This window comes from Denticeps clupeoides, chromosome 2 (assembly GCF_900700375.1).
Source record: "Denticeps clupeoides chromosome 2, fDenClu1.1, whole genome shotgun sequence".
Lineage (NCBI taxonomy): Eukaryota > Metazoa > Chordata > Actinopteri > Clupeiformes > Denticipitidae > Denticeps > Denticeps clupeoides.
Window position 1 is genome coordinate 21333556 of NC_041708.1, and position 57906 is coordinate 21391461.

The window sequence follows — 57906 nt, forward strand, 5'->3', positions numbered from 1 at the left end:
ACAATTCTGCAATAATATCCCCAGCAACCCCAGATTGGGAACCACTGGCATAAACAGTGCCATATTTGACAGACCTGGCACACATCTGGTTGACATACCACTTTCTATGACATCAGTCAGCCAGAAGTGCCAGCTTGATCCAGGCCAGACCTGTCTTCTATGTGGTTGGGCTGTCACGATGTTGTGCCAACACAACGTCAGAAGACAATACAGCAAGAGCAGTGAACCCAATCACGGAATCTTTCAGTTACTATACGAATGAGGAATACACAAAATGGAATACACAAGATGGCGCTCAGTAGAAATGCCCAAAAGTGGTTTAGCTGATCCAGTGGGTGAGAAGATGGGTTGATGTGGTGATGGTCAGGTACTAGCGGGTGTCAGGTTGATGTTTCTCCTGTGACCGTCACCTGACCCGTCACATGCGACACACCCAAAATTGGGCCAGATCTGCCCTTTTTTTTACTTTTGTACACATATTTTCTGATATATCTATGATGCATGGAGGACATCTCATATTTACCACTGAATGAATTCCCAGACCTGTCGACATGAAGCAGCGGATGAACAGCAGGAAAAGAAATGTGGAAGTTGTGCAGCGGAAAGAGCAAAATTACATAACCAGAGTGACTGAACGTTACTGACGGAGCTTGCATCACATAAGACTGAATTAAAGGAACTTAATGCATAACCGGGCTGAACAGACTGAGCTGACGTTGGCTTCCTATGAATAACCTTCAAGTTAAGAACAGAATGAAGACCTTCTTCATCTTCGTCCTCTACTTCATCTCAGGTAACACCTCACATCTCTGCTATTGTACAGCATTTTGTTCATTGCAGTAATAATGTGGAGTTAAGGGCAATTTTGATACAAAAAATGATGGCAAATACATAATTTTGAGCCGGCACTTGTTCATTCAAAATGATCCTCACAAAATGATCCTCACAAAACTGTGCACAGTGGCACAACAAAGTGCCAAATGACAGATAACAGAACGAGGACGGGACAGAGCAAGCATACATTTATGCTAACAAATGACAGATGACCACAATCATGGTAATCAGACCGAACAAGACAAAGCAAATATGAAACAGTGGGCCAGAGCACCAGGAAATGTCCAGAAAATGACATGACAGCGCACTTCAATAACAGCAGGGAAGGGGGGCGCAGGACACCGTCAGGAGGCAACGGGGCAGCAAGATCTGGCTCATCATTAAAAAGTCATTGTAACCTGCTAATCACTACAACAAAGACAAGCGCTCTACATCTCACAGATAGAGAAACCCTGAGGAACCCAGAGCTTTGTAGGCTGTCATTTGAAGAAGCAGTGTTTAGAACATAGAACCTAAAGATACTCCCTGAATGTCAAATATCATATTGTATGTTAAATTGCATGATAATCATGGTGTATGTGGTTTGAAATGACAGGTTATTGTGATGAGCCGATTGTGGTGAGGGGTCGTCCAGGAGAAGCTGTGGAATTCCACTGTAAATATTTAAAGAAATTAAGTGACAAAAGGAAGTGTTTCTGTAAGATGGACACTGTGGGGACATGTGACATCATGGATTCAAGTAGCTTTAACAACACAAATAAACAGAAATTCACCCTGCATGACAACAAAGTAGAAAGAGAAATCACTGTAACCATGAAGGACTTGACTGGCTCTGATGCTGGAGTTTACTGGTGTGGAGCAGAGCAAGGATATTTACGTATATTGCACATCATGACAGTGCACATCACTGGTGAGTTTGTACATTTAATATTTGAATGAGTTCACTTAGGGAAGTATTTTAATATTTTGAGTAGTTTGAGTATTACTAATATTCTTGTCAATCTATTTGATTTCTTGCTAAAAGTCTCGCCACTGATCGGATATGAAGGAGGACAAGTGATCTTTACCTGCCCATATGACAAGACATATTCGTCAAATGCAAAGTTTCTGTGCAGAGGCATCTGTCCTCTTCTTAACAGAGATGTTCTCATCAAAACTCAACCTGGTAAATCATTCATATATGATGGAAGATTTTCTCTGAAAGATTACCCTGCCATTGGATTGTTCACTGTGACCATTAGAAGACTGGCTGCAGAGGATTCTGGGAAATACATGTGTGTTGTAGAAAGGAGCTTGCCCAACATCTATACTGAGCTGCAGCTCATTGTTGTGGAAGGTAAGTGCAACACAATGCGTTACCTTTCCAATGATTCCCTGTAATTGGTTATCATTCCCTGTTTGTTCAACCAATCACTGTTACTGTAACACAATTGTGTGTAATAATTTGTTACACGTTATGAATGAATAAATGTTTTTTTTTTTAATAACTGGTGACCATGTAAACTGTCCTTTCAATGAACTTGTGACAAACTTCTTGAATTTTAAACATTATTCCATGTAAATTTAGTGAAGGGATCTCAAAGTCAAGTAACACTAAAACCATCTCACTCTGCTTCCTTATTATTATCATTTTAGCACCTAAAATGACAACTATTTCACAAACGGTCAACATCAGGGGAACTTCATCAACGTCCTCCACCACCACCAGGAGCAACAATGAAAATACCAACCTACTGCAAACACCATTTGGTAAAACACAAGATTTAAACATTATACTGTATACTATCAATCCATTACTACATAGCAAAAATTATTCTCTTTTTAACTTGACCACTGGACTATTAGCAAATATTAAAATTTAATTTGGGCCACACGGTGGCGCACGGTGGCGCAAACTTTGTGAGTTTGCATGATCTCCCTGTGTTGCCGTGGGTTTCCTTGGTTCCACCCTGGGTTTCCTAGGATGGGCACCAGCAATCATGACCCTGGGCAACAGAACTAGGTGGTTATGGAAAGTGAGCGAGGGAATAAATGTAAGTCTTAACATAATCATCTACACAAGGCAGTTGAGGAGAATTTCGATGGCTGCAACTCAGAAACCCCAAAAAAGTCCAAATACAAATTTGATTGTACTGTTGTTCCTAATGCCATGGAGTTGTTCTTTTTCACACTAAATGCTTTAACATAGATAATTGGATTTTATGGATATTCATTTCAACTGGTGGGCAAATTGTATTTGTTGACAAAATCAGGGTTGAAGTGAGGGAGGCGCAAACGCTTGTCATTATTAAAGAAGAAGGGTTCAGAGCGGCATCTGTGGGTGATTAGAGCCCATTCACGCCTGTGATTCGGTGTCACAGGCGCCTAGGTACCACATAATGAAGAAGAACTTTCAAATAATAAACACAAATTTGAGCTGAAAAGCTGGTATTAGCTGGTGTTAATGTACGAGCTGTTGATTTCTCTGTGCCCTCTTGTTCCCCAGATACCACTGTGATCCTCTCTGTATCACTCACTGTTACTGTGCTTGTGTTCGGAATTATATCTGTAATGTTCTACAGCCTCAAGAGAAGGAAATCTCAAGGTGGGTCTTTCTCACATTCCAACTAGATCTACAGATTTTTTCTTTTACATTGATTTAAAAACCGCGTGCTTCCATTTGGATTTTATGGATAGACTTCTAAAAATGAGTAAGAGCAAAAAAACATACTCAGCACTCATTAGAATGTCAAAATTAAATTAGCAAGAAATTAATTTGTGTGCCTTCCGTTTTTTTTTTTTCCTTTTTGAAATTACAGAAAGTATGTGATTATGGAGCTTTATTGCCATTAGAAGACAGCTTACCATCTGATCCTCCGACAAAATGTCTAATTTGCAATGGGCTTAAGACTAACTGTTATACTATGACTGTTTATTCAGACTGTTGCTGATACTAGCCAGTATTCACCTTTCAATTACATCACCAGATCTTATATAAAATTAATTCTTAACCACACTGTTACAGGTATGGTGCTATAACATTTTCTTTTGGGTGCACTTTCCTACTGGCTGCTAACATTCATACAAACACACAGCTCTGACATGAACTTGGATGATATGACATATCTTGTAACACCATTTAGTTATGTTTTACATGTATACTGATGCATAGTATATACTGATTTGATGGTATTAGTCATTTTTTATGATATTATATACACAAGACAGGTTAGAGGATTGAGTCCAACCCTGGACTGAATTTTTCCTTTCCAGCACATTTTCAAGCATTTTACAAAAGACTATAACAAATTGAAAACTGGTTATATTTAAGCAGCTTTTCAATTATTAATTACATTTTTTAAATGTTGCATCTGTAGTGTACATGCAAGGTATAATGTAATGTGTTATTATCAGTGCCTATCGTTGTGACTTCTTCTATGACTATAAAAACTGTGTTGTGTGGTTTCCATAGAGTCTGCTTCCTCATCAGACAAGAATGACAAGACAGAAAGCAAGTGTGAGGTGAGAGATAATATCAAAAACCTCTGACTTTTAGACACAGTGTCATGAGTATCCAAAACTAGTCAAGCAAATAGATCAATCAATTAATCAATAAATAAAGGGAACTGCTGCATCATTTAATTTGATTTCTCATCTTTTTTGCATCAGTTTCTTTACCTGGAGCGTGAGTACGAGGAGGTTAAAGCACCCAGGAATCGGCATTCAGAAAACAGAGGCAGCTCAGTATACGCTAATACTGAACATCTCACAATGAAACCCTCTGATGGACTCACATACTCCACCATCATTTTCAAGAAGAACTCCATGTGCCCAGAAACAGCCACATTCAGTAAAGAGGACACCTCTTGTGACTATTCCACCTTAAATTATCTTGCATATTAACTTTCATTGGCTGTTTTTAAATTTCTTTATTTCAATGAGAGACCCTTGATTAGAAAACACCCTTTGCAGTGTGTGAGGACAGTGCTTTGCCACTTCCTTAACCACTAGGCCACCACTGCCCTGTGTATTAGTGTACACAATTGTTGCTGATAAAGTTCCTCTCTACATGTCTGCATATATTCCGTCATTAACAGACATTTCCAGTTACCGGAGCCATTTTTAACATGAACAATGTCTGGATATGCATATTTCTAAACAACTTTAACCAGTAACCTGACCAGTAGTGTAGACTATTTTATTTGTTGGCTTTGGCTTTATTACTGTGACCCATGTTGCACATGAAGATCAATACCACCCAAGATCTCAATGCTTTTGAGACAACTGGACAAAAGAGACAAACTCCAATTTTGCATGAGGTCTACAACTACGTGCTCTCAGATGTTCCCTGGTCATGGTCTGAAGCCATTATTAGTGTCATCCATAAAGAGGTCAAAGATCCAACACTCTGCACCTCTTATCATCCCATCAGCCTTCTATTTGTTGATCTAAAAATACTTACGCCCATCATTGCAAACAGAATTCAAAACCACATAAGAAAACTTGTAAAACCTGACCAGACTGGTTTCATTGCGTAGAGGCAAGGAACAGATGATGTCAGAAGAGCCTTAAATCTTCAAATAATAGCACAAAAAAGGAACACCCCATCAATGCTTCTCAGCTTAGATGCTGAGAAGGCATTCGACTGAGTGGATTGGGCCTTTCTACAGCAGACTCTTAGACATATAGACTTTATTTGCACTCAGCATAGAGCCGCTGGCCGAAATTACCCGTAAGACCACTCAGTTGTTTTCATCTAATCATGAAAAGTTACTTAGGGAAATCACAACCGACTTGAATATATGGGACGTACTTCCACTTTCTCTCCTAGGAAGAATCGAATGTATTAGAATGAGTGTTCTACCGAGATTACTGTTCATATTTCAAAGCTTCCCTGTTTCTGCACCACAATTTGCCTTCAAATCGTTGATCAAAATTTATTTGGCATAAAACAAGAGTGCACCTTAAAATTCTGATGTCAGATAAGAATAAAAATGTATTATTGGGCTGCTCAAATAAGTGCAATCGTGGTCTGGATCATTCGTGATCCAGATTCAATATGGGTCTCCATGGAGGAGGAATCAATGCTTGGAATATCTCTATCGCGACTCCCAATTACTGCTAGACACAGAAGAAAACGAAGATTGAAAATTTATGGGTTAAAAATACTCAAAAAATCTGGAACCAGGTACAAAGACAAATAAGAAGATTGGTGGTCCTCTAGCGAGCCATGTCCATAAGTAGGAATATTGAATTTCTTCTATCTCTAACGGACAGGGGCTTTGATAAGTGGACAGTGAAAAATTGTATCACTGTAAACCAACTTTTTGAGGCAAATGTAATGAAAACCTTTGCCCAACTAAGAAACAACTTTAATCTACCGTCAGGGTACCATTACAGATACTTACAAATAAGGGATTATTTAAGAAAACATAAGGACTGGGATCAGTTTAGAAGAGAACCAACAAACATAGAGAAACATTTGATTTGTCTGATTGAAAACAATGGTGTAATGAATAATCAATTGTCCTTAATTTACTGCAAACTGATGATGGATATGTCGGATAAGACACAACATATAAAACCACAATGGGAAATGGAACTCAATGTGACATTGGATGATGATACTTGGAAAAGTGTTTGTTCGGGTTGTCATAAGGGGGTGGGGAGTCAAATGTGGAAGGAGTTTGACTGGAAGTCTAAAATCCGATTGTTCGGGACACCACTAAAGTCTCTTTGCTCTGGGAGGTGGGGTATCAGTAAGTGCTGGAGGAACTGTGGACTTGTGGGTGATCAAATGCACATATTCTGGGACTGTCCCACTGTTCAACATTTTTGGGCTGAAGTTAGGGGGCACGTGGAAGGGCTCCTTAAAGTGAATCTTTCCAGGGACCCTTTAACATGTCTACTGGACAAATTCCCAGATTATCTGTCCCAGGATCAGAAAACATTGCTACATCTCCTACTAATGGCTGCAAGAAAAATGATAACAACTTATTGGTTGAAACCTGAACCACCCACGGTCTCACAGTGGATACAAAAAACCAGACAGTTATATTTAATGGAACAGTTGACAGCACAGCTACAGTTGAAGACTCACATCTTTTAAATAAGATGGAGACATGCTCAAAGCCTTGTTGTATAGGCCACTTATGTCTCTGTTAAGTTTATATTTTTGTTTGAATTTTGTTTATTTATTTATTTTATTAATTTTTTCCTCAGATCTTTATTGTAATTATATATATATCAGGCCCAATCTCAGGACTGTTGTTAATAAAAGTAAAAAAAAAAAAAAAAAAAAAAAAATTTGTCGTATCATTCATCTCTACTCTTTTCAGTTCTGCTTTACATTATCCAATGTCCTCCTATTATTAGCTCTTTTATTATTTCCTCTTGCAGTGTCTTTTTCTATTATCCTATGGTCTTCTGAATATAAGTGCTCGATGTAAAGGTGTTGTGATATCAAAATAATACAAAATACAGATATATTCGATATTATATGTTATTTCAAAGCAGGATTCCAAAGAGGGCTATGGTTTAGTAGGTCATTAATCAATGGCTGTATGCCTTAACACCCCATGCATGTCTGCAATGTAGCCATCAAAGGTCTAGTGCTGCTGCTGGCTCATTCTTTGCACTCTCACACTTCAATGACAAAAACTAATTTCATAAATGCTATTAACATTTACAGTGTCTACTGCTGCTATCCTTATAATGATGGTGAGGGTGGTACTTATATCCCTTTTGTGTGTGAACAACAATTTTTGTCCCATGGCAATATGCAGCTCTGTTCATACTGTATAGGCCAAATGTTTGGACACACCTTCTCATTCAATGTATTTTCATGACCTTTTACACTGATTATCACTGAAGGCATCAAAACTATGAATGAACACGTGGAGTTACGTACTTAACAAAAAGTGGACACCTGGACTCCACAGTCACCGAACCTAAACCCAGTTTGGGGAGAGCTGTAGTGAAGCCAAAGGGGCCAACAAGTGCTAAACACCTCTGGGAACTCCTTCAAGACTGTTGGAAAACCATTTCAGGTGACGACCTCTTGAAGCTCATCAAGAAAATGCCAAGAGTGTGCAAAGCAGTAATTAGAGCAACATGTTATTTATTCAGTTATTTCACCTTTTTTTCTGAAGTACATAACTCCACATGTGTTCATTCATAGGTTTTGATGCCTTCATTGAGAATCTACCAATGTAAATGGTCATGAAAATAAAGAAATCGTATTGAATGAGAAGGTGTGTACAAATGTTAGGCCAATACTCTATATAAAAAAACAGGACAGGACAAACAGTCAAGCTTTGCACTATTTTATTTAAAACATTAGCATTAATATTATAACCAAAAATACCATTAGACAATGTATGATAATATGTGAGTGTGCAGTTTGAGTGGTGTACTTGGTCACCATTTGCAGTAGTCATGCTTTTCTTCTCATCTTTTAATAATAGAGGTCATGCCAAAGTGCTGCTCCTTAAATTTTTACCCATGAACATTTGCAATCCTGTCATTGACGCCTCTAAATTGCGGGGTGGGGGGCACAAACAGTGCAGTAACAAGACAGTGCCAGCATTTCAACACAGAATGCTTTCCCCAACATTGCAGTACCACCAGTGGCTCAGTCATGTTTTCATGCACCCATTTTATTTCTGAAAAGCAAACTGCTGTTGTCAAATTTAACATGCTGGCTCAAACAAAACATAGGACACTGAACCAAAAACAGGGTGACAGATCTTGCCTCACCATGCAGCAATATGGCAAAATGAAAGTCTTTAGTATAAAATTTGATATTAATTTAGTATGACCCATGATGAGCGCTACTGCCTTAAACCACATTTGAATTTGGGCCATATCATCTTTTTATTTTGGTTTTCAGTGACAGCAAACAGCTGAAACAGTTAATATCAAATATGACAGCTATGGAGTGGAGTGGAACAGCGCTTGGTTTTAATTGTAAGCTCTTACATCTGCCTCATTTGAGACATGAGCTCTTCTAGACTCTGATCTGTCTCCTCCACAGTTGCCCCTGATGATGCAGGTCCATCCTGCTGTAAAACAGATAATGAGGATTTTTAATATTAGCAAAACGAGTGTGAAGTATGGTGTATTATCGTTCCCATTTAAATGTCTAGACAAGCTCACCTTCTCTGGGACGGTGTAAGCTACAGTGATGCCCTCTGGAAGATCAGGCACTGGACCGGATGCCACCAGTAGCTCCTCTTCTGTGATCTCTGACACCAGCTCTATGCCTATTAGTGTACAACAGAGTAAAACAGAGGCACAAAAAAAAAAAAATTCCTTTTGCATTCACACTCACCCCATTCGTTCTCCTCATGTACAACTTCCTCTTCCTTTTTGATCACTTCCTGCTTGGGTGTATCTGCTTCTCTTTTCTGTTTGTTTAAAATGAAAGATGCAGTTTAGTAACCTACAGTGTCAATGACAGTTAATCATGGCAAAAAAAAGTGAGTTATTACAATGCTTAGCCTGACTGCCTATTTCATACATTCACATAACTCAGGTCTAAAGAATACACTTTTGCACAGATACACTTTTGCAGATACTGTGTATCAAGAAAAAAAAAAAGTGGTGTTACAAGAGAGTATAAAAAAAATGATGTCAAACAGATTAAGACCACTGACAGGCCCATGGGCCAAATGTGGATTAAGCCTTTACAGAAAAACTGGTAGAGTGAGTGAAGTGTTAAAAAAGAAAAAAAAAAGAAAAAAAAAAAAAAACACTTTATATCGCCCTCTTGTGGGCAATAATACAAACTGCATTAACGTTGCACACTTTTCAGACAGGAATCTCTCGAAATAGAACAAAAATAGTGATGTTTGAAAAAGAAAGAGTGCACAAGTATACATATGTATTGAGACCTGGAGAATTTAGCTGCCAAGACAACAGCCTGAAAGCATTCTTGAACCAAGCATCAGACTTGGCGCAGTTGGGGCCAGGAAGCGGCCCCATTCGACCACCCCGTTAGAAGGTTGATGGTTTGAATCACTGAGCAAAGCACCGTCCCCACACACTGCTTCCCAGGCACCTGTCATGGCTGCTCACTACTCACTCAGGTGATGGGTTAAAACTAGTGGTGGGCCATTATTGGCGTTAACGTGCTGCGTTAATGTGAGACTCTTATCGGGCGATAAAATAAATAAATAAATATCGCCGTTAATCTATTCACTAAGTTGGGTTGGGAGCTGTGTCTATACTACGCAAGCAATTGTGCCAGAGTTAAATGGTTACACTAGATTTATAAGTATATTTCTTCTTTCTTGTGTCTTTTATTTTCTTATTTTCTAAAGACTTTTATTTTGTTTTTGAGACCCGGTTCAGGTCTCTTGGACACATGGCGGGAGCTGTGAGAGGTGCGTGGGGTTTGTGTGCAAAAAGTTATTTCTTTCATTTTAAATTTATGTACATATTAGGAATATTTTGCATGTGTGTTATTTTGTGAATATTTTTTTTTATGTTCTTTTAATACTGTATATTGTAGAGAGAGGTGCAGAAAGACGCGATGTGTAATGCGATGTTGCTTTTTGTACAGAATACACTTTGCACAGAAAATCTCTTGGGTGTCAGCTCATCATTTGTGGTTCAAGAAACTAAATAAAAAAGTTCCACAACACAGAAGAAGAACCGCTACACTATGATGACCTTCACCTTGATATTTTAGCGCGGATGTATACCTAGCCGAATTGCACAGTAGGGGGCGAGAACGAGTCTTCGAACTGTGAAATTACCACATCAAATGTGACGTGGTAACATGGATGCAGCTATTTAACTGAATAAACAGTTGGTAAACACAAGTACATCTTATTGAACATAATTTATTTTCATCACCAATTGTCATAGTAGAACAGCTTTCTCGAGCAGTTTGTGATGCATTTTGGAAACAGGAGATGAGCCCCTGGTCTAATGCGGCACCTGGCTTGAGAAACCCGTTCTCAAAGACTTACTTTTATTTGGGTAGCACACATATTCTGAATGCCTTCGGCAGAATTCAAATGAGCCATTTTAATCTAGATTAATTCCAAGATTACAGTGAGATTAATCTAGATTAAGAAAATTAATCTATGGCCACCTCTAGTTAAAACCTATTAAGTAATTTGAGCTATAGTATGTCTTAAACTGGATCAGACAACACACATCAAGCCATTATAATTTGTCCCTCGTATGAGAAACTAAAATCCTTACGTCAAAATTTTTTTTTCTACTTTTGGCACGTCAATGTCAATGTTCATTTGCTGTCTGATACATCCCACCCACAGTCAAGTCCCACAATCAGAGTTAATCACTATTCACTGGTCCTAAGGTTGTGAATATATGTGTGAATATATGTGTGTATTTTTGCTTTAGTCTGTGTTACCTTGTACTCCTCCTGCTGTTGCCGGCAGAATTTGTCATCACACTGAGGGTTGGCCTTCATGGACATTGTGGGAAAGAAATCTTGCATGGCGTTGTAGCCCAGATAGTGACTGACCGTCCCAAAACGCAGCAGGTACCTGAACAGCCACAAAGGAAACCAATGGTTCAGGATTCAAGAGAGATTTCTTGTCAATACAACAGTATCAAGTGTATGAAATACTGTCTCACACAGACACCCCATAGTGCAACCACAAAATATATATACACACACACAAGTACTGTGACATTGCACATGAATTTTCAAAATAATTTCTTTAAACTAAAACTTAAATATTGTAAACTTTCTGTACACTGAACAAGGAAAACAGGACAACACCATGTTTGTAAGAATCTTTAATACGCAAAATCTTCAGCCCTCAAGACAGTGGGATGAAACAAACGTGGCATTTCTAATTGAAACTGGGTGGGGAAATTTGGCTTCAGTGTACACACCATTATTCTACTCGAGTGCAGTCCGGGCTCTTACTTGAGAACATTCTGCACCAGGATCCCAGCCACCACTCCCATGGTTGTGGGCAAGCTGGCCGCACACACCCCCTCCCTCTTCAGTGTCTTCTCGTCGATGTTCGCAGCCACCACGAGGGGTGGAGCGCACTGTCAGGCAGAAATGGAAGATGAGAACGTGAGAGAAGCAGCAGCTTCTCCGTATTTGGCCTGAATGCAGGGGTCCCACTTTATCTTCTGTTCTGTTAGGGCAACCTCTAACACAATCTCACCTAAACCTCTGGAAATGATGCAGAGAACATCAAGTGTTTCATCAAAACCAGAACCTTTTTTTAGATTTTGCTTTAAGATTACTGGATTCAGTGGCACAGTTATTGATACCATTTCCAGCCTTCCATGAAATGTAAATTACAGTGTGTGCAACACATGAAATACCCAGAAATGTCTAAGCCTGATTGCCGGCGAAGCTATGATTACAGCACCCAGTTTATAAAAACTGAAATCCTTGGGTGAACTGTGTATATAAACATCAAATGAGAGCTCAATCTACAGACAAGCTTAAAATAAAACTGAGAAATCATGTATTAATTAATCTAGGTTTGAGAACCCCCCATTATTCCTTACAACTGAGGCCATTTTGAGTCTGACAAGGGCAGCGTGGTACTAATATAGTGATACTTGAAAATGTGTATAGTTAAACAATTCCCAAGCAGCTAAATGCTGCAGATAAACAGCACCAGGGTCCTCCTGGTCACAAGAATCACAAGAGACCAATACTATGTGCTCAATACTTACTGCAAAGCAAGCCGTTTCACCTGGAATGATGAGCTGTATGTGGCCAGAAACCGCGTTCTCACTGACCCCAGACTCCATCCAGATCTGACTCAGTTCATTACACGCCTAAAGAGAGAAAACACACACACACACACAGCTTTAAAAGAAAATTGCCTATACATATTATTAGTGATATAGAGTTTTGTTTCACAGGATATGCTCACAGTGTTGATGGCCATCCTAGCCTCAAAGTTATCCACGCAACTCAGAACCAGATCTACAGGATGTCCTTCTTTGAGTCCTCCATTACTGACACACACACACACACACACACACACACACACACACACACACACACACACACACACACACACGTTAAATCTAACAAGCAGTACAGATATGGATAATGAACATCTGGGCATTTATACTGCCATAATCAAAAGGATGAAGTTGGATCTAACCTTATGCGTTCCATAAAGTGTGCAAAATTGTCCATGGTGGTGATGTTGTAGTTGTGGGTCTCAAACACAACATCTGGGTTGATATTCCTATTGGGAGGGGGAGATAAAAATGAATTTCTAACCTGCAGAAAGAAAAGCAGACAACATTTGCCAGTCGGGCACCTTTACTAAGACAATCAACGTGTTGGCGAACCTTTTATTTACGTGTACAGGTGTCGACTGACCTCAGGGTGTGTTCAGCTGCCTCCACTTTACTGAGCCCTGCTTGGTGTGGCTGGAAGAAGAGCCTGTTCATGTTGGCAAGCTCCACTTTATCATAGTCGAAAAGTAGCAGCTGTGATGTTAGGATGAACACACACGTTACTCGAAAATACGTACCGAGGTCGTCTTAGAGAGGTATGCGAGGATAATAAAAAAAAATTAAAATGTATTACCTTACCAATGCCACATCTGGTGAGCATTTCTGCAGTGACACTGCCAACGCCCCCGACCCCAACTACAGCCACAGCAAAGGAGCGGATTTTCTGTTGAAGGCAGACGGTTACTCACCTGACAGATCGGCCCGATCTCAGAAAACAAGCCAGCTCACCTCGTAATCGTCCACGATGCCCATCCGCTTCAACGCCATGAGGCGACTGAAACAGAAACCCGGAGAGACATCTGGTACCGTCCACCTCCTTCCAACAACACATTACAATCTCCCAGCAGCTCGGCTGGAGGTCGGCTTCCAGAAACGTCTCCCTGCTCTTTTATTAGTATCCACACTGACTGAACGCCCATTCGTTACTTCATACGTGTATGTGCTTTATTATCAGGATCGTTCATTACCTGTACGGGTTCGAATCCACCACTTCTGCGCTCATCTTCTCGACCCTCGGTCTGCGACAGAGCCGGCCGCTCTCAGCATCTTGGCCGCTTTTCTGCCTGCACTTGATCAGCTCGTTCTCCAGCTCCCGGACCCGCAGTTTCAGCTCCTCCGCCGTCGACATCGCCTCGGCGGGAACACTTGGCCCTTGCACGGGCCGGCTCTGACGTTCTCGGCGCTCCGGGGGTAATTTTTCGCTGAGAAATGTGGGCGAGAAGGGGCCCGACGCAGGAGTTTTGTACACGTCTCCCAGCTGATGTATCGGAGTAACAATGTTAACGGTCCGGGTTGACGCATGAAGCAAAGACTAGTTAGTTCCGCTCTGGTACTGTACTTTATCTGTTCTCGACTGTAGTCGACAAAAGTTAAAATAGTTCTAACATTTTAAAACAATTAATTTAAACAAAGTACAATAATTTAAAACGATTGACTCCTGAAAATCAGGAACATTGGCATACTACAAAGATTGCACTGGAGTTCATTAGTTCCATGTTTAAAATGTGCAACAATAAAAAAAAACTTCTTTTAACAGTGTGTGGAATATTGGCTTTTACAATACCACATTTTACACTGTAGTAACGATCTCTAGACCATCTGTCCCCAGGTTCCCCTGGCACAACCCTCCATTCAGACTGGCGTATATCAGCGGTCCTCCCACGCCGTATTAATAAGTCGTCGGTCATTAATGACGATTACGGAAATTATCTGATTCGAACAACAAAAACGGGCTCCTGCTGCGGTTTCTGCAATGCATCTAGACGGTCCGTAGCGTTTAGCGATCGGGGAGAGCAGCGCTCGACTTGTTGGACTTTACGCGTGTTTCTGCCACTGCTCGATATGGACGGGAATCGGGCGACGTCGGTGCGTGAGCAGCACAGGTTCAACGCAAAAAACCTGCAGCGGTACCTGGCGGGGAAGGTGAAGGGCGTCTCCGACCGCTCGGTGCTCACGGTTCGCCAGTACAGGTAGCTGCAGCTCCACGGATCCAATGCGTGTGATAAACAGCTGAAATTCTGACGTTCACTGCCCCTTTCGCACAGTTCCGGACAGTCCAATCCCACGTTCCTGCTCCAGAGCGACGGCCACAGTTATGTCCTCAGGAAGAAGCCTCCTGGACGCCTTCTTCCTGGGGCGCACAAGGTGATTGACTAGGACCCTTGTTTATTCCGAAGCACATTCTGGGTTAAAGGTCAAGATCTTTGCATTGACCTTTGCACCTTGTGCTCTGATATTGTGAAGATCTTTTGTGCAGTGTCATGGATTGTTGCAAGCAAGCTAATGCCTGTATATTTTTGCAATAAGTAGACAAACATGGAAGCCATATTTATTCCAAAGCACATTCTGGGTTAAAGGTCAAGATCTTTGCATTGACCTTTGCACCATGTGCACTTGTGCTGAAGATCTTTTGTGCAGTGTCTTGGATTGTTGCAAGCAAGCTACTGCATGTATATATTTGCAATAAGTAGACTGACATGGAAGCCATATTTTTTCCAAATAACATTCTGACCTTGCAACATCTGCACCTGTGCTGAAGTGTTTCTGTGCAGTGTCAAGCATTGTTGCAGGGAAGGTAATGCCTGTATTTAGCAAATGATGGGGGAAAAAAAACTATTCACTTTTGCTGTAGTGCACCAATGTTCCACAAGAGGGTAACCGATCATCACTAATGAGCAATGAACATCCCTCAGTGCAGTGAAGATTCTCAGTCATACAGGTGAATTTGTCTGAAAGTTGAGTCATGGTAACTGGACTTTCTCTCTTCATGGTAGAGACATTTTGTTCTGCATCCATGAAACTTAGTCAAGATGTAACAGCCCCGACCTGGCTGCTCCTCCTGTTCCCATTAAGTGGGTCATTAAGTGTGACCAACCTGTTGGACGTGTGAATTGGGCCTGATTTTTTTGGGGATGGATGAAAGGGCAGCATTATAGGTTGAAGATAAGTTATGTCATAAGTCCAGTTGACATGAGTCAACATTCAGGCATCCCTCAGGGCAGTGTCCGATATACACACACTTCTCTGTTAATATTGTCTCATTAATGCTGCTTAGTAATTGTATAACATGAAACAAACCATGCATAATGATGCATACACGCTGAGACTGTATAGAGTTCGTATGAGTGAAAATGAAGTGTTTGTGTTCGTGTAGGTGGACAGGGAGTACACTGTGCAGAAGGCTCTGTTCTCTGCTGGCTTCCCTGTTCCACAGCCGCTGTTGTACTGCTCTGATGCAGAGATCATTGGAACAGAGTTCTACGTCATGGAACATGCTGAGGTATGAGTTAAAAAAAAAAACACCCCTCGAATAGTAATAATTTATACAAATCCACCCAATCTGGCAACGGTGAGCGAAAGTTCTTGTCTTCTTCCTCCTCTGCTTATGCACTCATAATAAAACTTGCTCCATGTGTTGTCAGTGAACCTTGCACATACATTTTGGGACCCTGCCTGCTACCAAACCAGGCATACAGATAATGCTGTTTTTCGAGATTTCATATTGGCAAACAATAGTGAACTTAAATTAAATAAAACCTCAGAATCAGGCCAGCCGCTCTCTGAACATTCTAGCTCCTACGTGTTAGTGGCCTGGAACCTTTTTGCAGCTGTGGCACATGACTCCCATTTCAAAAGCAGGCTTTACACCCAGTTGTTGCTGAAATGATATACAACTACAAACTAAGTTCTAGATCATTCCATATGAAAGATTTACAGGAAATTTTATAAGGTGAAAATTATGCAGATGTTTTTGATATTTTGTTCCTGCTGTGAGATACACCCCCTTGCTGTCAGCTGGTATTTATTGGCCTCAGTACCATAGATCTCTCTTGCTCTCTATCACTTTTTTTTTCTATCTGTCTTTCTATGTAACACAGGGCCGAATCTTTCGTGACATGAGGCTTCCAGGAGTCAGTGCAGCAGAGAGAACGGCGCTGTATGTGTGTGCAGCAGAAACACTGGCCAAACTTCACTCCATCGACCTCGCCACGCTTGGCCTTGTGGGTTATGGAAAGGGGGCCGGTTACTGCAAAAGACAGGCAAGGGGGCAGACCAACTGTATTAAGAACCAATTACACACCTAACACCTGGGGGCAGTGGTGGCCTAGTGGATCAGAAGGTTGCTGGTTCGAATCCCGATCCGCCAAGGTGCCACTGAGGTGCCACTGAGCAAAGCACCGTCCCCACACACTGCTCCCCTGTCATGGCTGCCCACTGCTCACTCAGGGTGATGGTTAAAAGCAGAGGACTCATTTCAATGTTCGCTGTGCTGCTGTGTATCATAAGTGACAATCATTTCACTTCCAATATTACGCGGTGTTCCAATAATGGCCACGTTTTTTTTTCTTCTGAGCAGGTTTTGACTTGGACAAAGCAGTACAAAGCCTCGGCCCACAAAGAGATTCCAGCTATGGACCAGCTCTCTGATTGGCTGATGAAAAACCTGCCACTTAATGACAGTGACATATCCCTTGTACATGGTGACTTCCGAATAGACAACCTGATATTCCATCCTACAGAGGTAATTTGCTTTATGTGTGTGTGTGTGTGTGTGCAGCATGTCTGTAGGTGTGATATATTCTTCTCCTCTCCCAGACACGGGTGGTTGCAGTGTTGGACTGGGAATTGTCCACAACCGGTCATCCACTTGCTGACCTGGGCTACTTCCTCATGCCCAGCTATTGGCCCAGTGAGATTAGTGTAATTAGCACTATGGGTGGAGTCACAGGTATTGATGGTAAGGGTTCATACCAATGGAATACAAAATCGTGCAATACACAGATTTTTAGAGTGAGTGCGACTCTGTTCACCTTGTTGACCCAAATCTCCGCTCTTGTTGTAATGCAGGATTTCCCTCTGTCAAGGACTTGATCTCTGTCTACTGCCACTGCCGTGGGATCCCGCCCTCCATCCCCGAGTTGAATTTCTTCGTGGCTCTCTCCTTTTTCAAACTGGCCGCCATCGCTCAGGTGTCTCCCTCCACCCAGTGTTCTTACATCACCACGCCTCCAATGTCCTGTCTGATGAACTGAACTCTCTCTCCATAGGGGGTGTATGCAAGGTCTTTGCTGGGCAACGCCAGCGCCCCTAATGCAGCCGAGTTTGGCGAGAGTGTTGAGCCGTTAGCCAAGGTGGGCCTGGATGTAGCCTGCAGGTCAGTGTCTCTCACACACTCGCAGCAACTTGCATCATTGCAGTTGTCATCAAGTGCAGAAACATTCATCTATTCCATATATGTGTATTTATTTATTTAGATTCATTTGACTGCACCCACAATAATACTACAAAATACTGGTTTTGAACCCCCTCCCTCTTTCCATTACGGACTGTGGTAATTCCTGCCAGCTACGTAAATGACCTGAGCCTCATTAAAAGCTGTAATGAAAACATTCTGGACATAGGGCCACAGGAACAAGGTTTAAACACACACAAACACAATTTCCTTTTTTCCCATCCCTGTGAAGCCCTTCCAGGGCAGTGGCTGTGCCTGACCGACTGTTTCTGCAGAGCCCCAAAGGCCGAGCAGTGCTGCTGAAGGTCCGCCGCTTCATACAGGAGCACATTCTACCATCACAGCAGGTCAGTCCCAAGTTCGGGGGGACTGTCCCTGTAAAAACCGACTGTAAGGCGCTTTGTACAAGTAGTTGTATTAACTTAACAGAAGCGTTGTTCTTACATTGTCAATAAAATTGTTAAAATGTTTTCTTCATGAGTAATAACACAGTTTATTCATGAATGTATGGTATTAATAGTTGATAAAGTAAAAGCACGCTTTAACCCTACAAAAACGTAAAACCATGCTTTCATGTTGTATCCTCTGTTTTAATTGCATTATTTTATAACAACAAATAAGTATGGATGAAATGTGAACAAAATAACTCACAAACTTTACTTTATGTACAATAAAAAAAACAACAACATTATTTTAACAGGGATGAATTATGAATACTGAGAGAGCTGGAGTAATTTTTTTTGTATTTATAACTAAATTGATTAAAAAAATTTCAACATGTTCTGAGACAACTGCCTGAAGTATAAATTTGTAGAACTCAAATGTGGTTTGGAAAATGACTATTTTTCCTCACATTGCAGTATGGGATCGCTCAAATGCCAGTTTTATTTTGATGCTCAGCACCTGCCTTAAATTTGGATATGTGCTTTCGTTTAACTTTAGCGAGAGGCAATCTGCCAGACAAAGGCAAACAGGAACGTCCATTTAATGTTTTTTTTTATTCTTATTTTTTTTTGCAGTTTGACATAAGTACACAGCAGTACTGCAGCTCTCTAAGGAGATTCAGTTCATGTTATGTGATACGTGCTATGTTTAGTGTAAAACCATTCTCAGAGCAAATGGTAAAGGAGAACACAAAAAAATTATGTGACTGGTTTCCCTGCAGAAAAAGAAAAGTTTGAAAAGTTTAAGACCTCCAACTTAAAGCAGTTACCAGTCTGGTGCCGTTCACAGTTATTTCCTTCAGCAGGGTTCTTCATGCCTTGTGAACAGGAACCTGGATGTAGCGGGTTTTAGTCGAGGACCGAGTAATGCGCCGGATGTTTGGCCATTTAATGTTTAGAGCCAAAACAACCAAGACCTTTACAGAGGAAACTGGTTATGTGATTCAATACGGTAACTATACTGGTGTTTAATCAAATAGTCATTTCAAAATATATTGCTTTTACACAAAAGAAAAAAAAAACCCAAAACAATGTATCGCAGAACCGCAATGCCTGTCTACTTGTGTGTCACTTCACTATTTCCACTAGATCAAGTTTGTGGGATGAGTAAATCACTCAAAATTCTAAATTCCCTGTAAACAAACATGAGTTTGTGAGGTCTTCATATTTCGTGGATTAAAAAATTGGATTTAGTAGAGCATGCCGCCGTGTTACTCCCAGATTTGTTTTTGCTTTATAGGCATAATGGGACATATATTTTTTGTTCTGCCTTTAATGAACACGCAAGCAAATACACAATACAGTCAAATTGTTGTCTGTTTCAGGAAGTGTTTGATTATTACACAAAGCATGAACACTCTCCACAGAGATGGGTCACACCTCCCATCATTGAGGACCTGAAGGTGGGGCATTTTTACCTTGTCTATTTATGTTTTTCTGATTTAAAATATTATTTTCGTTTACACGTTTTAGGGCAGTGGTGGCCTAGTGGGTAAGGAAGCAGACCCACTGCTGCCCACTGCTCACCAAGGGTGATTGTTAAAAGCAGAGAACTTCATTTCACTTTTACTTATTACTAACTCTTAGTTAGTTATTTATCTTTTTTTTTTTTTAATCTACAGGCACTTATTATTTTACTAACTGGGTGGTAGGGTGGTAGTAGCGTAGTGGGTAACACACTCGCCTATGAACCAGAAGACCCAGGTTCAAATACCACTTACTACCATTGTGTCCCTGAGCAAGACACTTAACCTTAGTTGCTCCAGGGGGGGACTGTCCCTGTAACTACTGATTGTAAGTCGCTTTGGATGAGGGCATCTGATAAATGCTGTAAATGTAATGTAAATGTTTGTGTATGCAATATGCTAGTGTATGTACTGTGTGTGTGTATATATATCTCATGTATCCCCAAGTGCTGGCAATAACATAAAAATGGACGTGTATGTAGGTTAAGGCGCGTGCTGCTGGTCTGTGGAATCTCTTCCTGCCAGCGGTCAGTGGACTGTCTCAGCTGGACTACGCCCACATCGCTGAGGAGACGGGCTGCTGTGTCTTTGCCCCTGACGTCTTTAACTGTCAGGCTCCTGGTACGACTGATATCTTGCTCCTAAAAAGCTGGTCCTGGTCCAGTCACCTTCATAGCTCTAAATTTCCTTGACGTGAAACAGAAAGTGATAACAGGCTAGCTATGTTCCCCATGGAAAATGTGTGTCTGTGTGTGCTATTATTCACAGACACAGGCAATATGGAGGTGCTGCACATGTTTGGCTCTGAGGAGCAGAAGAGAGTTTGGCTTGAGCCCCTGCTGAGAGGAGACATTAAATCTTGCTTCTGTATGACAGGTCTGCACACATAATCAGTCCAACTATAAACTCAGATTTTGGAAGGAGTACCACCTTCAGAAATATTTGGCCTTCATGATGACCAGCATAAAAAACAGCATAGGCCTGTTATATTGCTAATAGGATTATTATTCTGCCTTAAGCAAAGGTCTAAGTGAGTCTGTATGCGTGTAGAGCCGGATGTTGCCTCCAGTGATGCCACAAACATGGAATGCAGTCTGGAGAAGGATGGAGACCATTACATCATCACAGGGCGGAAATGGTGGAGCAGTGGTAAGTGTGTGTGTGTGTGTGTGTGTGCGTGTTCCATGTTGTATATGATGGGAATTTTCATTATCATTACTCAGGAAATCTTTTGTGCAAATTGTTAGTTTTCCTTGCCATGCATGTGTTGTGGCACTTTATGAATATTCTGTGCTAAAACCAGACAGAAGTCACCCACCTCACTGTTCAGTTGCAACAGCAACCATAATGAAGATTCCCATCATATACAACATAGCCTGAAAATCGTGTATCTTTTAATTTATAACAATATTTTCTTAAGTTGTGCCTTAAAAACCATGCCTGCTGGATACTGGTGTTTTTACTGTATTTGGTGCTTCCGGAAGTGTTATCTAATGATTGATTTGTAATATTTAAAGCAACGGGGCATGATATTGAGTTAGCAGGGTACATTTTTTTTTTTTGGTTTCTTGCTTGTTCTTGTAAACTCAATTCCACAAACTTGGTGGGCGAAAATGAGACCCTGGAGGCTCATACGACTGCTCCCATGGGCAACATGATGATGAATTTCAGTGAAGTTCATGTTTATTCATGGTAGCGTCCCACATCCCAGTCTTTATTAGGACTACTGGAACCAAGCACCCAACAGGAATAAATGAGAGTGGCCGATCATGAAGGAATGAAGGAATGAATGAAAGAATAAATGGTGGAGGGGAAGTAGTTGCCTCAGCATGAGTCACAGTTACCATGAAATTGCTGTGGGGTATAATAGTTCATACAGGCTGGAGGAGGGTGTTATTGGCTTGTGTGCATTTTTGGCTTGTGGCTGAGGAAAATGCGGATGAATGTGATAGAACACATTAAGACACATACACACACACACACACACACACACACACACACACATTATGCTTTGTTACATCCTCTCAAATGGAAACAGATGAGTGGTTTGTGTCCCTGACTGTTTTTGTGGTTCTTCTTGGTTCTTCTTGTCACTCGGTTCTGATGGGACTGTAAGTCACTCTTTACAAACCCCCTCTAGTCTTTTTTTTTTTTTTCCTCCCCACTTTCAGTTTTCATTTTTGACCCTGTTTTCCAGAAAGGAATGGTTTTGCAAGAAAGATAATGCTCCCCCGCCGCTTGGGATGGTTATTTGTGTCCACAGCACCCTCCACCCTTGGTGCTGCAGGTTGTTTTGGAGTCTTAAGGCATGTTTGGAGAAATTGAAGAATGTGTCTGCTCAGTCATTGTCTCCACTGGAGCGTTCCAGATGTTTATTCCGTGAGATGGTCCTGTCATGTGGTTTTATTCCACTGATTCGGAAATTCCGTCCCATGAGGAATGTCCTCACGGAGGGTTTCTTATATCAACACAAAAGCGGGGCAAATTGCGTTAAGAAAGCAAATGAAGTTGTTGATTACCTTGTCACTGCAGGCTGCTACAAATTCTGGAATCAGCCAGATCATTAAATCTGTCTTCATGTTGTGTAGGTTCCCCTCCATGTGTGGGCCAATAAGGGGAGTCTGTTTCCCCTACAGTACACCAAGTGGTGAACTTGACAAAGCTGTAGTCATTATTTCACCTTTTTAGTCCGGGGTGAGAGTTTATGCAGGGCTTGAGAGTGAAACATTTTAATGAGTGGAACGGCACTGCTTCTTATTCCAGTCAAAGTCGGTTTGCAAGTAATATACGCACATTCTTACATTTAGGTGGGCTCTGTCCGTCACTATGACTGATTTCTGTCAACTGAGCGCATTAAAGAGCCTCTGCAGACACCGCAGTCAAAGTTGAGTATTGTTGACCTCTGCGTGTTGTGACTCATTAACACACAACCAATAGGAACGAAGCGGGTTAACCACATGTACATGTAAGCCTGTGACATGAGCATTTGGTTAAAAATAAATATATAAATGTCTTTATTTATTTGTTTGTTTGTTTTATTTGCTTTAATCCATGCAAGTGTCATTCACTGGTTCACCAGTCAGAGTTATTGAATTAAATCTATCTGCATGTTTTTTGGCCTGAAGTCACTCCCCACACTCTGTTTATTACAGCACCACAAAAAATAGGGCCCTTTCTGGCACTATCTCCAAATTGCATGTAGGTATCCAAATTACTGGCATTTAAGATTCTTATCAGTCCAATCAGAAACTATTCCCGAGGACACTCCCGAGAGATTACTTTTGGGAAATTGCATTTCTTTCACTTTACTTGACCACACCTTGTTGCCTTTAACCATGTTGAGGTTTCCTGTTGTGCGTCAGCATCGTTTAACACCGTTTTTGACTTTATAGCGTTTTAATGAGAGAGACGTACAAGGCCACATTAAAAGTTCATATTTCATACTTTTGACGAAACTGAAACTGGGTGTTGAATCATTAATCAAAGGAAAGGATTTAAGGGGTTGGGAAAATGCATTGAAATGAATTTATTAGTGTAACTGTGGTTGAGGTTCGAATAATCAAAGATTTGTGTGCCCATTAAAGCATTTGATGTAACATGTTGTAACTAGACCAGCAGGGAGAACAGGCATTTGCTGGTGATTTGTGCGCAGTACATGCAAAGCATTTCATAATTACAAGCTGTTTTATGATTTTAAGAACAGAAGATATGATTTATACCAGTTTGTTCTTGACAGCTGGGATTTACACTACGTGGAGCCGAATCACAGACGAAACAAATCACGTTTGACATCACTCTAAAAAGCTCTGACCTCTGAACCTTTTTGCTTTCTGACATGGCTTGTGTGTTTTCACTTCTTTTATGCTCAGACTCATTTTCACAGTAGGCGACTGACAGCTCGGTTACGCTGCTCTCCTGCAGCATTGTGGGATATGTGCGTATTTGGGAATTGAATGGGATTTGCCAGCTGTATCTGTAGTTGGTTAAACAGTGAAAATTGTGTGTGTGTGTGTGTGTGTGTGTGTCTCTGTGTGTGTTTGTTCTGTCAACACTAATCCAGTTCCCGTCACTCTCGAGGAAGTTTGACAACACAATATGGCTCCAGCAGGGAATCACTTACATCAGAGTGCGTGAACAAATGAGGATAGTGTGGACCCTGGTGTGTGTTGCTTGTGAGAGTTCTGGATCTGCATTGGATTAAATACTGTCTTTGTTTACAGTCATTTGCATCTGTGTCTCTAAAGGTTTACCTCCTGTGTGTTTAAATGATTCAAACTGAACCCAGACAAGCCATTAAGCCCATTAGAGTTGATTAGAGGGGTAATCTGAAAGATCCGAGTGTTGCCCCTATTTACAGTCGTGAGCACCACCACTTTATTATATAAAGACTGTGCATTTTGTGCATGCTGTTCATTCTGAGCTTAGTACAGCTGAAAACAGTAAAACAGAGTAACTAGTGTGGCAGAAAATGTGGCTTTGACTTCCAATTACAATTACTCTTATTCATTTTTGTATAGTTTTTTATTCAAATTAAATTTTATGTGTAACAATTTTCTAAAAGACTATTTTATATATTTATGTACACACACACACACACACACACACACACACACACACACACACTATTTTCAGTTCCTTCCAGTCTTCTATATAGTCTGTATAGGCAGCATGAACTTGTGATAAGAATAATTAAAGGGGGGTTTAATAATGATTCATCAAACCACTCATTTTAAAGGGGGAAAAAAAGAGTGGGACACCCTTCCATGGAATTGGTGGGGGGAAAAACCTTTAGGTTTCTAGGAATTCAAAATGCATCATGTTGGTTCTTTTAAGGAAGTAATTTTATCTGTCCTGCAAACAACACCAATGATAAGGGGACATTCCTGAAATGCAGCATTCCTAAATTATGTGTTTGCACCAAACCACATCCCAGTGCAATGACTTCCTATCACTAAGTTTAAATAAACATGATTAAAATTGTACTGCTTTTCTTGCGTCCATAGAAACCGATAACCAGAGATTTGGTAAACCCTTTATTCGATTTTTATACAGCCCCCCCAATCACACAGACAGGCACACACACACACACACACACACACACACACACACATGCAAACAAACTTCTTGTCCTACTCTCCTGTGACGTGTGTGGCATCATGTGGGTGGTGGGGTTATGTATGGACTGGCGTATGTTATGCATTAAAAAAAAAAACACGGGTGCGTTTTATTGATTAACACAGAGATACCGTTACGAAATCCTGAGGCCCGCGATCAACAACCTGATCAACTCTTTAATACACTTGTGTTCAGAAAGGTTTTCTCTTTTAATGGACTTTCCATCATGGAGTCTTCTAACTTCCTGTGCTCTCTGGTCTTGGTCCGAGGACTCTTTTCCCCCAATCGTTCCCAGAGCTGTATCTGGATTCCACAACCTCCTGGCTCTACCTGACATGCAGCACATGCAGATGGGTATTTCTTTGAGTGAGTGAGCAGGTACACATATTTTATTTTTTTTATTGAGGACCAGATGTCCTCAGAAAGATCCAGATCTTTTATTGCAAATGGGAACATGTCCGAATTTCTGGTTGCTGAAGGATCAATTTAGGTGTAGGATTTAGAAGTAGAAATTTGTTTCTGGTAGTTATTATACAGACCTTACATAGTTATTACTACAGGTCATGTTCTGAAAGTGTTCATATAACCTGTGTGAGTGTGTCCATGTTTCTTAGTGAGTTTAGAATCAAGGTTTGGAGTCTGACCCAGTTACCGTCGGGCGTCAGCTGAACATGGCAGTTGACCTTGGGCTGTGTGCAGGGCGTGGTGCATGCGTGTGATTAAAACCTGCTTGAAGCTGTGCAGGACCATCATCTGCTCCTTGGAAGGTGGGAGGGATCTGCGGCTGCTTGCTTGAGTGCATGTTTTCTTTATCGGGACGTTTTTGATGTGGTCAAGATATAAATATGGTATCTTCCACTGTTGCTATGCTGTGGGATATTATTATGCGTGTGTCAGTTTGCTTGTCCTCACAAGTCAAAATTTGAAGAACCTAGAAGTTGCTTTTGTTTACCAAGGGCTACGTAAGATTTTAGGCATAGAAAAGATTTGTAAGTAGTGTAGTGATCGCCTTCATTTACTCATCAATAAGTTGGGAGAAATAAATTGTATTCTAATTCTGTTTAAATAATGTGTTTATAATAAATGTCTTATTTTTTTCATTTATTCATTTATTTGTGTATTTATTATGTGACTTTTTTTCCAAACATAGTTCAGACTAATGTATTAGCAGGAATCATTTCACTTGTGACTTATGCAGGACAAGATATATAAATGTTTTTTTTTTGGTTTACCAACGTTACCATGGGTCATGTTTATAGGGTTATACCTGTCATGATTATAGGGTTAAACCTGCCATTCCTCTATGAGTCCCGCTGCTGCTCCTGCTGATGGAAGAAGCAGCTGTGGTTGAAGTTGTCCTCATCCCTCCTCTGGTGGATTGAAAGAGTCAATAAAATTTCAGTAAACAGTGACACTGTCCATTTAATTATTTGTGTTTCTATAATACAGCAATTAGATGGTAATCTGTCTGAATGAATAAAAATGGGTTATTTTGACCATCTGATAGTGATCAGTTTTTCACCGACAGATGAGATCACTATAAGTGGTTTGCTCTGTAGACAGTTGTGTTTTATAATACATGTGTTATGTAGCTGTAGCCATTTGTCCTCAAAAAGCTTGAAATACCATCTTAGGTAATGCTAATATGCCTGCAGAAGGTCTTTTAGTATCTTGTTTTAATTTTTTTTTATTATCTAGTTATTCTTTTATTGTAGTTGCTTAGAACCAAAACACATTTTCTTTTCATCTTTTCATCTGTAAGCTATAAAAGCTGTGACATAAATTCTGCATAAACAAGCAATTAGGCTAAATGTATTTCTGGAAAATATCATGAGAATATTTGGGCCAGACTCTTTCCTGGCATGATGCTGCTGTGCGACGAAGAAACCTGGGTCTCATGCTGCGAGGGTTTGTTTTGTGCCATTTGTTTGTTTGTGTGGGACAGTTTGTGTCATGGCGCTTTGATTAAATTGCAGAATGGCGGACACATTTAAAGGTGCATTGTGAAAATGTGTAATGCTGTCCACCTTGTAATGGTTTATTGGTACGCTGCTCCAATCTACTAATAGATTTTTTTTTTTTCGATTGTCTAACATTCACAAAAAAAAATAGTATCTGAAGTGTCTCTCGGAAATTCGCCCTTGTTGCAGAATTCCAACCACTTTGAGCCAGTCCCACAATGAGATTTCCCCAGGACGCACCTTTTCAGTATGTGTAGGAGAGAGGGCTATAGAAGTTGAGCGGGCATTCACAGAAATGACATCAACACCTTTCACCAAATGCAATGTTTGACATAGACAGGAAATTGTGTCTGTGGTTTTCCAGCAAAAATTAAATGCCCTTATGATGACATAAGGGGGGCAATTCCTATCTTAACTGCTGTTCTATGAACGGTGAAGCAGAATGGCAAAAGCACTCTTTACACATATCACCATTTCTAGCCACTGCAGGACCACAGCCAGGGGCAGAGGGGACATCGTAAAATATTGTTAAATAATCTCACAAAGTGAAATTTTCATGTCAGGGGGACCTTTAAGGAACATATGTTGTCTTTTTCACCATCATTTACTGCAAAGCTAGAGTAGATTTCCTGCCCGATTCCTGCAAAGATCCAGGTGCAGCTACCATAGTTGTTGCTGACCTGTGAAATGTTGGGCATGTAATTTAGGGCATTCCAGAGTGGTCTATAGCCTGGTATTATGGAGCTGCATAAAAAAAGAGAGAAGTACTGAGAAATGTCCTGCAGCTAAGCTTGCTAAAGCCTGCAGTTAAATGCTTCAATGTGAAACGCGTGCTTGAAAAAGTTTGTTCTGTTAATCAATCTTCTCACATTCACTGTGTATTTTGCGTACAACTTCATGTACCGAACCATGACGCCCAAACTGTTAAAGCTCTTACTTTACAACCAAACCACCTTAAACCTTTCCATCTGGGGATAATCCACACCAACTGCTTTGTCAGACCACTAATGTTCTCCTTGGGCAGTGTTTTCTGATTCAGCTGCCAACAGGCCTGATGTTTGTATCATGGATTGGAACGATAAGGCGTAAGGATATAGGCTGTTTTGGTTCATGCATAGATGAAGCTTATTAAAACAAATTTTTACTGCACAAATGAGCTATTCCTGGTTCCAAATGGCTTTGTATAGTATTTATATTTGGTGGTTTGGTTTGTGCGCATAAGCTAGTCATAAATAGTCATATTGTTGCAGGTCACAGGCAATTGTAAGTCACTACATTCATAGTAAAAATGCGGTGATTGGGCAGACTGGTGGGTTCCATTATGTAAAGATTGTTTTGAATTTTGGGACTCAAATAAAGAAATTAAAACTGTATATAGATGGTGCAGTTGGATAACTGAGTGCCTAGGGATTGTTTCAGTCCTGCAGTCAAATGTTTGCAGATTTGAGTTACCTTGTAAATATGCCGGCAGCATGTCAAACGCAATTTAAATGCTAATAATTTTCCTGCAAAATTGGAAGAGCCTCTGAGTGTTTCGAGTGTTTCATGTCACTCTGATATATAATGTCACCTCTGGGCCTTTGAAGTGCTTTTACGAAAGGCCTTGATGGTTGCGCCACTTAATATATTATAAAATTATCTGACATTTATAAGGATGAGGGTTACAATGTAAACTCTTTAAGAGCCCCTACTTCGATAGATTGTTCTTACCATGTGTGGTCTTACCATGTGTGGGTTTTTTTGTTTTGTTTTTGACATTTTTCAACTTGTTGATCATCTTATGTATAAATCAGTCATATAGTATACTGTACATTCCAATAAATTATAGAATATTATGCTGCACTGTGCTATACTGTATGCTATACATATACTGTCTACTCCAATTCATTATTAAAAATATATATTTAAAATAAGGTCTGAAAATATCTTATCTTGTCCCAACAACCTTCAAAAAGGCTAGAATTCTTAATTCTTAATAATTGTTATCAGATGACATGGAAAGGAACCACATCTGCTCCTCGTAAGTTCTCCACTGATGTCCTTCAGGGCTTGGTACTTGGCCTCTTGGTGAGGTCATATCCTTGCATAGATTATCCCACCACTGATATGCAGATAATACCCAACTCTCCCTCTCTTTTCTGCCAGCAGATGTCCACAGGTCCACCAAGATGTCTGTTTGCTTGTCTGAATTGCAACTAATCATCTGAAACTCAGCCCCAGCAAACCAAACTGCTATTAACTCCAGTTGACTCCTCCCCACAGTAGGATCTTAAAAGCTCCATGGACAATTCTCCAATCTCTCCTTCTGCACACAGCCTTGTGGCAACCATGGACAGTTCCCTCTCCTACTCATCGCTCATTGGCAGTAATTCTTGCTCATGTCAGTTCCTTCTCAACAAAATTGGAGTCTCTAGTCATCTCCAAACTGAACTACTTTAACTCACTACTGGCTGGTTTGCCAGAAGCACTACTCGACCTCTCCAGCCAATCCAGAACGGTGTGGCATGACTTTACTTCTCAAATTCTCCCACACTACTCCACTGCTATATTCCCTCTACTGGCTTCCTGTAGCTGATAGTATTAGATTTAAAAAATCACTAAAGATCTTCAAACATGAGCTAAAAGCTTTCCCATTTAGGAAAAACTTTGATTAAAATATGCTTACATGTATTTAAAAAGGAAAGTTTTGGTACAGAGTTATTAAACTAATGGTATTTACAGATCGGGTCCTAGTGAACCCAATGAATGATTTCAATGATTAGCATTTTAAAGCACTTTATGTAAGCATCTGCCAAATGCTGTAAATGTGTGTGCCTGAGATTGTGTGTTGTGTAGACTTTGCAATACCTCTGTAGAGAAACCCTAAAAATGCAGATACTCCTATGACCAACTGATTCCTGGGAGGTGTGTTGTCGACTGGTTTGGTTCCCTCCGGGAACTGGTGTTCTTGTTCCTCTTTTGACGTTCCTTGTGGTCTCTTCCTGTAGATATGTGGGAACTTTTTCTGGTCTCCTATTGTGTTTACTGCGAAACAAAAGACACCAAAGTGTCTGAGAAGTGTTATTGAGCACACCTCCACCAGTGTTTTTTGTAGCATTTCTAGAAGAGGGCGGTGACCACTAACCCCCGAGCAAGTTGTGCCCTCAAATCAAAGATATACATACACCTAACTACACAATTCACAGAAACCGCTCCTCAAGCCTCCTCTTTGAGAGAAATAATGTGTAAAATTGGCTCCACTTCGTTGATGTTGATTGGATGGGACCGTTTTCAGTTTGAGTTTGTGGAAGAAACAGAGTAAAAAATGTAAGAACAGTTTACATGCTGTTTTCCTTTCAAAGGGGTGGAAAAGCTCACCGAGGTCCCCACAAGGGCCTTCTGTAGTTACATGCAGAGAATGAGTTAAAATAACATAAGAAAAAAACTAAATTGGGGATTTTAATGAGATCCTTCATTATGCTTTCTGCCACAGCATGACTACTACAGCTCGGAGAGAAAAACATCCCTCTCTGTTCGCCCCTGTCTTCCTCTGCCACACACGCTCTCTTTGTTATTTGAATCGTTTTTGGGCTGCGCAGCAGCAACCCCACTGAGTAATCAAACTATTCACTTCCATCCCTCCCCTAAGCCACATAATACATTAGAATCAGATGGAAATGCTCCCTTGGTGTCCGTGTGTGTGTTACTTTGGTCCTCTCCATAGGCTGTGCTGGAAGTCCAGATCATGTGAGATATGAGGCTATTGAAATAATCAGCAACACAAATACTTTTATTTGATCAGATAGGAATATTGTTCATACAGAGGAAAATATCCCACTTAATTGGTGGATATTAACCTGTGCTTGTGTATTCCACAAATCAATGTTTACATGTTTATTAATGCAATACATTTGTTGTGTAATAAACAAATTCCTTTTTGGAACAGTTCAAATGAAAAGATTAATGCATGTCAAAATGACTGATGGCTGTCTCAGCTATCTGCAATACAAATGTCTCTCAAAAAACTATAAAACTATAAAACTATAAACAAATATGTGGATGTTATATGGGATTATTTTTATAAATAATGATATAAATAAAGATTTATATCATTCGCAAAAAAAAAAATGTATCTGAAGTGTCTCTCGGAAAGTTTCGCCTGTCATGGCTGCTCACTAAGGGTTATGGGTTAAATGCAGAGGACAAATTTCACTGTGTGCACTGTGTGCTGTGCTGCTGTTTATGTGACAATCACTTCACTTCAGTTTACACTACAAATGTAGTGTAAAAGTGTAATGATTTATATTGTATTTTCAGTTTTATCAATTTTCATTGCATTGACATTTAAAATTGTTTGATTGCACCTTTTGTGAGACTTTCATTAAGTCATTTGGATATGGATATGAGAATTAGAAATCCTGTTCTCTTTATAAATGTTTTATGGTTCCTTTTGGGGCTGCATGGTGTAAACGGTATGCGATATACATTTTGCCCACGGGAGAGATTTTGATTTATATAATCCTTCACAAAACCATGCCTACTTGCAGCACGAGCCATTAGTTTTGGGCGAGACCACTGAGTGCACATCAGGGTTTCTGTGGATCCTTAAGTCTTAAATTTGAATTTCCAAAAATATAAGGCCTTACAAATCATTTAAAATGCTATTAAATGATATAAAAAATAAAAAAGCTAGAGTTTAAAAGTCTTAAAAATACTATAAATAAAATAAAACAAGCCGTCAATCTGTCAGCAATCCGCCGGTCACTGTGCACTTTCCCGTTTATGAAGTGCCGCGCGAGTGTCAGTGTCCAATCCGCACCACTTGCCCGATCAATTCCATGCCTGCGACTGCGTACTGACAGTGCTCATGGAAATAACTAGGGGAAGTCTTAGCCTGTTTGGTGCCCTGTGCAAAAAAGTATTTATGAGTTTAAAAATCACAAAGTAAAATCTTGGAATACTGGAGGGACTGCATGGTAAAAAACGAATATGCATAGTGTTATTTAAATATTATCTGGCAATATTTTTTATGTAAAGTCTACAGCTGAAAACAGAAAATAATATTATCATATATAATCACTCGCATCATACAAATACGTGGTATTTCACTGGCCTTATGGGTGTGACAAAGTCCACTTTGAGTAGAATTGCTGGATATTGTTTTATCTGGTATACGTTTAAGTTGATACGCGTTGGTGTATCTTCCTGCCGCTCTGCCTTTGCTATGGACACATGTTAACCTTTCAAAATCAGTTATGTTTAAATTAATTACCAAATTATATACCACTATGTACATTCTATGATTAAATTTATATCATAATATGAATTTTATGCCATATCTCACAGCCCTAGTTTGTACTAAAGTTTAAACCATGGCACAAACTTAAACAAAGAAACAAAGCCCTCAAACATGTCAAAAATGGAGCCCTTAACAGAGTAAGCTGTAATATAATGTACACTTAGGTATAACTTTACTATTTACAAAATAATTAAAACTGAACAAGGTACATGTGATACTGAATATGCCCTTGATTTGCATAACTCTTTTTCTGCATGTGACTACGCTGTGTTGCCACTTGACTAGTAACAGTCTAATGGTGAGACTCCACAACACACACACACACACACACACACACACACACACACACACACACACTGCTGAGCTAGCCACATGTTGTAGCTGGTTACGCTCGGCCGTCATAATCATTCGACTTCTTCAATGAAGTTTCGTAGTCACACACTGTGCAAAATCCTGTCTATGGCCTAGACAAGTTCCTCTGAGCTTTTTTGATCTAACACATAGCATAAAGCGGACCTGTCCTGTCATTTTGACAGGGGACAAACCAGCCATAACTTTTGTCCAGAGGTGTGTTTTGGGCAAAAGTTAGCAAAATCCCTTTCTTTGCTGAAATCATGGTACTTACATGTTCGACTGTGCCCAGCCACATCTCATTAAAAAGAAACATCATTCCTATTGGCACTAGACATATTTAAAGTCATTGTTAAAGATGCTGCCTAAGCAACAGGTGGGGAAAATTGTCTACTGTTGAGACTCCCATCATATGGCATAGTCTTTGGGACCTTTTGGGAATAACATTTTTTTTTTTTTTTTTAATCATATTGTGAAGGTGCTAGTCTCCCCAGACTGTTCTGATTCTGAATGTCTTTCTGCATTTGCTTGTGATCGCATCTGCAGTGAGACTTCCCCCAGCTCGGGGTGTCCCTGTTGGCTGTAGTGTCTTCCGGTGCGCGTGAAGCGCTTCGCAGCCTTCAGAACGTGCATGCGGAAGGACGAGCCCACAAAGGCGTACAGCATGGGGTTCAGGCAGCAGTGAGTCAGCGCGAGACTCTCAGTTACTTGAGTGGCACGGTCCAGGGACTTGCTCACCTCGCAGTCCTGTACCAGCATGTAGATTATGTCCATCGCTCGGACCAACTTGACCACGTTGTATGGCAGCTGGGTGAGCAGAAACACGCCAACAACCACCACGAGAACCCGGAAGGCCTTCCATCGACGCACCCCCCTCACCCCGGCAGAGGCTGCCTGGCTTAACACTCGGCCCACCTGACCGTAGCACACGAGCATCACTACAAATGGCAGCAGAAAGGCCAGGGACACTTCCAGAAGCTCAAGGCTGGCCTTGGCCGCTTGAGCCATGTGACTTGGGTACACGGCGTGGCAGGCCTTTCGCCCACCCGAGTGCTGCGTGACTGTGGAAAAGACCATGTCCGGCAAGCCAAGCACAGAGGCTGTCAGCCAGACAAGGAGGCAAATGAAGACCCTCTGCCTGTGGGGAGAACTTTGTGCTGGGCCAGAGGCCAAGGAGCGTTGGTGCGCTGTTAAGGCGCGGTAGCGGTCCACGCTAATGCAGGCCAGCAGCAACATGCCACAGTTGAAGTTGGTGGCGTAGAGCGCAGAGGTCAGCTTGCAGGCGGCGACTCCAATTTCCCAGCCGTTGACCGCGTCAGCTGCCCAGAACGGCAGGGTGAGCAGGAGGAGCAGGTCGGCGAAAGCCAAGTTGAGGATGTAGACGTCAGTGAGGGTCCTTAGCCGCTTCTGAGCGAGGTAGACCACCACGACCAGAGAGTTGCCTGCAAGGCCCACAACAAGGGCCAAGGCATATACCATGGGGAGGAAGAGCCCAGCAAAGGAACGCACCTCCTGTTTGTCACAAACACCAAAGTCATCGTAGTAGTCGGATGTGAAGTTCTCATGTTCATAGTCTTCTGCTCCTGTGTGGTCCATCTGATGATGTAAAGTAAGACACATTTTTAATAAACAAAGGTGGTGCTTAAAATGTAATTATTATATTTTCATGTTCAAACACCAGTCATCACCATTGGTCATTAATCCAGAGCATGGTGATCTGGGAGCAGATCAGGGAGATTTTGGTGTGAGATCCACCCAGTATTCATCTGTACAATTGTACACCTCGGAGGTCAGCCAATGTAATCTTGTCAATGGAGTTGGCTAAATATTTCACTGTAAAGAGTCATCTATTTATTCGATAGAAATAGAAGCCGTGTGGTGAAAATTCACTTTGGAATCTCAATGCCTCCTAACAATATAGTTGTTAGGCATGCAGATTATTTAACCCTGTTTTTTTTTTTTTTTTTTTTGTTAATTTTTGGTGTAGCAAAAAATTGACTGCAATTGTTGCTCCTCTTCAACAGCTGTTGGACAGAATGAGAGACTTTGTGCGCGTGTGTATTTGTATCTTAGTGGGAGCACAAAAACACAATATCTTAAACCCAAAATTTGCTAGACTCCAATACAAATAATGCTAATAATACTTATAAAAGCTAAATATTCTATATAAAACCATAGATTTTCTTTTGTTAATTGAACCTTTTTGAGGGAGAACTACATTGTGGCATGGAAAACTCTTTTTGCATTCAGATAATTATGCATTGATTACCATAAAATCCGGACTATAAGTAGCCACTTTTTTCTCAATGCAGCTAATTTATTGTTTATATAGGTAAGCTAACACATTTAACTTTCGGTAGCACGTTCAACCTCACCAGCATGCTCTCCAGCCAGCTAATTTAGAGTGTGTTATGGGAAAGCGACACTACGGTACGGTAAGCAAGAATGCGGCTATGCATTCGCAATTTACCATCGCCCTACAACAGCTCGAAATCAATCATAAGCACACTTTCCCGTACCTCCATGACTTGTTCAGTCTCCAATGATGGGCTTGTTTTTAAAAACAATATGTGCGCAACATACCTGCTTAACAATAAGATTGGCATCAATGACTTTTGCTGGAAGATTTCTGTATTTTCACCAAGTGTGACTAAGTAATAGCATACCTTCAGGCTGTTCAATTCCGATACTGAAGAAGACAGCTTTTGTACTGTTAAAAGCTCTGTTCTGAAAAGTCCATTTGCAGTATATATGTAGTTGTGGATATTACATTTATTTAATTAAAGGTTTACTAAATCTTTTCTGTAACTTGCCCCGTTAATATCTCATGTCAACTGGGACATTTGCGGCTTATTGAAGCTTATTTATTTATTATAAGTGCAGCTTATTTATGTAAAATTTCTATAATCTTTTAAAAAATTATTAAGTGGGTATATATATATTTAAAAAAAAAAAAGGTGTATTTTAATGGAGGAAAATTTTAGGACACCCTATAGCTAGTGTTGCACCCTTTGGATGATATAACTTCGGTGGGACGCCATTGGTAGCCTTTTACCAGTCTCTGACATTGATCAGAAGAAAGTTTGCCCCACTCCTCAACGCAGAATTCTTTCAGCTGTGAGAAGTTTGAGGGTTTTCTTGCATGTACAGCCCGTTTCAAGTCACCCCACAGCATCTCAATGGGATTAAGATCAGGACTCTCCACTTCTTAGTTTTTAGGCAGTACTTGGTGGATTTGCTGGTATGCTTTGGGTCATTGTCACGTTGCAGTATCCAGTTCCGCTTCAGCTTAATTTGCAGATGGTTTCACATGTTCTTCAAGCACCCTCTGATACACAGTAGAATTCATGATGGATTCTATAATGGTGAGCTGGCCATGTCCTGCTGCAGCAAAGCATCCCCAAATCAAGATACTGCCACCTCCATGCTTCACAGTTGGTATGAGGTTATTTTCTTGGAAAAGGTGTCTGGTGTCCAAAGGACATTATTCCAGAAGTCATTGTCTTTGTCTACATTTGCTCTGGCAAGCTTTAGTCTTCTCTCTTAATGTTTCCCTTAGAGAGCAATGGTTTCCTCCTTGCACACCTCCCATGAAAGTCAAACTTGTGTAGTCTCTTTCTGATAGTAGAGTCATGCACCTTCACATTGACAGTAGCCAGAGCCTGCTGTAGTTCCCTTGATGACATTTTAGGATTTTTGATGACTTCTTTGAGCATCTTACGGTCTGCTCTGGGGGTCAGTTTGCTTGGACGGTCAGACCTGGGCATGGTGGCAGTTGTTTTGAATGTCCTCCACTTCTAAACAATTTTTCGGATGGTGGAATGGCTGATGTCAAATTCTTTTGAGATCTTTTTAAACCCCTTACCAGACTCATAAGTGGCCACAATCTTCTTTCTGAGGGTATCAGACAGCTCTTTAGATCTCACCATGGTGCTCACTTCAACACTTCAACAGTCAGGAGCACACCAAACGAATCTGAGGTTTAACCAGGGCAACGCTCCTTTACAATGCTGGGTAACAATGCACCCGAGGTGATACAGCTGTGTGTGATTTTAACCATTTAAAGTGGGATAATATGTGGGGGTGTCCTAATTTGGAGAATGCTGTGTGTGCAAAATTGTGTGTGTGTGTGTGTGTGCGTGTGTGTGTGTGTGTGCGTGTGTGTATATGTGTGTATGTATGTATGTATGTATGTGTATATATATACACACACACACACACACACACACACACACACACACACACACGCAATTTTGTACACACAGCATTCTCCATCATACTCTGCTGTCCAATTTTGGTATTGATTTTTTTCTTTCTTCACATTTTTGTTAATGTGTATGATTTCTCTGGTTTTCTGATTAGTCTGATTAATCAAATTCACACTGTATTACACTTTTTGCACACGCACACACACACACACACACACACACACACATACACATAGGGCAGACTGGACTTTTCCCAAAAGCAAGGTCCAGTTCTCAGTGTCATTGCCCTGCGTTGTTGGTTCTGTGATGTCACAACGGTCTGGGTAGGTGACTGCGGTGGGAGAGCAGTTTATTATCCACAGGCGCATCAGCGTTACAAGAACACCATTGACAGAGTCAAATGTGTCAATATTTTTCTGGCTTTGCACAGATGTGTGTGTTTGTAAGAATATACACATGTTACTGGGCCAGACAGACCCATCTTTGTTTCCATTTAGGAATGGCTGCAATTAAGAGCGTGAAGCTTTACAGAAACATAGCTAGATGTAGGTCCATTTCTCTAACAGCATATTATAATGATTTTTTCAATTAAGTTGGACATTGCTTTTAAATATTTACATATAAATATGAATGTCTTGATTAATGCTAGATTTTTGGAGTAGCCTAGTGGGTAAAACACTTTCTTATGAACTATTTTGTCCCTGAACAAGACACTTTACCTCGATTGTCTCCTAGAGGGGACTGCCCCTGTGAATATTGATTGTAATTCACTCTGGATAAGGGTGTCTGTTAAATGGCATAAATGCAAAATGTAATTTTCACCATTCAGGATTTTGTTGCCAACTGTGGCAATTTTTGTGTTAATTCTTCATAATAGAATCAATTTTTATTTCTGCTTTTGAGGACTGCATTACTAATATGCTACTACATTCTTGGTGCACAGATATTATTTTAAAATGAACCTATAAACCTTTTGACTGGAGTCACTTTGACTACCAAAAAATCCCAAAATGACATGAGAGACCAAGCAACTCATAAGCATTAAGTAAATTTACTCATCTTTTAAACACAGAAATATCCATCCTAACAGAAAACAAAGGTTTAAAACGTTATTTATATTACAGAAAACTCTTACCGTTTGATGAAGGTCCCTTTTAAAGCAAATTCCTTTCTGTTCACAAAAACAAGTTGCAGAGTAGGGTATGTGTCTCTGTCTGTGTGTCTTTGGTTTCAAAGAGTAACGCTCTGTCCTCGCTGCTCACAGGTTAAACCGCCTCTCCTGCTCCATGTCTCCCAGTCTTGTTTTCTTCCAGTCTCACACCCACACCCTGAGTCAGCTGTGGAGGGCTCTGCGGTGTTTCCTCCGGTTCTGAGGTGTGTGTGTGTGTGTGTCTGCATGCATGATGTGTGTGTGTGTGTGTGTGCATGTTTTTTTTTTTTTTTTCTCTTTGGGACATGTGGATTTGCTTTTGTAGATGTGCTGGTGTTTGCGTGTTGGATCGTGATGATATGGAAAGTTTGTCTGTGCGTTTTCATGGGAATACAGCGGTTAAGGTTTAAGTAAGGTTAAAGTAAATGAATCCAAATAATAAACAATGAAATATGGAGTCTCGTGTGAATAGATAGATCTTTGTTTTAATTACAAAACATTCCTCCCTGATTCATGCTTTTCAGCACCGTGCACCATTTTGTAATTTTATCTTCTGTAATAGAGGGTTTTTTTTTTTTTATCTGCTTATTGTGACACAGAAATGCTTTGTTTGGTTGTAAAGGGAGCAAGCATGCGATCCAACTGGTTTCTGTTTTTTTTTTCCTGTGGAAGAGCTGTGACCTTCTTCTGTAATCCATATGCACACCCTATTAAAAAAAAAAACTTCTTTGGAATGCTTTTATTTGTACTTTGATTTAGATCAATGGATTTGAACAAAATCAAAGAAGGCATAGACTCCTGGTGAAGAATCAGGATCAGATTTAATCTTAGCACCTGCAGTCAGCACCAAGGATGTGTTTTAATTAGGATTTTTCACATTTAAAGACTATATATATTATAGTGTATTAGAAAAGATAACAAAAAGCTAATTATTTACCCCAGTATGTATTTGTTCCTCCCACACCTATGCATAAGCACATCCTAAAATATGTGACTTTGTGCCTGACCACATCTTTTATTTGCTGCATGCTCTCCCATCCCCATGATGTGGCATCTGGATGCCTGGGATATTTTGGGCACGCCCGGGCACGCCGACAGGAACACCGTCTCTGCATCTGTTAATCTGTTACTGTTAAACTGTATACTGTTCTTGTTAGTTGCTGTCATAGCAAGCAGTTAGACATGCATATAAACACACACACCCCATGGTTGCATTGGAAGCTCACTTGCTTATTTGATGCCAAAGGAAGCCCTAGGCATGGGTGGATGTGTCTGTATGTAGAGTAAGGGCAGTTTGCATATTTGTGTCCCTTATTGTTCCCATAGATGCATCTAAGAAGCTTCTGGGCAGCAGCAGGTCTAGATTGCTCATGAAGCCGGGCTCCAGGGTCTACTTTAAACATATGTATTTTTATAATTCTATATTTGGCCTATTAAGTAACACCCAGAAGAATAAAAGATCCAGAACTGTTGTAAATAGAATTGTTAAATGTAAAAATATAAATGGCAAAAATGATAAACAAAAAAATCAATATAAAAAAGTATTTTATATGTCTGATATAATCATATATCACTGAAATGTTGTCTTTTATCTAAAGTTTTTTATCACCATTTATATGCCCGATTTTACTGCATGCATAAAAAATATTCATCCCATTGGAATTCTAGATGCTGCACATGCACCAAAATAAAACAGTGAAAAATGAGCTGAATAAAAATATAAAATGTACTAAATGAAAAACAAATTTTATACGTATAAATGGGATTTTCATTCCATACAGGATACATGCCAATAGACATAAAGAGGTAGAGGAGCCAAGGTAAATTAATTTGGCATAGTGCTAGTTCCGTGAAGCGTTGAGTGACAGAGAATATCCGTTATGTGACTTTTGTGAACATGGCTCATGCACTAAAGCGCTTTAAAAATATTGCTTGTTATTTCTTTATATCGCTTTAGCACCTTTGCAGACAAAGAGAAAAAAAGTGTGGGGGAAAAAAAAAGCGTGACTGGATTTTTTATTTTTTTCCCCAAACCATATTTACTCCATATGGCAGATTCCTGCCACTCGGCACATGTCTGTGTAGAACTGTTGGAGTGTTTTTGTCATTCCACACATGCTTTCTGCCCTAGACATGTGAACACCTTCACACCAGACCGCTCCATATCATTGAATCCACTGCATACCGTGAGTGAAATTCTCATATGTTAAAAATCTGCAGCAGTTTTGAGGGGAAGAGTGGCCAGAATCCTTCATGCTGACAGGATGACCACAAAAAGTCTTTATAACAGAGGTATGCAGAAGTGCCTCTCTGAATTTCTGAAGGGGGTCAGCTGCACTGACTTTCCACCAAATATGCACGCTTCTCAAACTACACATTTTTGCATGAAAGGATTTAAAACATGCCATATTCCATATTACTAAATATTCCATATTTAGTAATAATGACTTTTGTAGAATTTATAGTAGTGTTCCTAATACAATTACATGATATGTATAGAGACTGAACAATCCTGCTTTTTGAGCTCTAATCTAGTGTTTTCCATCTGCAGATTTTTTGCTTTATAGAAGGACATTAATATGCTTCTGGAGATGTGACAGGCCAACCTACGGTTCTTTCACCAGATCTCTTGAAAACAACACTCTCCCTAAATCACATTTTCATAACTATTTGAGTGTTTTGCATTATATATAGGTCCTTTCTGACATATTTCATTGTGTTCACTGTGGGCTGTGCTTGCTGTGTATCACAACAACAAAATCAATCACTTTCACATGTGTAGAGTGGGATCTATATTGTGTTTCAGTCTGCCTTTTGGTTACTTGTGCGTTCATGAGTGGTAGAGACAGTGAGGAGGATATCGAAATAGGCTGATCTGGTGTCCGTATGTCACTGGTAACTGAATTTGAGTGAGTTAAGAACAGGAAATTAATGATTTCATCATGTCCCACCCATTTTCCTCAGGCAAGGTGTGCGCAGCAGTCTGTGACTGGTACCAAGGCGTCTGGTGTGTAAGAGCGCCCACTGGTGGTTCTCTTTAGTCTGTCTCTTGACGTACATAAAAGACTGGCCCTGATCTATAACAGTTTATAACGCAACCAAAAGCTTTAGGTTTAACTTGTGCTGCACATGATGTAGTGTACCAAGACTAAATATACAAAACAAGATATAATTTTGACTTTCATAGTATTTAATGGCAGCAAACACTGATACATTACACACTGGATTACAAATAATCCATGGTTCTTGTTCCTGACTTTATGAGGACCAATAATAGCCAGTAAAAGAGAAAAATAAAACTTCTAGCCCATTGTAGCTTTTCATGCTAGATTCAATCACAAAGAAATGTGGGACATGTTCAACTAAGGTTGAACATTTGGCCTCAATTTCGAAAGATATGTGCAGAGCAAAGCCGTACTTGCTCATCGTGCTAAGAAACACTGTGCCTATTGTCAGGCCCACTGGGGGCTGCTTCCATCTGCTGAGAGGAGATCGCAAAGGAAGATGTTAACGAAGTAATTTAAATATCAAGATATGGTTCTTCCTGTGTTTTTCGAGAAAATCAAAACAGCCAGCCATAGGGTGACATAGAAAACAACAACCCAGTCAGAGGAACATCGGATCACAGTGGATCCCATCAAAAATGGTAGGAGATTGAACTCCAAAGAGGATGGCAACAGGACAAAATGCCTGTTTGTTACATTTGTAAACACAGATGTGGTTTGAATGTCTACTGAATTTGAAATTTGGCACACATTTAGCACCTTCTGACCATATACAACTGTTCAGATGTTTATGGCCATTTAGAAATGAAGGAAAAACATGAAAAAAAAAAAATCAAAAATTAGAAAAGTTAGAAATATTGATGTAGTCGAACCACATCTACTGATACAGTGTTTACTGTGCTAGTGTGAAGTTGGTTCTATTGCTTATTAAATCAGTGGAACTGTTTCTAGCTTTTCCAAGATCACTGAAAATTGTTTTAAAGCATCACGAATTATTAGAAAAGTGACAGACTTGGGTTAATGAACATACAGTATTCCAGTGGAACTGATTGATGCTGATAAAAGTTCCTCTCTACAGGTATGGAGGTTTCCAGTAACTTACAACATGAGCCGTGTCTGGACTGGAGTTTTGACCCCTTTTTGTCAGATTGGCAGATTAAATGGGTTTTTGTGTAGAGCTTTTCACTGTTTAGTTGACCTTGGTTTTCAAAATCATCTCCTTCGAATATCAATCAGCTTTAAAAAAAAGCTAAGCTTTAGCTTATGACCTTATGATCTGTTGAGTGTTGTTATGGCTTCTGATCACAATAGAATTGTGGGATCAGCAGCCATGCAAAACGTATATCCCTCCATATGTTCCACTATGTTTTCCCCCATAAGCAGAATGAAGAATGTACAATGTGTTTGTTTGCACTTCTGCTTCCTCTTAACATCTTCTTTCTTTTAGGTGCTGGAAACTTGAATTGCAAAATTGCCATTGTAATGTGCAGAAACAAGATCTCCGATCCAAACAACAGGTAGGGGGTTCTGTTTTCCCCATTCCGCATGTTAGTTGCAGGCTTCACCACCAATGTTTGCATTCTGGCTGGGTGTTACGTGGACTCAAAATGGCTTTGAGCACTTAAGATTACGACCACATGAAGTCCGACCCTCAGCAGAAGACAATCATCCCTGCTTCATGGAGCCAGGCTAACCGCTCACATGTAGTAAGCATGAGTACACTCAAACTGGCATGGTATAGATGCATGCACAAACACACGTACACACTGTGCACACACACACACAAACAACATTACACGCTGACAAAAAACCCCACACGTTTCAGTAAATAAGGCCAAATCTAATCATGGATTCTTGCACTTTTTCTTGTCTGGAGTGAAGCATGGGGAGACAGAAAGAGAGAATGCTGTTTGTGGCCTAAATGTCAGTCCTGTTATTTAGGGTGGAGAAGCTGGTCAGGAACTTGAGCGATGCTTGTCTGCGGTGTTTGGAGGTTTTTCATGCTGTTCTTGAGTTTTTTTTGTTTTTTTGTTTGGTTTGTTTCATTACCGTCTTAGACAAAGACAATTCTCTTTTAAATTGTTTTGATCTTTTATAACATCCCTTCGTGTAATTCAACATACCACCATTTGACCCATTCTGAACCGACTCATAAGCCCTGTGTGATGTTTAGCAGAGGACAGAAAGGCCAGTTCCCGGTCCTTTTACCATCTGTGCCACCAGACGACTGCCTCCCCCCACCCCCCACCCCCCACCCCCCTCAGTACGGGCGCTGTGGATTTAAACGAATGTTACAGCGCATCTGTCTCCAATAGCCTGCTGTAAAGCAGCAGGGTCTCGCCGGGTGTAATGAGCCTGGCTGCTGACAGGCCACACTCTGCCTTCCTTTCTTTTGCTCACCACGCTTTACAGGAAGTACTGGAGGTGCTTCCAAAGAAAATGGGCATGTAGGTGGGTGTTGTGGGGGCCAAAATGGACTAAATGCACAGTGAAGTTGGCTGGTTTTAAGGAAAAGCCTACCACTTGATATAATGCATGTTAAACATTGTCACTTGAAAGAGACAAACCTTGCAATGTTTCAGCCTGTATGTATTAATTACTCATTTGTTCGAGTGTATGATTTTTGTCGCATTATATAATTGCATTAAATATATTTTGCTCCAGCTTGTCGTGCCCCACCTGTACCCCACTGGTGGGGTGCAATGAAGGGCCAGGCCAATTATTATGACAACCAGAGCCCAAACCAAACTCAAGCGATGGCGTAGGTGTTTTATCCCTCCTCCCCTCTTATACGATCCTGCCACAGGCAATCTGGAACTGAAAAAGCTGCGGTGGAAACACCCTTTCCAGGAAGCCTGGGATTCTTGTGAATATTTTTTTTGTTGATCTCGATGGCAGAGATTCTTGGTTTTGGACCATTGTGTAAATTAATGATCATGTTTAACAATAATGCTTTTTTATCATTAATGTTAAATTTGATCATTTGATGTAGCTTTCAGTTCTTTCTAGCTATGTGCTAGAATTGTAATTTGTAAATTGTTAATGAATTTTTTTTACAATTTTAAACCCATGTTGCTAATTGAGGAAGACACCAAAAAGGGCTGAAGTAATCGGAATGAAATGAGTAGCACTGCAGCACTACCATGAGTGTATCCACAAAGAACATGCAGATTTTAACCATATAGATGGTCTTTCCATGTTTCAGACATGGACAACACAGCATGATCCTGGTGCCAATGGACATGCCTGGGGTCAAGCGGATCCGACCCCTCACAGTGTTTGGGCAGGATGGTTAGCCCCTTTATACTTTATTGTGTGATTGTAGTTGAATATTTTTTCTTATTTTTCTGTAATACATTTTCTAGAGGTGTGTGATTTTCATCCTCTTTGGCTCTTTTGTTTTCTGTGATTTGTATGAAATTTTTGACTTTTTTTTTTTTCTTTGTTTCATCAACAGATGCCGTCCACGGAGGCCATTTAGAGATTGCCTTTGAGAATGTGCGAGTGCCTGCATCCAATATTATTCTAGGTGAATCAAAGTGCAGATGTGTGTGTGTGCTTGCATGTGTGTACATATTTGTATATGTTAATGAAGGGAGTGAATTTGATGTGGCCTAGTATGTGCTTGTAGATAAGGGCTCTGGTTTTTACATTAGTGTTTTTGTGTGTGTGTGTGTGTGTGTGTGTGTGTGTGTTGCAGGCGAGGGTCGGGGCTTTGAGATTGCTCAGGGCCGGTTGGGGCCTGGCAGGCTGCATCACTGCATGAGGGCCGTGGGCCTAGCAGAGACTGCGCTGCAGCTGTTGTGCCAAAGAGCTGCAAAAAGGCAGGCGTTTGGCAAGAAACTCTACCAGCACGTAAGTGTGGCGTGTGTGTGTTTAGCTGAATAATTAACAGCACAAATTAACTCTCATGTTCTTAGGTAGCATTAACATTGGTGTGGTTTTGAGTGTAGAATTTCTCCAGTGAATTGAATAAATATATTTGGAAAAACTGAACTGCATGAGTGAATAGTGTGTGTGTGTGTGTGTGTGTGTGTGTGTGCGCACAGTAAGGAAAAGATGAGCTACTGTTTGCATTTTGATCTAATTATCTGTTGGCATGTAACTCTAACCTCTCGCTGTGACTAAAAAGCCTGGGAATCAAGGCACTAGGAGTCAGTAATGACTATCCCAGAGTCCTGCTGAGGTTTTTCTAATAGAGCATATGCCTTAGTTGGTCAGCTAATTATGAAGTCATTCGTTAAAGTGGGTTAGGGTCTGGCAAATGAACTGCAGCCCATCCTTATGCGTGTCCGTTGTAACTCTGGTGACACCTAGAGGCCTGAGTGAGAATTGCATAAAGCTGCCCATGCAACAGAATGCAGTTTTATGTGATAGGTGTATATATGAATTATGTATTTCAAATTATTATTATCATAGCTCTTTTTAAATAGTACAGGTAGTCAAAAGCCAGTGTACATACCAGCAATAATGTACATGAACACACTGCTATTTCTGTGAAATGCTGCATTGAATGAATTATTTAACAAATTATGAATATAATTGGTGTGGCCATGAATGTTGCCCACATGCTGTTTTCATTCAGCCAATGAGTAGGGATTAACATTAACCTGTTATACTTTAAAATAATTGTTTTTCAGTGTGAACTGGCACAACATTGGATACCAACCCTACTGCTCTACTGTAGTGTGTGGTGCTAAATGTGTTTGTCTTTTTTCGGTCCTGGCATCCGTAGGAGGTGGTGGCTCATTGGATTGCTGAATGCCGGATTTCCATCGAGCAAACCCGCCTCCTGACCCTCAGCGCAGCTCACGCACTCGACACGCAGGGCAATAAGGTGGCAAGGAAGCAGGTAAAAAACACAAACACACACACACACACACACAATCTGTTCAGGTTCCATTACTGTCACAGCATGGCTGGTTTACCCACAGTGTCATTCCCCCGAGGTAGTGAGTCTGCTGGCCGCTGTCACAGCTATAGTGCAGCATTCTGCTGGAGGACAGGGTGACTCAGCGCTGTGTCGTGTTTGTGTTAATGCTAATCCACCGAAGGACGCAGCTTCTTCTGACCTTTACAGGGGCGGCGTACCTTTCCCAAGGCAGATGCTGTCTTTTCAGGCTCAGTCCTCAATGTACCTGTACCCAAAATTATGATTTTCATTTTTATACACCGATCAGATACGATAACATGAGATAGCCCACTGTTATTTAAAGATTGACAGAACTGTGGGAAATAAGTGACAAATTCAAACAGAAATATGCCAGAAGTACGAACATATTAGATTTGTGTATGTGTGTGTTGAGAATGACGTCTTTTTTTCATAATGGAGCAATGTGTGTATGAAGTTTTTGATATGCAGCTTAGTTCACATTCTTATTTTGGTGAAGATCAGTGGCACTGGATAAGGCATCTCTCTCTCTCTCTCTCTCTCTCTCTCTCACACACAGATTGCCATGATTAAAGTGGCTGCAGGCAGGATGGCCTGTAAGGTGGTAGACTGTTCCATTCAGGTCCACGGGGGTGCAGGGCTCTCCTCTGATTTTCCCCTTGCACACATGTAAGTGGGGACATTTTGTGTTTTTATGTACATGTGCGTGCTTCTGATTCACTTTTAAGTACTTTGTTAATGACCACACACAGACTGGTATTATGGTTTATGCTGAACCCTCAATATAGTCGACTGATGTGGCTTCACTCCTCTCCAAGCTACTGAAGTTGAAAAAGATTCCTGACTGGTGTCGTCGCTCGGTCACTGGGTCTGGTTAGATGGCTGTTCCTTCTGTTCCAGCATTCAATCCATTATGAAACATGTTCAGTGCCAGGGTTCCATTCTCCTTGAAAGTTTTTATGGGAAATATGAGATGCTGATGTAAATGTATTTAATGGTGAATCAATTATTGAAAGATTATTCTGAAGCATACATTTCTTGCCTAAATAAGCTAAATAAGATTTAAGTGGTATCTCAAATTTGAGATACAATCCCAAGGCACTTAAAAGTATTGTCATAAAAGGCCACATAAGCACTTTGTCTGTTTTGAAGGTATTCCTACGCCCGGAGTCTGCGCTTAGCTGACGGTCCAGATGAGGTCCATCTGTCCTCCATTGCTGGCATGGAGCTGCGTGACCAGCTCAAACGGGCCAGGGCCAGGCTGTGAAACAGCACGTCGTCTTTCCGACAAGCCAGTAGACAAAACAATCAGCGCCGTTTCAGTGGTCCCAATAGTCTGAATGGTTGTGATGAAGTGAAATCAAAAAGAGAAATTCGTTAATTCTGGGAATTAATGTTACATTTCTAAACAACCACAACAATATATGGTCTTTGTTGACTAATTTTTGTTTGAGTCATGTTAGATTCATACTCTTATCAACATTAATCATGATAAAAAATGTCATTGTCTTTAGTATGAGTTTTAATAATTTAAAATTTAATTAAAACATTATCAAGTTCATTGCTTTCTTGTGCTGACACAGGACACAATGTTAGAAATTGCTAATAATGGCTTAAAGCACAAACAGAAAGGTTGAGTAATCTGCCTTAAAATATGCATGTTTTTGTTTCCAGATCTAACTATGTGAATCTCAGCAGGTTTCTAGCACATACATCGTTTCCTCTTGAACACCAAACCACTTGACACATCAGCCTCAATCTATGACTTTTCCAACCTGGAATAAATTTAAATGATTTGAGTGAAGACTCTTTATTTCGAAAATGTCGTTTTTTTGGTTTTGTTATGGTATCATTGGTGTGTCTGGATTCTCAGGTCACTAGGTTTGATATAGCTGGTTTGATGGACACAAGGAGCAAAATATCAGGTTGTCCTGAAAACTATGAAGCATGATTAGAATTTACCTTATTTCAATCTCTCTCTGGAAAAAAATTACTTGATATCTTCCTTAGCTAAAAGGTATTGTGGAGAGTCATCATTGCAATCAGAAGAATGGAGATGCTTCAGTCTTCTTGCCTGGAACAAAAATCGCTTTTTATTTGCACTGGGGCCAGCAGGTGCCGCCAACTTGTACTATTTAAGACCACCCAGAAGCGAGAATGCATCACTTCTAAGACCTGGTCCTGCCCATCTACCCCATGGTGTAACGCTTCCCACACACACACTACAAGTAAATTGGCCTTACTTACAGACCCACAAGGCATGCTGATCTCACGAAATCGCCGGCAGACTACAGCAATGTTCATCAGGCATTGCAGCAGGCCGTCCCTCCCGTTGTTACCTGGAGGACCCAATGTTTACATGAGAAATAAAATTCCACAATTATGCAGCACCAAGCTTGCTAAAAGTTTTAAAAAGCAAGAGTGCTGTCTGGAAGTATTTAGATTCGGGTTTTTATCATTTTATTCCGGTCGGGTCAGTAAATGACCAGTCAGCAAACACGAACTTCTGGTCTTTTCCATATGATTTGCTGCTTGTAAATTTGTTTTTTTCATTGGTAAAAAGTTTTGCATGTTGTAAGTATATTTACATTTACATTAAATATATATTAAACATATATATTAAATGTTAATTTGATTCTCTGCCTCCGTCATTAGGTGATTCGTTAAATTATCGCAATAGAGATGCAAAAATTCAGAGGAGGGTTTATTTATTTGTGTGTTTGTGATCAATTAATTTATTCCTTTCTTTATGTAGTGTGTGTGTGTATATATATATATAAAAACCCCACACACATGGTGTTATGACTTTATATATATAATTAATTATTGAAATTATTTTTAAAGTTCCTGTTTTGTTTTTTCTCTCTCTCATCGAGTTTGAAATTTCAGTATTGTGACAAGCCTATGGGCCAATATTGGCCATAAACCTTGTTTGTTTAGCAGTTTTATTGTCTCTGACCATTTAGTACTGCTGAGCTCCAGATGTTTATAAGAAGATGTCCATACAGCACTACATTTGATCGTGATTTTTTTTCTTGAGAGTAACCAGAAATTCCATTTTTATGTAACCAGTAGGGTGACCAGGTGTCTCACACAGCATTTCAACCCTTTGTTCTGCATCTCACATATTGAGAGCGTCACAAAGTTTTATTGATCATTTGACATTGTCAAAAAATAGCCTCTAACTGTAATAACAATATACCAAGACAAAAAGTTTAATCACAAAAAAACAAACCCACCACAAAGACATGCTGACATACAGTGGGTACAGTGGGAAGTATTCAGACCACCTTAAATGTTTCACTCTTTGTTATTTTGCAGCCATTTTCTAAAGTCATTTAGGTCATTTTTACTTAATGTGCGCACAGCACCCAATATTTGACATTTTTGCAGATTTGTTAATTAAGAAAAACTGAAATCTCACATGGTATTCCTAAGTATTCAGACCCTTTGTTCAGTAGTAGAAGCTCCCTTTTGATCAAATACAGCCATGAGTCTTTTTTGGAAAAGCAAGTTTTTCACACCTGGATTTGGGGATCCTCTGCCATTCCTCGTTAGTGGACAGTGTCTGTGAAGATTCTCAGTCATCCAGGTGAATTTGTCTGAAAGTTGAGTCATGGCAACTGGACATGACAAGGGTGTGGAGAGGAGGACGTCCACTGTTTTACACACACACAACCAAACAAAGCATGCATTTATTTATAGTGAGCTAACCAGCACAGCTAACCAACATAAAAGAGACAGGACACAAAAACACAGCCAGCCACACAGACGTCCAGGGATGTAACACCCCCAACCACCAAATATCAACCCTTCGGTTGATCCAAGCGAGCACAAGATAAAGCATTCCCCCTCAAATACATTATCTGCAATATTCAATGAATCTCTAACCAAAAATAATGAAGGTTCAAAAACAAGAAGTGGAAAACTAAACAGGTTACACTCAAAAGCAAAAATGGTGGTGGTTTAATAATAGGGCAAAACTTATGCAAACCATGGTCCAACGAAATATGATTTCCCCCACTTCCACAGAAATACGAAATGTCATTGATGTGAAAAATAATAGGCCAAACTGGGAACTCCACAATGCTCTGGGGACTAATATACCCTGAGAGAAAGTAGGCCCTCAAACAGACGGACCGCCATACGACAGCAGTCCTAGACTTAACCCGAATGGGAGCTTTACATAAAGTCACACTGGTACTTGGTCACATTCCATTCCAGCCTCCTGCTTTCTGAGCTCAAGCTCACGCTGACACTCCAATTGGCAAAAGCTGAAGCTCCTGCACAATCTTGCGAGCCAATAGTTGCGGTATTCGCATTCTGGTCAAACTCTTGCTGAATCGAGCTACACTCATGCTTTTCCAATGTGCACTCACAGACTGCTACCTTTGCCTTTGTGCAAGAAGGAATGAGGAGAATAGGCAAACTTCTGGTTCATAGGTGAGTGTGTTACAAGTGATTACCCACTAAGCTACTACCACCCTGAGATGCGGTGGAGAACGTTCTGCTGCCTGTAACATCCTCCTGAATGACCTGTTTGGCAGTGGGTCAGTAATAGTGTGGGGTGGCATTTCTTTGGGGTGCTGTACAGCCCTCCATGTGCTTGCCAGAGGTAGCCTGACAGCCATTAGGCACTGAGATGAGATTCCTAGACCCCTTGTGAGACCATATGCTGGTGCAGTTGGCCCTGGGTTCCACCTAATGCAAGACAATGCTAGACTTCATGTGGCTGGAGTGTGTCAGCAGTTCCTGCAAGATGAAGGCATTTATGCTACGAGTCAACCTGACTGTTCCCCAGACCAGAATCCAATTGAGCACATCTGGGACATCATGTCTCGCTCCATCCATTTTTTTTCTTACACAAAAGCCTTGTAGATAAAGAAAAGCCTTCTAGCAGCATCATGACAAGCAAGAGATTTCAGGTCCTTGATTGCATAGATTGCATAGGTGATTGCAGCTTTGTTTTAGGTATTTTACCTCGTATACAGACTTGCTATTCATTCTTTATTTGGTTATTTTGGATTTGTTCTGTTTATACAGACATTTTACTGTCATGCTTATTTTACATCTATGATGATATAGTAATTTTGTGAATAGAAGAAAGAAAATTATTACAAAAAGATTGGGGATACTTCTCCCCAAGTACTATGTTTTCAAGAATAAATCTTCAGACATTAATATTCTCACAGCATTGGATCTTCTTTACTGCATATCATCAGTGACAAGTGAAAAGAGGCTCAAAGATCATTTTAGCCAATACACTCTTTAATTAAAGTTTGCCATTTCGGCATTTGGCAGCAATGCCAGTTGCAAGATGCAAGTCCAGACTGTATTTTAAAAAAAAATTCTTAGTGAATATATTTTCTCAATATCTATTTAAATTACACAAGAAAAGGCTATGCACTAAATAAGTTCAATACATATATTGTTCTGTGTATAAATAATGTTCTCTAACAAAAGCTAAAGTGTAAGAGATAATATATTTTTATGTCAGTAATGCAACAGGGAAACCCATTATGGACCAAATTGCCCATTATTGAAGAATTATTTTCCTTTTCACCATTCCTCCAATTCTTTGCTGTTCTTTTCACATAGTCATCTTGGTGTCTTTTCATTTTCCCTCCGTCTGGATTTGCTCATCTGTGGTGGAGTAGAAAACGTCAGTTCAAGCAATGTACACTATCTCTTCACTCTCACTGTGGTGGCTATACCTGCCAAAACGGAAAGGATTCCTGTTCGCTTCCTGGGGTTCTTCCTCGCCGTCAGCCGCAGCTTACGATCTTTCATGTCCTGGAATGGAATGGAAAAGCGACAGACATGTTTTATGCTTGGTGTGACTGTGTGTCAACTCAGAGATGTGCCTAATACATTAAAACGATAAGGCTTAAAATTAAGTCTGACTTGAACACACTGTGTGTGTGTATTTCGAAAATTATAAAATAGTCAACTCACTTTTTCTTCTTCCTCATCTCTTCTTACCCTTGTTATCTGAGAAGTAAAGGTAATGTAAAAGTAAAAAATTGGAATGTAGAAAGAACATAATTTCAGCAAATGTACAGCATCATCAGTGATAATGTGTAAAATGCAGGTTGGATTGTTTTGTCTGGAACAGCAGCCTCATCTCTCAGAACTACTGACCCGGCCATTGCTGGTTTACATATACAGCGCACAGCAATAAAGTCATGGTGACATACCTGAAGAGGAGACTTGAGGTTGTGTTTAAGCAGTGACAGAGAGCCAATTTTCGGAACTTTGGATGGTCTCTTTTTCTTGGACAGATACTTCCTTGGCCTGTCAGTCTGACAGTGACAAAAGAAAAGAAAACTTCAATGAAGTCTTTTGCTCTCTCTTGCTCACACACACAATATCAGAAAAAATCTTGACAAAAAAGGAATCATTTGATATGGGAAAGTATATTGTGATAATGTTTTATGCTGTATGATTTATTCAACACTCTGTTACCATACACTGGTAACAGCCATAACATTGCTTTACACTGAATAGGTCCACCTTCTCAGGGGTGGACTCCTGAAAGTGCGCCATGGTATCCAGCATGTTCTTGTTTTTATAAGGTGGTGCCTCCATGGATCAGAATTGCTTTCCAGCCCATCACACACATGCTTGATTACTTGAGCTACAGATTCTTCAGATCTCAATATGACCACATGAAACTTGTAGGCATGTTCCTCAAGCTATTCTTCAGGCAAGTTAGCAGTGTGGTGGGATGCATTATCCTGGTGAAAGACCATCAGGGAATACTGCTTTCGTGAATGGATGCACTTGGTCAGCAGCAATGTCTAAGCAGATGTCACACACCTTCCACACAAATGCAAGGTTCCCACCTACAGTGTGTATATCAGTGGCATTTGTTCAACTGCCAGAGTTCATAATGCGGTGTCCAATCAGTGTGTGTTGTTCCTATTATTTGTGAGATGGAAGACATACATTAGTCAGATGGAAATTTATTCAGGTGTGTCTTGTTTCACATGGACTTGATTATTTGTCTGTGATGAATATTTAGTGCATTACAAAAATGAGCAGCTTGGTTTTCTTTGTTGTGTTCACCTTTTCTATGTGTATTTCTTATTATTCATGCTTTTAGAACATGTTTTGCTCTTTTGCTTTGCAGTCCAAATCATGTGAGCATGAATTCAAATATGTACACAGTGACTGTGCCCTGTTCCCCAGATGGCCAAATGTGGAATAGAAACAGTGAAAAACAATTTGTTTTTCCATATCATGTGTTGATTTAAATAGGTATTAATGCTGATTTCACATCCTTACTTTCTCTAGTGAATTATCTCTGGTCTGTAGCAGTGCATTGGGGAAACCCTTTGCAGAGACGGCTCCAATCTGACTGCGGTAAGCATCCCTCCTTGATCTCACCTGGTGGTAGAGAGAGAGAAGCAGAATGAACGTCTGCCAAGGTGCTATCAGATAAATAGTTCAGTTGTGCTTTCAGAACTTACGAGTTCTTGTATCTTTCCATCTGATTCCTGTTTGGAAGAAAAAGCTTTATTAAAACATTAAAACTTTATTCATCTCAAGCCCCTTCACACTAATGTATTCCTAAAACGAATGAGCCAACCATTATGTAGTAATATATTCACTACACCCTGACCACATCACTTTGCAAATTAAAGTGTTTCAATGAAAACATCTGTCCTGGCTGAAACCTGACAGCTGCTGTTTTTAGAGGAGTTTTTGTAGTTTGTCACTGATGTCTTTGTTCTGAAATTTCCCCATTCTTTTAAGGAAGTTATAGTGTATGGGTCCAAGTTTTACCAAGGGTCATTCAGATAAGAACTCTATCATTCTTTTGCTGTGATCTTTTGCAGACCACATATGCCAATGTGTGCTGGAAAAAGCTCATAACAACGGGCCTGTATGACAGAATAGATCATATTACAATACTCAAATGCTGCAGCCTTTCAAAAATGTGGTCAACACAGGCCAAGCCTTAACTGAATACCCCTTCCAAGGATCCAGTATTTCAAATTAGACACATCTCTAGTGAGTCCTGTTATTAAAGCTGGTAGTACACTAAGATAGATAGATACATAGATAGATACGTAGTTGACAAAGATGCAAAATTCTTCATATCCAGCCACAATTCGAACAGAAGAAAGGGTTTTTGTTCTAAGCTCTTCGATAATTAAATCATCCAGTTAAATTGTATTATCTTATTTGGTGGCGAATGAGTTGACACATTCAATTTAACCTTTTTCATGAAAATCTGTCTGACTCTGTGAATCTATTGCTTGCATTGCTCAGACCACATGTTCCCAGGAACTTCTGAGAAGAAAAAAAAACAAGCACGGACCCCTATATTTCTCCAAAACCAGACTGCTCTTGTCCGAGGAAATGGGTGTAAGATCCAACCTGACATGTTTATACTAACGCAAGCAGGCAAATTTATTTTGGACAGGACCAACGGCAAAGCAACTGCCCCGCCAGTCCTCCAGAAATCTGCTGGAAAGTTGGGTGACTTTGTTCCTATTCATGGTATTTTTGGTAATGCGGCCATAAAAGCTGAGGCTGGTGCAGACACGCATCTCAGAGACTAAAGGACAGAGTGAATTAACATGTGTCCATGCGGTTTTTCAGATGGGACATGTGCTCAACATGCCTTCTGGGTCTCAACTCTTGTTAATAAAAACACACAGCAGTGACATGTATAAACGAGGGGGAAATTTACAGTGCAGACTGCACGCGTTTTGGCCGTCACACTGGCTGCCCTTCACACTCCTTGGGCTGACATACTGTACACACACCTGCTTCTGAAGCTCTATTTATAATTTTTGTTTCTGCTGCAAAGAAAAAAATCGTTGACACATGACTTTTAGTTACAAAATGAAATGATTACAATGTGTTTTTATAACAGTGTACAATAAATATTAGACTGTTTGGTTCCACAAACATTAATAAAGAACAGAATAAATCCTGTATTGTCTCAGAGTAAAGGCTATTTACATTAGCTGCATTTATCAGACACCCTTATCCAGAGCGACTTACAGGGACAGTCCCCCTGGAGCAATTTAGGGTTAAGTGTCTTAGTGTCTTAGTAGGTGGGATTTGAACCTGGGTCTTCTGGTTCATAGGCGAGTGTGTTACCCACTAGGCTACTACCACCCTGGCTATGATGCTCTGAGAATGACTGGAGATTCTAGATAAGAGGCACATCTTACCTGTAACCTGGCGACCTCTCCAGCGGTGCAGTCCCAGCCTCCGTCCAAGCTGGTAAAAGCGCCCGTGTATATAAACCCCTGCAGACAGAGGAGACTGACCCACAGTGATACATCCATGGTTCTCAATGAATTAGAGTGAGTGTTTGACTGTGTGTGTGCACGTCTGTCTGCGGATGGAGCTTCTGCTGAGCTGTTTTATACTCATGACTTTAATAGAGACCAGATGGAGAGGGAGGGCTATGCCAGCTACACACACACACAAACACACACTTCTGTACAGTACATCCAGCCTCAGAATCACACACTCACTTTACAGCTATTCAAGTCCACAAAGGAACCTATGGTTACTCAGAACCGAGCCCTGCATTTTTGGCCTCTGTACACTCCATCTACACGTTTGTACACAGAGTCGGCTACAAAATCTCAGACATTCATCCAGAAAAGTGCAGTCCAGAGGAAACAAGTCAGACTTTGCCCACAACCATCCCCCTTTCAGGAAACCACATAACAGAAGGGCTCAGAGTGAGAGTACCAGTGGCCTGTGGATAAAACGTAATACATGATCTGTTCATCCTTTACTATTTATCATGTATCATCAACCCCATGGAAAACATACTTAATATTATTTTTTTTCTTCAACCCTTTGTGGGATTAAACACAACACAATCTTCAAGATTGTTTTCTTGTCTTTCTGAATTGAAATACATTTGTATGGATCAGAGGATGGAGAATGCATCTTTGATCTTTTTATCTATCTTTTATTTAATAAGGAACAATAAAAAAAGAATAGGACTTTGCCTAAAATGCATTATGCCAGAAATTATATTGATTTAAAAAAAATCTGAGCAGGTTGTACACATAACATGCATTTCAGTGAAAAGATCAAACCCAGGATAAATGAAACCAACATAATATAAGTAATTTATCGTCCAGCTGCGACCCCTAGTGGCCACGGCCTGCGAGGTCCAGGACATGACAAGCTCATTAGGAGGCACTCCAAAAGCTAGCTTCCCACACTGTATTAGCTAGAATATCTATACAAAATAAATATTTGTTTTATGACATATAAGGATACTACACTCTATTTTCTTCAAATAACTTTTTCTTTTTCTGCTTGCTTTGGTAGAATGCACCCGTCATGTTTTGGTGTCCCCTCTGGTGTCCCCTCTGTGTCCCTTTCAGCTGCTTCTGTGACAGATAAATAAAGACTGTGGCCACAACAGTCCTGTAATAGAGGACACCACTTTAGTCCGTGCTTTGCCGAATGCTTTTCTGACATCTACATCCTTCTCTTTGAAAGCAGCACCAAATGTGGCTGTCAGGCAATGAATCTATTCCAAGCCTTTAGGGATAAATTGTGTGGTCAGAAGCAAGAAATCTGTCTTGTTTTCACTTGCGTTGTATCAGTACTTCTTCTGACAGTCCTGACAATATGCCTATAAGGTAAAGTTACGAATGTAGCTGTAAATGCTGACAGAAGGTTTCACAAAAGTTTAATCTTATGCCATCTACAGTGGCCTCCATATAAGTGCACAATGAATTTCATTACACAATGTTTCTTCTAAGCATCTTCACAACCGTGTTTGTTGAAGTTTCAAACACAATTTTTAAAAAGGAGTATTACAGTCCCCAGAAAGGGCCCCATAACGTTATAAAACCTAACTGTCTGTGTGTGACATTTCTTAGTGTAAGTTATATTGTCTAATATTGGCAGTTCAGGTCTGTTCACCTGTTGCCATGACAACCTGGAGTTTGGGCAGGTTCATTCATGAGCATTAATAAAAGCGAGTGAAAAAGAAGGATCATCTCAACTGTAATTTGCTGAAATTGAAATGGAACGTAAAAGACAGAAGCTAAAGGGAATTTAAAAATAAATGACTCAGAGGCTGTTCATTTAGGATTTTTAAAATATATCTGCAATCTGCTAGACATGCACCTACAATATCACCCGAGGTCACATATGGCTTAAAGGAGGGCTCGGAGACTAGAGAAATGTCGGGATACTTAATGAGTGGTGAAGTCATGCATCCCTTATGTCTAAAGGGAACCCGAAAGTCATTTTATAATAAATTTTTGGAGTAAGGAGTGAAATTGTTATATCATCTTCCAGCCTGCTCTTATATATAACCCTTGATATTTTAGTTCTTTTCACAAGGACCCTCTGTGCCCTCTATACATGACTGTCCAATCACTTGCTAATTACACGGTGCACACAACAAAATGTGTCCTATGCCTTTAATCCATCACCTTAGTGAGCAGTGGGCAGCCATCAAAGTGGGTGAGGACAGTATTCTGCTCAGTGACACCTTTGTGGTTCGGGATTCTAACAGACAACCTTCCTTACCAACAACTGCCCCAATGATGCCAATGAAGGAATTTCAAAATGTTTAGATCTCTGGCGAATATTTTGCTTGTTCTTGCTGCTATCTAAGCACCTATAGCTGGTGTCAGTTCTGTTTTTCCCTATCAAGTGGGTTCTGCTTTGAGCCCATTCAAGCACTTGTTCCCTTTGTCATTTCTATTATTCATGTTCACATGGGAATATGTGTGTTTCTATCAATCATGTTCCAGGTCTCATTTCTACCCAGTATTGCAGGTGCATCAAACCAGTTCTGTATTTACAGTAATTTACAATAACGTCATATGCACTGTATGTGCATGTTCATTTGCAAACAGGCAACATGACATTTTAGAAGCTAGTACACTTTAGATGTAACAATAGCCGATCTTTTCCAGTAACAATACAGGCACCTTTTCATGTCTTTATTGGCTAATTAGTGAATATTCTGTCTTCTGTAAGCAGCTCTCATCAATGT

The 57906-nt window shown here is 40.3% G+C and overlaps 4 protein-coding genes across 5 annotated transcripts; 2 read left to right on the forward strand and 2 right to left on the reverse strand.

Moving 5' to 3' along the window:
* The first annotated feature begins 682 nt into the window (after positions 1-682).
* Positions 683-7099, forward strand: LOC114783619 (CMRF35-like molecule 8). The gene is made up of 7 exons (XM_028969152.1): positions 683-793; positions 1430-1744; positions 1859-2170; positions 2470-2583; positions 3320-3418; positions 4286-4335; positions 4483-7099. The coding sequence occupies exons 1-7, from the start codon at positions 727-729 to the stop codon at positions 4714-4716; spliced, it is 1191 nt and encodes a 396-aa protein (XP_028824985.1). The 5' UTR covers positions 683-726; the 3' UTR covers positions 4717-7099.
* A 1023-nt stretch (positions 7100-8122) lies between these two features.
* On the reverse strand, positions 8123-14987 carry uba5 (ubiquitin-like modifier activating enzyme 5). Its single transcript, XM_028962556.1, has 12 exons — positions 13767-14987; positions 13528-13573; positions 13373-13462; positions 13163-13272; positions 12939-13025; positions 12702-12786; positions 12499-12603; positions 11726-11853; positions 11201-11336; positions 9146-9221; positions 8971-9077; positions 8123-8876 (listed from the first exon to the last, which is right to left on the reverse strand). The coding sequence occupies exons 1-12, from the start codon at positions 13925-13927 to the stop codon at positions 8790-8792; spliced, it is 1218 nt and encodes a 405-aa protein (XP_028818389.1). The 5' UTR covers positions 13928-14987; the 3' UTR covers positions 8123-8789.
* On the forward strand, positions 14444-47698 carry acad11 (acyl-CoA dehydrogenase family, member 11). 2 transcript variants are annotated; one of them, XM_028962540.1, is made up of 20 exons: positions 14444-14768; positions 14844-14943; positions 15953-16078; positions 16677-16838; positions 17156-17320; positions 17395-17536; positions 17647-17768; positions 17847-17953; positions 18264-18378; positions 19800-19877; positions 20423-20561; positions 20709-20816; positions 20991-21089; positions 42456-42525; positions 44214-44299; positions 44466-44537; positions 44709-44863; positions 45744-45860; positions 46459-46568; positions 47052-47698. In XM_028962540.1, exons 1-20 carry the CDS (start codon positions 14641-14643, stop codon positions 47164-47166), a joined length of 2316 nt encoding a protein of 771 aa, XP_028818373.1. In that variant the 5' UTR covers positions 14444-14640; the 3' UTR covers positions 47167-47698. The 2 variants fall into 2 exon arrangements, 1 of the variants encoding a protein (XP_028818373.1); XR_003743223.1 differs by lacking the exons at positions 45744-45860; positions 46459-46568; positions 47052-47698 and adding an exon at positions 45029-45157 and having other exon boundaries at positions 44709-44952.
* On the reverse strand, positions 33083-38261 carry ackr4b (atypical chemokine receptor 4b). Its single transcript, XM_028962570.1, has 2 exons — positions 37989-38261; positions 33083-34241 (listed from the first exon to the last, which is right to left on the reverse strand). The coding sequence occupies exon 2, from the start codon at positions 34239-34241 to the stop codon at positions 33111-33113; it is 1131 nt and encodes a 376-aa protein (XP_028818403.1). The 5' UTR covers positions 37989-38261; the 3' UTR covers positions 33083-33110.
* Positions 47699-57906: the final 10208 nt, after the last annotated feature.

Excerpts from the sequence above, each read along its gene's own strand:
- uba5 (XM_028962556.1), bottom strand. The coding sequence starts at position 13,927 with ATGTCGACGGCGGAGGAGCTGAAACTGCGGGTCCGGGAGCTGGAGAAC. Across the intron at positions 13,574-13,766 it reads GTGGATTCGAACCCGTACAG|TCGCCTCATGGCGTTGAAGC; the intron begins GTAATGAACGAT and ends TTTCTGTTTCAG. Across the intron at positions 9,078-9,145 it reads ACATGAGGAGAACGAATGGG|GCATAGAGCTGGTGTCAGAG; the intron begins GTGAGTGTGAAT and ends GTACACTAATAG.
- LOC114783619 (XM_028969152.1), top strand. The coding sequence starts at position 727 with ATGAATAACCTTCAAGTTAAGAACAGAATGAAGACCTTCTTCATCTTC. Across the intron at positions 794-1,429 it reads CGTCCTCTACTTCATCTCAG|GTTATTGTGATGAGCCGATT; the intron begins GTAACACCTCAC and ends TTGAAATGACAG. Across the intron at positions 3,419-4,285 it reads CAAGAGAAGGAAATCTCAAG|AGTCTGCTTCCTCATCAGAC; the intron begins GTGGGTCTTTCT and ends TGGTTTCCATAG.
- ackr4b (XM_028962570.1), bottom strand. The coding sequence starts at position 34,241 with ATGGACCACACAGGAGCAGAAGACTATGAACATGAGAACTTCACATCC.
- acad11 (XM_028962540.1), top strand. The coding sequence starts at position 14,641 with ATGGACGGGAATCGGGCGACGTCGGTGCGTGAGCAGCACAGGTTCAAC. Across the intron at positions 16,839-17,155 it reads CCGGTTACTGCAAAAGACAG|GTTTTGACTTGGACAAAGCA; the intron begins GCAAGGGGGCAG and ends TCTTCTGAGCAG. Across the intron at positions 17,321-17,394 it reads TGATATTCCATCCTACAGAG|ACACGGGTGGTTGCAGTGTT; the intron begins GTAATTTGCTTT and ends CTCCTCTCCCAG.